Raw genomic sequence first — 72,089 nt, 5'->3', positions numbered from 1 at the left:
CTCTCATGAATGAGGTCTAGCAAAATAGGCAGATCTGTCCCCAGCAAAATAGGGTAGGGCAGTTCGGGGGCCACTCCAACCTTCACCAGATATGCCTGGTTGTTTACCTCAACATATACCTCCGCTATGGGGACTTCTGATTCATGCCCATGGACACAGACAATTTTAACTCTTTCCTCACTCCACAACTCCCTGGGGACATACTTGGCCTGTACCAGAGACTGTGTGCAACCTGTGTCTAATAAGGCTGACAGGGGCCTGCCATTCAACATGACAGACATGACTGGTGACTCAGAACTGTCCTTAGGGGAGGCGCCTAGAGCTGGCCTAGGTACATAGCAGAGACTTGCTATCTCTGGCTTTCTAACGGGACAAACTGGACTGATATGGCCTGCCTCACCACAGTTGTAACATATAACCTCTGACCTATTCCTGGCATATCCTCTTACAAATGGCTTTGGCCTAGTCTGGCTCGAACTGGGCTGGTTGAAACCGGGCTGCCTAGGAGAGTAACTACCTGAACCACCCATCCCAACACCCTCAGACTTACCTCTGGCCTGGTGTAGTGCGCCAGCGTAGCGGTGGCCCCTTGGACCTCCATGTGCCGTCACATATGTTTCCACAAGCTCTGCAGCCTCCGCCGCCGTTTCTGGGTTGCGCTCCCTCACCCAGGTCTTAACCTCTGGATACAACACCTTGATGTACTGCTCGAGGACCAGCTTCTCCATGATCTCCTCTTTGGTGGAGGTGCCATAACCCACCCATCTACAGAACAAGTCCTTGAGGCGGGTGTAGAGCTCATGGGGGGCCTCATCTGGTGGTGTGTCGTCGGAGCGGAACCATTGGTAATAAGTGTCACTGTTTATCTCATACTTCCTCAAAACTGCTGCTTTCAAAATGTCATGGTCTCTGGTATGAGCTGGGTCCATAGCTACAAAGGCACACCTGGCCTTACCAGTCAGCAGAGGAATGAGGCGGACAGCCCACTCTTGTCGTGGCCAGCCATACACTGCTGCCAGTCTCTCGAAAGTGGTCAAAAAATTTTCAACGTTATCAGATTCCTCTAACCTCACCATCCTGGGTTCTCCGCCTGGGACCCCACTGGCTCGTCCCGTTGGTGGACCAGACCTGGTTGCCTCCAGGTCCAACTGAAGCTCGGTGACCTTGTCGCTGATAGCACTGAACTCCCGTTCTTTTATTTCTGCTTCTTTATCCTGCCTTTTATCCCGATCCATCTGGTACTGCATATGCATCTCAAACATCCGTGCCAACCTGGCGAAGCTAGCCTCCGGACCTGCAGTGGGGCCACTTTCCGATTGAAAGCCATCCTCGAAGGCTCCCCCTGTGGCACCCTCCTCTGCAGGCTCTTGCTGTTGCTGTTGCTTTTTGGGAGGCATCCCTGAAGCTTGTAGTCCTCTTTACTTCAGACACCAATTGTGAGGAGGCGGCCAAGCGAAGGAAAAATGCAGTCCGAGTCAGGTTGCCATCACCCAGTGGTTGGTTTTTTATTCTATTTGTTCTTTTGCTCCCCAGTGGGAAAAAACGGGAAAAAACATATTTTAACATAAATACAAAAATAATACAAAATGATTAAACTTTCTTTTAACAAATATAAACAACTAGGCCCTTGGCTAAGGGACCTAGGTCTTAGTACGGCTGTGTCTCGCTTCCAAGCCTGTCACTACTTTTCCCCGAGAGGAGCCTCCATCCCTGGCTTTATGCTGGAAGCTCCTCCTACAGGGACAAACCAAAAACAAACAATCAATTAATCAATACAGACATCAATTTACACATCCATTAACTCTGGACAACATGGATACATTACTCCATCATGTTCTATCATCACCAAACACTAAACAGTGTTTAGGGCGCTTCATAAACCTATTCCCCTCTCGTTATGAAAATCCCCCCCCCCCCCTGTACTCTACCACACTTGGTTCCTTCCGAATCTCCCCTCCAGAAAAGGCCCTGGCCTCTCCCAGTTCTGGTTGGGCAGCCAGAGATCCTACAAGGAACCAAGTGGGAGCACAGACAAACGGTATTTATCAACAAATGCATGTACTTTAATTCTACATAACATGTTATGCTTTAAACCAATGTGTCTGTATTACAAAACAACATAACAAAACAAACTAGGCCGAAGGCCTAAACTAAATGTTTGGCCGCATGACCACATGTGGGAACAGGTCAAACCACTTAAGGCCCATGTGCATCCCTACTTACAGGGCATGGGATAGCCCCATGACACTACTATTCTACTATTACCCTGCCTATACCTGTACCTCCCCTCCCCCATGCTGCTATGACGCCCAAATCTCTCCAAGGGGATCAATAAAGAAATATCTTATCATATCTTAACTACTCTCTCCCGTCACCACCACCATTATAAGATAAGATAAGATAAGATAAGATAAGATATTCCTTTATTGATCCCCTTGGGGAAATTCCAGTGACACACACATACAGCTCATCGTCTCATTAACAACAACATATCACAATCATTACATTTTTACAGTTTAACCCTTTACCGGTCACTTCTTGAAATACCTGGAAATTCACAATTTCAACTCTAGAATGTTATTTTGGTGCTATTTCAAAAGTTATCAAAAAGATTTTTCCCCTGTAAATTAAGGTTAACCGAAGTGTCCGTGAACAGGCCCTCGACCGGTACCCTAAAAATGTGGGGGCTATGGGGCATATTTTTCCCTAGGGGGTATATCTATGAAACTTGGCAGGCTGATTCATAACATAAAACAAATTATAAAATGTATTGGGAGTTTTCTTGAATTTGCGTTGCCATGGCAACAGTAGCCGATAAAGGCCCAAAGAAGAATAGCAGACAAAACTATATAACTACATGGTACTACAGGGTACTACAGGATACTACAGGGTACTACATGATACTACATGATACTACATGGTACTACAGGGTAATACATAGTACTACATGGTACTACATGATACTACATGGTACTACATGATACTACATGGTACTACACAGGGTAATACAGGGTACTACATGGTACTACATGATACTACATGGCACTACAGGGTACTACATGGTACTACATGATACTACATGGTACTACAGGGTAATACATAGTACTACATGGTACTACATGATACTACAGGGTACTACAGGGTACTACATGGTACTACATGATACTACATGGTACTACAGGGTAATACATAGTACTACATGGTACTACATGATACTACATGGTACTACATGGTACTACACAGGGTAATACAGGGTACTACATGGTACTACATGGTACTACAGGGTACTACATGGCACTACAGGGTACTACATGGCAATACATGGTACTACAGGGAACATGGCAATACAGGGTACTACATGGTACTAACTACATGGTACTACAGGGTACTACTACTACAGGGTACTACATGGTAGAAGTAATACCCTAAGTGTGACTGACTAGATGCATCGGGCATATGCCTAAAATGGACACTATGTCACTTCACCTGAAGGGGCATATGACCGTTTATGGCTTCACCACTTTTTAGCTAACAACAAATCCTGATTTCACTAATCCTATGCAAAAAACACCTATCCCAACCTTTACAATGATTGTTCAACTGCAAAAATGAGTAAATGTTATCAATTCACCATGACTTGTTGAGGAAATAACGGATTTTGAAGAGTAGAAGCAGGTGCAAAGATTTGCATTTTTTTTGCTGTGGTGAAAAGAAGGAAGTTGCAGATCCCCAGGGTCTATCCTGATTGGTCAGATGGGATGGTGACAATATCTGTGTCATAGCCTGACCTGTGCTGATTGGCTGGAAGAAGTTTTTTTCATAGATTAAAGATCCCCCCTCTCCCACCTGGCTAAATTTGTATGGGGAAGTGGCCAAAAATGGTTACTTGGCCGGTAAAGGGTTAAAAATGTTCTGAAGAAAAATGCAAAAGGAGATTGTGACAGTATACATGATTATCTGGTTTGGAATGAATATCATACTTCTCATACTGAACTGATATCACAACCATAAATCATAAAATTTCAGACAATCATTGTTTCAGTCTCCCATTCACTATCACATGTAGTGGCGTTACGGTGCAATCTGGTATGACATCGTGGATCGGAGGCTAAGCCAGAAGGTTTGGTTAAAAAAAGTCAATCATTTATTCGCCTATTTTTGCAGGAATTTCCAGATACCCCTTAAGTGTATGATCACACTGTAGAATTTTACATTACATTCTAATGATGATGTCACAACGGCTACTGGCCGTCAACTAACAACACACCTCTTCAAACAATATCTGAAATATCTGAAGAATAAAAAAATAAAAGAGAAAAATACTAACCCTCTAACCTTTTTACTATTATGTACCATAATACTACGCTACTATTCTTATACTACTACCTATCTTTTTTATTTTTTTTTATTTTTCTCCCATTTTCAATTTTTTCTCCCATCCCAATTTTTCGTATCGTCCAATTCAAACCTCCCCTGTCTTTGAACGCTGTTTCATGCCTCCCACAAGCCGGCTGCAATGTGGACTAAGTCATACATAGCACGAGTCCCCTCCGATACTCGAGGTAACAGCAGTCGCATCTTTCCACCTGCGCGGCTTGATCTTTCAGCGTCAGGGGTCTGGGCTTTGGAGGGGCCCCGCCCCCGTTGCTTCCTGATTCTACTGCGCAGGCGCACCAACCGACCTGTAGGAGTCGCTGTCCACAACGCCCGATCCCCACCCATCAGTTTCCCTCCCCCTAATACTGCCAATGTGTATTAGTGCGGACGACCAGCTAAACTGAAAGCAATGTGGAGCACTGGGCTCGAACAGGGAGATGATCTGTTTTGAGCCCAGTCTCCAGTATTCGTGGTGAGCGCCTTGCCCACTGCACCACGTAGCCGCCCTACTACCTATCTTTGTTGAGGTTATGTGTTATATATGATTGCATTGCACTGCTTAACTGTTTCCACAAGAGGGCGCTATAGGCGCAAGGAGACGTAGCTATTGGAGCTGACGTCAGGTGAGAGGGTATATAAGAGATTGTTCCCTCCCCCTCTGTCTTCCTCCGTCACCTCTCACGAGAGAAGGTCTCATGTGCATAATGATGTGTGAATAATAAACCACGCCAAAGGCTAAAGAGAGGAACCTTGTCGTCATGGCCAAGTTATTGTTTCTCCACAGGTGACTCTGTCAACAGTCAAGTCAAGTCAAGTCAAGAGTTTTATTTGTCACGGCATACGAGTATACAATGAAATGCGGGTGGTCTTGCCCGCAACGATGTGCAATACAGTGGGTACAACATATAATAGAATCCAATACAAAAAACATTGTGCAATAACAGGTAACAGGTAACAGGTAACATGGTGTGACATCAAAATCGGTATCTGTACATAGATACAGGTTATGGGCACAGATCACGCGGGAGCGAAATAAGCAAGGGTAGCAAGTTTAGCTGAAGTATAGGCTAGGTTAGCACCGGGAGCACCGCGTGGCTAAGGCTAGGCTAACGGGAGCTAAAGCTACGCCTACCATCAAAAAGAGGATAGCGACAAGAGGAAGGAGCAAATGGCCCTCGTTCAACGGAAGGGCAGAGGACTACGAGCTCTGGGAAGAGCGAATGTTGTGCTGCATGCACGGAGTGGGACTGAAGACAACGATCTTGACGGCCCCCACGGGACCACTAACGGCGGAAGCACAAGCCCAGGATATCAAGCAAAATGCCAACGCATACTGCGAGTTGGCACCACTCCTGGACGACACGAGCTTGGGGCTGATATTCTGTGACACAAAGGACAAAGGCCGAGAGAGCCTAAAAGTGTTGAGAAATCACCACATCGGAAGGGGAAGACCCCGGATTGTATCCCTCTATATAACATTGACCGCGCTGAAGAAAGCGAACACAGAGACTATGACCGAATACGTCATCAGGGCTGAGCAGATCATTACGGCGCTTAAGAGTGCAGGAGAAGCACCGATCGATGGACTAATGATGGCGATGGTTATGAGAGGACTACCGGAGATGTACAAACCGTTCACACTGCTGGTGACACACGGTTCAGCGGACATGTCGCTGGGGGAGTTCAAGGCCAAGCTGCGGAACTTTGAGGCCTCAGAAGACACACACCCAGTCGCCGAGGAGGTGGGAGAGAGGGTACTGAAGGCCCGGGCGGCACCGAGAGAGAAGACCAGACCCCCGACGGAGCTGGCGTGTTGGAGATGCGGAGAAAAGGGGCACCGGAAAGATAACTGCACAAAGACTGTTTGGTGTAACTTCTGTAAATGCACTGGGCACACAGACAAAGCGTGCAGAAAGAAACGCGACCAGAGCGCTCGGTACGCGCATGGACAAGATGGCGGCTGTGGACAAGATGGCAGCAACGGTGGACGTGAGGCGAGTCGAGACGACGCCCGGAGAGCAGCGGGACGAGAGGACTTTATCTTCGGGGCGCAGACAACGTACGTCACCCAGTCAACGCAGCAGCAGCAGGTCCAAAGGAAGGGACTGATCGTGGACACAGGTGCGTCGTCCCACATCATCAACAACAGGAACTGATTCAAGAACTTTGACAGCACCTTCGAGCCGGAGAGACACAGCATGGAGCTGGCAGACGGGAAGCGCACATTCGGGTTGGCGCAAGAGAGAGGAGACGCACAGGTATGCTTCATAAACAGTGAGGGGCGCCGGTGTACAGTGACGTTAAAGAACGCTCTCTACATACCCTCGTTCCCACAAGAACTATTCTCTGTAAAATCTGCTACTGCAAACGGTGCCAAAGTGTTCTTCAATGAAGGTAAAGATGTTCTTGTAGAGCCTAACGGTACGCGATTTAACATTGAGGTGTACAAGAGAATGTATTATCTACAAACAGAGTGTAATGATAATGATATGTGTAATGTGACTGTCAGTCATGATATCCAGACTAGGCATGAGATCATGGTCATGGGTCATTGTAATTACGAGGATTTACTGAAACTGCAAGCGGTCACAGAAGGCATGCCCATTAACGGTGAAAAGCATAGACCTAACAAGGAATGTGAAGTGTGTATAAAGGGGAAGTTCACTCAATCGAGGAACCGAGGTCCCACGGAAAAAGTAAAGATACCACTTGAGCTAGTTAACACAGATCTAGCCGGTCCAGTAAGCAACGAGTCCATAGGTGGCTTTAAATATGTACAGTCTTTTACAGATGTGTGTACAGGGGCAGTGTTTGTTTACTTTCTCAAAGCAAAGAGACACATTCCAGGCCACAGGGAGATTCCTTGCAGATGTAGCACCTTATGGCAACATAAGATGCTTGAGGTCCGACAACGGAACCGAGTTCACAAATAGAGAGTTCCAATCACTGTTGAGAAGGAACAAGATAAGACACGAGACGTCATGTCCTTACTCCCCGCACCAGAACTGGATAGCAGAGAGGGAAGGACGCACTCTTTTCTAAATGGCTAGGTGTAAGCTAATAGATGGTAACTTACCTAAGAGTCTATGGCATAATGTGGTACAAGAAGCCACCCCGTATACAGCACTGACAGGAAAGAAGTGTAATCTAGCCAGAATGCACAAATTTGGATCAGTGTGTTATGCTTTTTTTCTTTTTTTACTTTGGCCATTTCCCTGGCTCTTTTATACGTTTATCGCATTTATACTTGGTCAAGTTCGACCGACAGAAGCAGGCTGAAAGGGTTCAGATGGGGGGGAAGACACTCTGGGAAAGGCACGGCTGCAGTCCGGGATTCGAACTCGCTCAGCCCCAGATCCGTGACGAGCACGGTTGTCCACGGCGCTGAAATAGCACTCGCGGTACGTGGTGAGCTACTGGAGCTCCCCCAGTGTGTTATGCTTACCAGCAGGACAGAGGAAAGCTCGAGTCCAGGTGTGAAAAAGGACTCTTTCTAGGGCACAACAAAGGAAGCCCCGCTTTTCTAGTCTACTATCCCGGTAAAGGGAAAGTGCAAAAACACAGGCTAGTCAAATTTGTCACAAAGACAACATGTGAGAACGAGACACAGACAGAGGAGCCAGAGCTGGACTCCAAGGGTGTGAAGAAAGAGAGACACCACAGCCTAGTGTACTGAGCACAGACGTGCAGACAGACAGTCAACAACCCCCAGAGGATGATGACGGGAAGCACCCGAGGGTGACGTCACGTGCCTCATGCAGTGGGAGGTATCCCTCACGGGAACACAAACCCCCAAAGTATCTGAAAGACTATGCCCAGAGAGAAAGTGACGAGGATGACAGTACACTTACCAGCATTGATTACTGCTACAGAGTAGTGAGTGGAGTACCTCAGACCTTTAAAGAGGCCATGGTGTCCCCTGAGTCAAGAAAATGGGAGAGACCAATGGATGAGGAGATGAGGTCCCTAGAGGACAACCACACCTTTACTCTAACCAAGTTACCAGAGGGTAGTCAGACAGTGGGAGGAAAATGGGTGTACTCAATCAAGGAGGGTATTGAAGGCCACGACAAGTACAAGGCCAGGTTTGTAGCTAAAGGTTACAGTCAGAGGGAGGGGATAGACTACGGTAAAACATTCTCCCCTACAGCCAATCTGACCAGTGTACGGGTAGTGATGCAGAAAGCAGCTGGGGACAGTTTGATTTTACACCAGATGGATGTGAAGACAGCCTACCTGCATGCACCCATTGATAGGGAGATATACATGGAACAACCTGAAGGTTACGAGAAGAAAGGAGAGAAGCTAGTGTGTAAGCTAGAAAAATCCATTTACGGCCTGAAACAGTCTGGGCGAAATTGGAACGAGATGCTTCATACATGTCTAATTGAAGATCACTTCCTACAGAACCCAGTAGACCCCTGTGTTTACTCAAGGGAGTCAAAAGAGTCAGGAAAAGTGATAATTGTGATTTGGGTGGATGATTTTTTAATTTTTAATTTTAAATCTTTTCCCCCCCTCCTTTTTCCGATTTTTCTCCCATTAGTCGTTATGCCAATTCCCAACCATGTCCCCCTTCCTGGTTGTTGCGCACCCCCCCCTACTGTTGGTCCGGGAGGCCGGAGATTGTCACATGCTTTCCTCCGACACATGTGCAGCCAGCCGGCAGCCAGCCTGGCAGCGCAGGCTCTCACTGGGAGCGTGTAACGTGTGGAAGGTCACACTACCTCCCTCCAGATCCTTCCCTCGCTGAGCAGGCGCCCCGACCGAACTGTAGGAGTCGCTGTCCACAACGCCCAGGACCCACCCACCAGCTTTCCCACCCCTAACACTGCCAATTGTGTTAGTATGAGCGACCAGCCAAGCTGGTAGCAGCGCCGAGAGCTGGGCTCGAACCCAGCGTCTCCAGCGTTGGTGGCGAGCGCCTTGCCCACTACACCACCTAGCCGCCCTTGGGTGGATGATTTAATCATCGCAGCGGACAACACTAGAAACCTAGAGCAGGTGAAAAGTATGCTCTCCACCAGATTCAAAATGAAAGACCTAGGTAGGTTAAAGCATTTTCTAGGCATGGACTTCGAACAGTCTGCCAGTTGTGTAAAAATATCCCAGAAGAGATATGTGGAAAAGATCCTGAAACGTTTTGACATGCAAGAATGTAGAACAAGGGAAACACCATGTGATCAAAAACTAGACTACCAAGAGGATGCTCAGAAATTGACAGATGTAAAAATGTACAGAGAAGCTGTAGGTAGCCTCATTTATTTGACAACATGTACTCGCCCTGACCTATGTTTTGTAGTGAGTAAATTGTCACAGCATTTTGCTGATCCCACAGAGGAGCACTGGATTACAGCAAAACATGTTTTTCGCTATCTCAAAGGCACAGCAGATAAACAGCTTTGTTTCAGAAAGAGCAGCGAGGGCTTAGGGCTTAAAACCTACAGTGATGCAGATTGGGCGGCAGACGCCACAGACAGAAGAAGTACCACAGGGTATTGTGTGAGTTTGGATAAAGACAGCTCACTGGTTTCATGGAAAACAAAGAAACAGCCCACAGTGGCACTATCAACTTGTGAAGCCGAATACATGGCTCTAGCTATGACAATACAGGAATGTATTATCTAGAACAATAGACAGGGTACATTTTCAGAAAATCATAACCCTGAAGGCATTTCGTGTTTATTTTTGGTACACAACATTTCTAGGGGTATTAAGGGGTGCTGAATCCAAATCTGCTGTATACCAAGCTCAAAAATGTCAAATAAGGCCTCAAAATTGAGAAATCCAACATGGCCGCCAACGCCAGGCTGAAATCTATTTAAGTGCATATCTTTTTGACTAAACAAGGTAGAAACATGAATGAAATGTGTTTTTATATGTTTGCATACATGAGGAATTTAAAATCATATCCTGATTTTAGATCAGTTGTGAAAATGTTGCTTGAAACTCATATTTATAGCAGAAACTGTGGTTGTTATTGATGCATAACCAAATAAGAAAGAAAAGCAGGATGATCCCAGGCCATGGATTTATTCATCAAACTATTTTCTCTTGAATTTTTTTAATCAACATGCCATTTATGCAAATTAGATAGTCCTTAATATGCGTACAGTATCTTAGGTACAGTAATTTATTGTCAGTCAGGTGTCAGGTGTCTTGCAGTTGCATGATTCATCCAATGCCACTTTTCCTGAATAGAATAGAATAGATTATAATATAATATAATAAAATAAAAATATTATTTTACCATATCAATATAAGTGAATGTTCAAGTTTCTTTATTAGTTGTCATACAGAATACTTTGCATAAAATGTTTCTTTCTGTGTTGCTCCTGAGAGTGTGCTAGATAATAACAAGATAGTATAAAATAAGTATAATAAGTATAAAATAGAAAGTCAAGAAGTCAAGTACGTAAATAAGTGTAAACAACAAAATTGTTCAGTGTATCTATATATACAGTACAGCTGGTACAAAAATGGTGAAGTATAGCTTAGCTTGTGGTGCCACCTTGTAGTGGTGAGGTGCAATAAGGAATGAGAATGATGTGCAATTTCCTTACCAATAATATAAATATAAATATAAAGTGTAAAGTGTGTCTAAAGTGGTAAAGTGGGTGTTGTTTATTTAAGTGAGTGTATGTGCGCTGTGGGTGTGTTGATGGTTTGCTTATTGTTCATTGTTCATTCATTGAGCATCCTGATCATCTGGGGATAGAAGCTCCTTCTGAGTCTCTCTGTGCTTGCCATGAGACTCCGGTATCGCTTGCCTGACCGCAGCAGTTCAAAGAGGCAGTTGTTTGAGTGGCTGGAGTCTTTGATTATTCTCTTAGCCTTGCCCATGCACCGCTTGTTGTAAATGTCTTGGAGAGTGGGAAGCCCACCTTCAATTGTGCGTTCGGCTGAACGGGCCACTCTCTGTAGTCTGCTGCGGTCTTGTGCAGTGCTATTCCCAAACCAGGAGGTGATATTGCCAGTCAGGATGCTCTCTATTGTGCATGAGTAGAAGTTCTTGAGGATTTTCTGACTCACGTTGAACTTCCTTAAGCGCCTAAGGAAGTAGAGGCGTTGTCGTGCCTTCTTGATAACACTGTCAATGTCTGTGGTCCATGTCAAGTCCTCGGATATGTGGACTCCGAGGTACTTAAAACTGTTCACTCTCTCAACCGGTGCCCCGTCGATGCTGAGGGGGCTGTATTCCCTGACCCCGACCTCCTAAAGTCCACAATCATCTCCTTTGTTTTGCTGACGTTCAGGGAGAGGCTGTTCTCTTGACACCATCCCGCTAGAACCTTAACCTCTTCCACGTAGGCCCTCTCGTCGTTTGCAGAGATCAGGCCCACCACTACTGTGTCGTCAGCAAATTTGATGATTGTGTTGTTGTTCCGCTGTGCCACACAGTCATGTGTGTACAGGGAGTGGAGGAGGGGACTCAGGACACAGCCCTGGGGGCACCTATGTTGAGAGTGATGGATGAGGAGGTGCAGTTGCCTGCTCTCACCACCTGGGGTCTGCCCGTCAGGAAGTCCAAGACCCACTGGCAGAGGTCATAGTTCAAGCCCAGGTCCCTGAGCTTGGCTATGAGTTTGGAGGAGACTATGGTATTGAATGCTGAGCTGTAGTCGATGAATAGCATTCTCACATAGTTCCCCTGCCTCTTGTCCAGGTGTGATGCTGCTGTGTGCAGCACATGGGCTATGGCGTCCTCCGTGGACCTGTTAGGGCGGTATTCAAATTGCAGGGGGTCCAGGTTGATGGGGAGGGAGGAACAGATGTAGCATCCGAGGTTGGTGGCAGAGTCTCTTGTGGACGGCCTTTGCAGAATAACTCTTGCCTTGTTGCACGTATCCACCTCAGGCACACCATAGATCTTGTAGATGAATCTCTCTGTTGATGTCACAAGATCTTCTGTGAAAGGGCCCTTCCCAAGGCCAGCAAGATCAGTGTGATGGTGCTCGAACACCTGCCAGGCTGTTTTCTTTCCGTGACCACTGAACTGGGACACACTGTCACATCCGGTGAGGGCATGGAAGGCAAGGATTGTGTCCAGTTGATCATCAGATAGTAGCTTTCTAATGTCATGTACTGGAAAATATTTTGGATCCTTCAATGTCCCAGCTTTCATGTAGAGATGCGTACATCGGATTATGTCATAGTGAGCCAAGAGTAGAAGCAGCACATCTGTGTCACGCACTGACACGACGATTGTTTCCACTGGAGCCTGGATGAGAAAATCAGACGTGTATCAGCTTCCTCATGGTCAGCACTCAGAGAGGAGACTTCAAGATCTGGATCTGTTGTCCCTTCAGCAAACCTCTCTGATACTACAACTACAGGTTCATCATCCGGGCTGTGCTCTATCAGGTGGTTTGAGAGTAGTTGAGCGATATCTGATTTGTTGTCTTCAAGGGCCATGAAGCTCGACCAATCGGCAGGAAGTGGAACAGACTTGTTTTTGATTTCACAACGTACTGGCCTGTGGCGCTGTTTGCGTTTCACCCTTGTGCCTGTTTTGATGGATTGGTAATGGTATTTGTCAAAGACGACATCTACTCTCTGGTATTTTGCTCCCATCTTCAACACGGTGTCAGTGAACTTGTTGGCATAGTCACCAAATGTTGTAGTGTCAGGTGGCTTTCCGAGTGCCATTACCAGAGCTTGGCCATCAATGACCAGGCAGCTGGGTCCCTGAAGGGTAAGATCTGCAGGGGTTTTAACTTGTTTCGTCAGTATATTTGCGAACACAGACTTGTTGATAGAATGTAGACTCCCGTTAGTTGTGGCCAGAGATGGCGGGATGGGCATGAGCTCATGCTGGAGGATATTGTCAAGGTCTACCTTACGACCTGCTCTGTAAGCTGTGATGAGCATTTGTAGAATCTGCCTGTCCACTTTGATGGTGTTTTGCTTGTTCTTGGAAAGTTGCACAACTTCATACAAAGAGGCAAATGTCTTGGCTTTGTTCATTCGAATGGGTGATTTCAGGTTCAGGTGCTGGTCACTATCTGGAGGTTCACACAAACGTTTGTCCACAAACATGTTCAGTTGTGCCTGTCCAAGGTGGTCCGCGCCAAGTATGGATTCTTGAATCTCCGGTGTGACTACGTCCTTGTTGATGTATGTAAGAAAACTTACAAAAGCACATTTAATTCAGGTTTGTACCTTGTGTAGTCACACTTAACTCATTAAGCCCCACCATTTATTTTTTGAAAATTCGCCTAAAACAGCATGCTTACATTAAAATGCTTATATATCCAGATTTATAAGAGCTACTTGCATAAACTTGGTACCTGAAGAAAGCTAAGACTTGGGGGCTTCTAATGTTCGTGTCCAACACTGTACAGTTATTACCAAATTGCTGTAGTATTCCTGCAAATACTGAAGAAATGTAATTTCTTTTATCCTCGCCTATACAAAGATTACAGTTAGACAGTCAAAAACACCCTGTTACTCATGGTTGCACCCCAGCTATATTCCTACTTTCTTCCTCCATAGGTGCAGATGTTCTGTGCAAAGTTTCATGTCAGTAAAATAAAAACTGTGGGTTTAGCCCCTGTTTTTGTGGAGAGAGGGCCTGGTGCTGGCGGCCATGTTGGATTTCTCAATTTTGAGGCCTTATTTGACATTTTTGAGCTTGGTATACAGCAGATTTGGATTCAGCACCCCTTAATACCCCTAGAAATGTTGTGTACCAAAAATAAACACGAAATGCCTTCAGCACTTTATACAAGCACATTTTCTGAAATTCTGCCTAGTCTACAACTGCTCGAAGGAATGGATACCTATGTATATAAGAAAACTGTTGTTTATTTTATTTTTTTTCCACTTTTTCTCCCATTTTCTATATTTTTCTCCCATCCCAATTTTGTATCATCCAATTCAACCCTCCCCTGTCACAAACGCTGTTTCTTGCCTCCCACACGCCGGCTGCAATGTGGACTAAGTCATACATAGCACAAGTCCCCTCCGGTACTTGAGGTAACAGCAGTCGCATCTTTTCACCTGCGCAGCTCGATCTCTCAGTGGCGAGGAGTAACGCGTGGGAGGCTCACGCTGCCCCCGACACTTCCTGATTCTACTGCGCAGGCGCACCAACCGACCTGTAGGAGTCGCTGTCCACAACGCCCGATCCCCACCCATCAGTTTCCCACCCCCTAATACGGCCAATGTGTATTAGTATGAACGACCAGCTAAACTGAAAGCAATGTGGAGCGCTCCGCATTCGTGGCGAGCGCCTTGCCCACTACGCCACGTAGCCGCCCCAGAAAACTGTTGTTTATGAAGACAACCAGGGAACCATTGCACTAGCTAGAAACCCTGTGTCCCGACAGAGGTGTAAACATGTGGATATAAAATATCACTTCATCAGATCTGTCATCAGGGAAGAAAGGATGACACTTGTTTATTGTCCTACAGACGACATGGCAGCAGATGCTATGACCATTGACCAAGCCTGTCTCCAAACTGAAATTGAGAAGATTTGCAGAGGTCATGTTTGGTGTATAAAATATTGCCCGTTATGTAATATTGACTGCCATATTCTTTTTGATGTTCTGAACTGTATTCTTTTCTTTGAAAGATGTTTTTGGAAAAGTTGTACAGTATACACGACAGCCATAAGTGGGAGTGTTGAGGTTATGTGTTATATGATTGCATGTAACTGCTTAACTGTTTCCACAAGAGGGCGCTATAGGCGCAAGGAGACGTAGCTATTGGAGCTGACGTCAGGTGAGAGGGTATATAAGAGATTGTTCCCTCCCCCTCTGTCTTCCTCCGTCGCCTCTCACGAGAGAAGGTCTCATGTGCATAATGATGTGTGAATAATAAACCACGCCAAAGGCTAAAGAGAGGAACCTTGTCATCATGGCCAAGTTATTGTTGCTCCACAGGTGACTCTGTCAACAATCTTGCTAATATGTCTATACTACTATGCACTCAGAGTGTAACACTCGAGCTCAATACTGTTTGATGAACAATGCCACTGACCCTTAGCTGCCAGAGATGTACCCCTCCTGGTGACATGTTGTTCACAATCTGTAAGTTACTTTGGATAAAAGCGTCAGCTAAATGACTAAATTGTAAAACATTTCTCAAGAAATGTACAGTAACAAAATTGTGTTAGTTTATATTAGCAAATATTATATCTACCCAAACCACAACTCATGACTCATAGGCACCTGAGCTTGGGGGTGGCTTTCACATTCCACTTTCTTCATATCCATCATTTCAATCAATTACATAGGCGACAAAGGCAAGGTTCATTACAATATCTTTATTAGGTGTTTATGCAAAGAGGGGATTGTTACACATGGTCTATTATGGTCCGTGGGGTCTCGCGTGAGGAGTGGAAAAGATTAAGGCATTTTTATGGAGGAAAAAAAGGCTGTTGCTACTCTTTTGGCACAGTTATGATTATGAATAACCTAGTAGGAACTAATGTGTAACTAAATCAAATCAAATCAAATGTATTTGTAAAGCCCGCAATCACACGTTAATGTCCCCATGGGCTGGACAAGTCTTCTTTAAACAAGTCAAGAAGAAACATCACAATAAATCAAGAACAAAAAACGATTAATCTGTTAACAAACCATTAATTAACTATCAGTTAAATCTCCTACCTGATTAGATTAGATTCAATTTATTGTCAGCGCACAAGTACAGAATACAACGAAATGAAGTTGGCATCTAACCAGAGTGCAAAGGAGAAGTAAAGTGCATTAGTGTACAGTAAACAGAGTATGAAAAATCTATGCCGTAAATATGCTAAGCTAATGTATCATTATTTACAGTGGTACAAGTATGAATACACTATGATAATAAACCAGTCTAGCCAGTGGTTTGTGTAGACATATATACACAATGTACAGTGTTATTGTACATTATACAGTTTGGTTGGATATAGTGGTATAATGAAAGTGGGTATGAGTACAGAGAAAGACAGTTGTAAGCAGTAGATAAGTCTCAGTGATGTCTCAAGGGCGACAGTGGCTCAGGAGGTAGAGCAGTCGTCTGGTAATCCAGAGGTTCCCGGTTTGATTCCCGGACAGCGTGTTAAAGTGTCCTTGAGCAAGACACTTTAGCCAGCACCTTGCATGGTTGCTTCTGCCGTCGGTGTGTGAATGTGTAAAATGTGAGGAACAAATTGTAAAGCGCTATATAAATGCAGCCATTTACCATTCAGTGCAGGGATATCCTTCCAGAATGTTTTCTACTGTGATTCCCATGACACATTGATTATGTTATGGCCCTAACTACCATTTGACTCTCAAATCCCAATTGTCTAACCGCTTACATCTAATTCTAAAGTATTAATGAATTATTCATGCATCTGTGTCCCCTAAAGTGTTACCCAAAATGAATAAATGCCTAAATATTTTGAACCCTCTATTTTAGGGGGGGGGGGGGTAGTATAGACTAATAGAGATGACAGATGAGCCAGTAATGAGCCTAGTAAGTAAATGGCACAGAAATAGCTTTTTTGGAGATCATTTGTATTGCAGTTTTCAATTTACAGCTGAATACTGCTGCTTCTTCTGGAGCCAGTCTGTGTCATCATGTCATCTTTTGCTGCACACTCGAGATCAGATCAGCCATATAAAAAAGGCTAGGCTTAGCTACTAATATATAAAAAAATATATCAAATAATATCAAAACGAACAAGGTCCCTTTACAGACTATCGATTTGTATGCAGCTAGTATTTGATTATAACCAGTCTGTGTCATCATGTCATCTTTTGCTGCACACTCGAGATCAGATCATAATAAAAAAAGGCTGCGAAGCAGCAGTAGGCTTAGCTACTAATATATATTAAAAAAAAACATAAAATAATATCAAAACGAAGTCCTTTTTACAGACTATTTGTATGCAGCTAGTATTTGATTATAACCGATTTGTCTCCCCCTCCCCTTTTTTCCCTACCAAATGAAGAACACAAGCTTCAAGCAAACGTGTTTTTTTTTAGTAATTCGTGAAAACGGGTTTGTCCACTATCTGATATTAATAATGGATTAGCAGAGAAGATAAAGAAGAAGATATGAACGTTAGAGAAAAGGTTATTATGATTATGATGCTCATGTTCTCCTATAGCTAGAGGAGGGCTGGTGCTCCTGGTGGGGAGTGGGGGGCGCGGGTTACATCCTGTGGCGCTTCCTGTGTTTGTAAACTAGACGGGATCGGAAAACGTCGGAGGACGGAGTGAAACAACTAAAAGGTAGCTAAATGGATTTACCCACTTCTTTAAATGTCTAGTTCGGAAATGTATTTGTGCAGTTATGTGTTATGGGTTCGATGGCTAAACGTAAACGTTAAAAGATAAACGTTATTAAGCGAGGATTTGGTTGAATAACGACGACAGCTAAGGTTAGCTCCAGCTCCGTTAGCGGGGAGGGAGGGAGGGGGAGGCACGACGGCCATCACGGATGTCTTCATCGTTGTTGAATCTTTTTCTTTTCTTTTAATGACCGGGATAGCGAGCTTTATTATTTCACTACAAACGGGTAATAAACAATTCTCTTAAGCTAATAAATGCGTTATGTAACAAAGTGGGGGAAAACTAAATTGCGTTGACTGCGGGGGGCCGCCAGCTAACGTTAGTAGCTAGCTAGTAGCTACATAGATGAGCTAACGTTAACAAGCGAGTAGGGTCCAGCTGCAGCGCCGGAGAATCCTCCCACTGGGCAAACTCTTACGCATAACCGCCCAGTGAGAGGACTCTCCGGCGCTGCAGCTGGACCCTACTCCGTACGTTGGCCAAGCTAGCTATAGCTGTTTTTGCCAAGCTAACTGTTAGCTTGTTGAAGAGGTGCTGCTGGTTAAGGCCAGTCTGCTGATGTGATGGACGCTGTGCGCATATGATCGATTCTTCAATGTTCCCTTCATTTTGCTCCTGGTTGACTATCCATCCAGCTAGCTAACGCTGGTTATGAACGCCAAGCGACTAAAGTGTACTAGTATTATGATCTTAAGATGGTATAAAATCTCTACCCCTAGCTAACGAGCTAACTTGATGTTGGGTTGCTAGCGTGCTGATCGCTTTCGAACAAAAGGTTCAGGTTGCTGCAAACCCAGTGGGGCATCTTTCCCTTTGCTCGCACTGGACACGATTATAAAATAAACCAACTATAATAGTAGTACGGTATTATTACCCTCCGCTGGGCATATGATTGAAACCCGGGAACATAGTCTTTAGGCCCCCTGGGCTACACTTTTCCTAGGCCCCCCGTACCGATCCTCCCATTCTCTTGTCAGAACAAAATACATGGAGCTTATTAATTTACCTGCAGCCTGATTATTATTATTAGTATTATTAATACGATCAGAGATTAATGCATAATACGTGCGAAACACATTTTAGTCATGCAATAGTTGAATGCACACAGGAGTAGATTTTTTTTACAATACTAGATAATGGGGTACTAAGTGGCTACTATCAATTACATGGGGTCGTTTTTTTTTCCCAACATGGAGGATGGTGGGCTGAGGGGGATTCTCTAAAAATCTGTAGTTAACACAAACGGGACGATCACTCAAGAATTTGACACTGAGGTCTGTTGTTGGTTAAAGGTGATCATTTGAATGTGTTGCTAATCGTGGAGGTTTCTCACCCCTTAAGTATATAACAGAATATACAAATACACTGTAAATCTTAAGGGCCTGTAGAAATCACGTCTACATCATTGCTTCATGGGCTGCAAAGCAAATGGATGTAAGATCAGTTCTCTAGTTGAAATTGTGACACTAAATTACCAGCGAGCCAAGCACACGACCCAGTTATTGTTATCGTTTTTTTAATGCACGTTTAATCTTAATTCCTTGTAGAAAAACTGTTTTCTTGCTGCTTTGCAAAGGACTGGAGTTGCACCACCGTATAGGTGTTAGCGTCCTGCCCCCCACCTGTGTCCATAGGTGTATGTAGCTTGTCATTTATGTCCAACCTAAACACTTCAACACAAGGAGCTTGGATTTCTTCTAATGGTGTCCTTAATCATACGTTTCTGAAATTCGGAGTAGTCTCATTTCAAACTATTGCCGTTTCTGAAATTAAGCTCCATTTTGCAAATCATCTGCTTTTTTTTGTGTTTTGTTTACAATATCTGCAGTTGTGTGAGCTATAGAGTTATGAGACCGGAGATGTGACTTTGCTACTGATGTTAGTTAAAATGCACAATACTATTGACAATACCTATTAGAAGCATTAATAATGAAACCAAAAGTACCTGCTGATCTCGCCTGTGCAGTGTTCAAAACCATATCCTCCTCATATACAAGACATGCGTATTCTCTGAGCTCTCTTCTCTCTCTCTACCTCTTCAAAGTGCCTGCAGATATACCCTCAAACACACAGACGAGCAGACGCACAGCGTGGGATAAATTCACGTAGGCGCAATGAGATTCAGAATGCTTTGCATGGCTCCTATGCACTGGAGTTGATGGGGCATATAACTACGAAGGCTACCGGCAAAGCCTACGGAGCTATTGTACGATGTCTGTCGTAGCACAGCTTATTGTTCACATACAGCACGTTGAAATAGCCTGAAACAGTGGTGTAAATGAATGAACTCAAGGGAGAAAACCTGCATGTAAAAAAACAATGAAGGCGGTGAAACAGAACCAGGCTGCCTGCAGCCTACTGGTGGATTATTTGGGCACATATTTTTTTACTCCCATAGACGGACTATACTTTGACTGTAGTTAAACTGCTATTGCTAAGAAATATATCTGGGATCAGGCTACGTAGCCTACACGTTATAATAAGCCCACCCCCCCCCCCCCATAGCGATAGCATACGCAAATTGAGAACAGGTGAATAGAATCTAGTTGTACCGGCCACACACACACGCGCACACAAACTAGCTTGCACAGTTGTAACACAGTCTTTTGTAAACAATCTATTTTCATTATTCACTATGTAGCCACATTTCACCGAAGCGAATGGGGATGAGGGGTGCATAATTCGATTGACTCTGTCAACCAAGCTAAGTGTAAGTGGGCGGGAGAGAGGTGATTAATCAAACGACGGCCACGGGGCAATGATAGTAAAACGCATGGCGCTTCATGAGAACGCTATGCATAAACACTGCTAAATCTATGATCTGTACAAAAAAAGAAAAAAGGCTGCGATTGTTTACAAATTGGACTTGTATTTTAATTTTTTTTTAGACCAACGTGGTTGTGAAGAAATCCAAGCGGCCTTGTGGAGTTGAATTTTAATGTTGTAATTTAATGTTTTTTGTTTTTCTTGTTTTCATCCACATCCTCCCTCTCCCCCCTCAGTTTTAATGCTAGATGAGTGAGGTGGGCGTGGCTTCCCACCAGACCGACCATCCTGACTGACGGATCTCTGGATGACCTTGTCCCCACCCCTGTCCCTGCGCTCACATACACCGTCCCCACAGCCATGTCACACCTGCCCAGCAGCTCAGTCCGTGACCATATGAAATGGGTTTGTTTTTCGAGAACACCAAAAAATGGCTATCGATGACATCGCACCAATACACGCACGTCACGTGTCACTCAGGATGTTGTCGTTGATAACTTCAGCTGTCAAAATGCTGTGTGATTTGGCAATATTGGCGCAGACTGTCTTAAAATTCGAGCCTGTTTTTGTATTTTTTTACGTGGTATTTTGGTACGTTTTTGTACTTAAAAAAAATCTTTCTCTCTCTCTCTTGTATTCCCAGGCGGGGCTGCTTGGCTGTGAGGCTGTCCTTTCCAGTATGGCCCTGATGCAGGCCAGCTCCATGGCCGGTCCACCCAAGAAAATGATGGCTCCACTCGGCCATGTGCCGCCACAGAGGGAAGGCCCCGACCGCGGGCCCCAGAGCCACATGATCCTGCCGTCCGGGATGAGCTGCCCGCCCCTGGTTAGAAAACACACAGGGACATGTTTCACGGGGGGGGAGACGAGGGCCCTGTTTCACCACGAGGTTTTTACATCTTTTAACATTTCATTTAACCATTTTCTTTTGTGTATTGTTTAACGTTATAGCTCTAACCCACTGTTATCAAGAAAAGCCTTGATCAGGGAATCGCTGATTTCCCTCTGAATACTATCTTAGAATTTCAAAGAATTTGATGTGCTGCTTGTACTGTTGTGTAGTGAGAGGTATCGCACACACGGCAGCAGGATACCATATCACGTTGGGATTTTCATAAAGATTTTAAAAGATGTTTTTTAAACGACCACTATTTACCCAGTATTATCAGAATACACATTCTTTTTACCGATTGGGACTAAAATCGTTCCTTTTCTGTTTTTGTTTTAATTACACCATCACTAGCTCATCCGAAAGGAAGGCGAATTCCACGCTCCCCGGCTGCTGGATGAGAAGGAGATGAGGGCCAACGAGGACATGCAGTTGAAGAAGAAGAACAGGAAGTCAGGAACGCCCTGCAAAGTGAGCGAACAGGAGGGAAGGGGAGGGAAGGTCAGTGGCTGAATGCTGGAGAGACATTCCCTGCTCTCTGTGATGTCCACTTTGCAGAGAAAGTGGTTTCCCTTTTTCCCTCCTTTTTTTTTTTTTTTTTTTTTTTAACGCAAACATGGATAAATTCCTCGCCCCCCTCGGTGCAATTTTCCTTTTTTGGGGGGGGGACGGGACGTTTAACTTCTTTTTTTCCCCTCTTTTTTTCTCCCTGTGCGTCTGAGTTGGAGCTTTCATGTGTGCCCATTTTGTTTGTGTGTGTGTGGGGGTGGGGGGAGGAGTCCAGCGAAGATGTGGAGGGGGCGGGGGATCTCTGGAGAGGAGAGAGGGGGAGGGGAACGGGGAGAAGAGGAGCACAATAACTGCAGTTGTGTGCATAAGAGGGGGAGCTGGAACGTGAGGGGTGGATGGCAGTTGAGCCTTTGCTGGGTTTTCTAGTGTATTTTTGTGCTTTTTAAATGGCCTGCATGGAGGGTGGGAGGAAGATTGTTTTCCTCCCTTTGCCTTACCGTACCGAAGATTGTTTTTAGATTTACTATTTAACTTTTTGTTTTACGTTTTCTTTTTCTTTTTGGTGTTATGTATCCCAATGATCACAACAGAGTTCAAATCATTTAAACATTTTTGACTAATTTATACATTAAAATAACCAGTGGGGGGAAAAAGCACCACAAAAACTGGAAAATGAATAAAATAAAATCCCAGATTTGTCTACTGACCGGTGATCTTCAGGTAATACATCTGATAGTGTGTTTTTTTTTTTTTTTTTTTTTTTTTGCAATTAATTTAGTGCTCTCTCCTGGGGTTTTATAAGTCACGTGGCTTTTTAATCGAATATTGAACCCCATTCTCTGCCGACCTTCTCAGGTTGCAGGTCCCGATGAGAACGGTAACTGTCCGACATCCAAAGTGCAGAAAAATTTCATCTGCGATCACTGTTACGGAGCGTTCAGGAGCGGATACCACCTGAAAAGACACATCCTCATTCATACAGGTATGAGTTTTTATTACAAAATCCTGCCATTATAGGATTTCCATCAACAATTAAAAAAGAAATGCCTGACTACATTAATCACATTTGTCGCCAGACACCCCTCAGAGCTGGGTTAAGTTGGACTGAATTTAGGAGCGTGTGTGTGTGCAGCAATTGTAAAGGTTTGCAGTGGCCTGCTAAAGAAGCTTGTTTTGGTATTAGCCTTTGCCTCACAGTATTAATTGGTGGTATCTGTGGGGACCTTTTCACTAAAACTGGTGCTCTTCGGTTTAGGGGAGAAGCCGTATGCTTGTGCCATATGTGACATGAGGTTTATTCAGCGTTACCACCTGGAGAGACACAGCCTCATTCACACGGGTATGCGTCCTTTAACCGTACCCATATTCCATAATTCGGAGCGACTACACCTGTAGTCTTCCACTCGAACCAAGAGGTTGTCAGAGTTCATTTTCTCTCTGGACAGTAATTTCCAACAAAGCAAAAGAAAAATTCCATTTACGTCAAACATAAAAAAAAAAAAAAATAGTAGGTCTCTTGTAAACACGGTCCCCCAACACCAAACCATAGAAGACGATGGCCCCCCATTCCTGTTAGACTCACTGTGTACAGGAAGCAGCTGGTTGTGCCATGTTTTGTGAGATTTGTTTATAAATGTCTTTCTGTATAGTATGTGTGGGTTTGTAAAGAGAAAATCACTGCATGGACATCAAGGGACTATATTCCTAATTTCTGTAAAAAAAATTATGGAGAATGGGGCCTTTCACATGAAACCTTAGAACACTTTATCTTTATGTACGTTGTACCCGTTGACAGTACATTCTTAACTTTTGTCATTGTTTTTAAGTGTGTGCATTGTGGGTAAGTAAAAGCCTTGACTTTTAAGTTTGCTTACAAAAGTTACCTATTTCCTCTTACGACAAAATGAAAAGCATTCAGCCACATTATTTCCCTCAATGTTGACCAAATTTACCTAAAAATCTGTCTGCAAAGTTTCTATATTGTACAGTATTTTATATGCCCATAGCATGGGTAAACGGTTGCTCTTCTATGGCAACAATGCATCTCTCCTATTGACCCCAAGTAAAATTGATTGAGTAAACTGAAAATTGAGTTTCCCCATTTTGTCCAGATTGAATAGCTAATGATTTTATGCTCTGTGTGTGTAGGGGTGAAGCCGTACGCTTGTTCCATGTGTGACATGAGGTTTTTCCAGCGTTACCACCTGGAGAGACACAGCCTCACTCATACGGGTATGCGTCACATTCACCGTACCCATCTTATCCAATTGAACCAATACTCAACCCTAAGTCAAAATGTCATTTTTTTAAATATATATATATACAACGTCCAAAAAGGAAAACCCCCCCTTTTTCAAAAATTTCAAACAGATTGGATCGCGTTAAGGATTTGTAAATGCCCAGTGGGATTGCTAGTAGTTAGAATATATATATATTTGTGTCCTGTGTGATCAAGGTGGAAGTTATTTTGGATTGTAGAGTTTTAAAAAGACAACACCAGCATTTTTGACACATGGGTCTCATGTCTTGCTCAGGGAGGTGGTGAGGCCAGTCGGTATCATTCAGCACATTTCTTTCTTTTTCTATCGTGGAAATGGTGAACGTTTTGTGCTGAATCATTACTGCCACGGCGCAATGGGTGCATTAACAACCTATCCGATGAATGCAAGTTTAATAAAATGATTGTTTTTGATGTCATATTGCTCAGACAACCAACACAGGGTATCTGCAGGGTATTAAAAAGTATTAAATTCATAATTCTCAATTTAAGGCCTTAAAAGGGTAATAAAACCCTTAATTAAAATGTAATTTGCACTGGTATTAAATCTGTAAATGTATGAAATGTTCTTGTATTCAAGTCGTTGTTTTTTTGCATGGCTACCGGGGCCCTTTTTTGCGTCTGGCGAGAGCTTTATGGAACACGCAAGATTTTAAATTGGCACGCAAGTGCAGCCGCCAGTTCAGTTATGTTTTTTTGCTATTATGGTCGTGAAATTGGTATTAAAAAGTGCTATTAAAAAGGTCTTAAAAAGTCTTCGATTTAACTTGTTAAAACCTGCAGATACCCTGATTAACACCTTATCAGATGAATGCAAGTTTAATAAAATGATTGTTTTGTTTCCCCTTCCCGTGACAACATGTCATATTGGTCAGACCAAACCAACCACAGTCTCGACTCTTGACTGCCCTTGTTGACCTAAATCCTGCCCGGTGACGAGTCTTTTAATTGGATAGCAAATGCCAAGTTGGTTCAACAGTGCGAGTGGGTGCATATATTTGCGCACGGCAGTCTAGCGCACGTTTGGGGGCAGACGTAGCCATGGCAGCGATGGAGTTAAGCCTGTAAACTCTAATTATACCTCAACAGGTAGAAGTGATACAGTGCTATCAGCACAGCCGGGCTCTGCTCTCCTCTACAGCACTCCGTTTTAATTGAAAGCAGAGATTCTGAGGGTTTTGATGGCATCAAATAGGTCATGTTAGCCATCAGGGAAATGTGGTTAATTAGGGGCTTATGAAATCCCAATTTTTAACAATGTAATGGCGCTGCCTGAACAAAATGGCAACCCGTGTTTGAATAAATCACTCGGTATAGACTCGTTTTCGTTCATTTGAAGCATTGGGATGAGGAGATGAAGAATATGCATGGCGGTGAAGTAGAGTAAACGCAAAAGCTGTTCTTGACCTTTTTCAAATTACCTGAAAGAAAATACATTTCAGTGTAACTTAGCTTACACTTAGGTAATACAGCATCAGAAGAGGAGGCCGCACAGCTTAACCTTAGAGGAAGACTGAAGAGTTTATCACATGGAGTGGTTTTATTTCCAAATCCTTGGGATTCTGTGCAGAAGGACTGTTTCAGTATAATGGAGCAATAAAGAGTTTATGTCTCAATAATTGGGGGCAAATCTTAAAGGTCTGTTTGAGTAATTACTCAAAAATGCTGGTATTGTCCTTTTTTATTATTTGTTATTATAATTTTTTGATTAGGGAATCTTGTGCCGTTTGTTGTTGTTGCGCTTCTTCAAGAACTGCTTTTGCAAATTGATGTTTTAAAGTTAAGGAAAATAAATGATGGCCCATCTTTTTCTCAAAGTTAAATATTATCTGCGCTTTGTTCTCAGTCGACTGTTGACAATAAGATATTCCCTCTACATCTTTCTTAACTTGCCGAGCGACGTGCCTGCAGCTTAAGCTTGCCAACTAAGCTGGGCGCTAATAGTTTCTGTTGAGCGAAATATTCTGCAGGCCTTTTCAAACCGAACAAATACTGCATAAACATATCCACTTTGCTTGATCGTGTTGTAACGTAAGGTACACATAGATAATTTATTCATACATTAATTTAGCCACTAGTTGCAGGATTACGATGTTCTTTATGCCAGTGACACACGGTGTGAAAATGGTTGGGTGGTTACCTTGTAACATTAAGGAGTGTGCAATGTTTTCAAGTCTTGATTGGCAACTTGGGCATTGTTAAAGGGGCATTTCACCCAAAATAAAAGAAAATACGCATTTCCCCCCTCAGTTTTGGAGATATCTCCCGTCACTCTAATACAACGGAGCTGAATGGCACCCGGCGTGTGGCGCTCAAAGCACCAAAAAATAAATTTGTAAACCAAACTTTATAATAATGAATGGGGGGTGTAGTTCGGTAGAAAATAGTTCCTACATGAAACCGCTCACAACGAGGTCTGTGGATTGTCCTGAATAACCGGGTCATGATTCCGTCTGAGCTTTTCACATGTATTTCTGGCGCTTTGAGCCACAAGCTGAGTGCCATTCAGCTCTGTTGTATTTGAGTGACGGCAGATATCTCCAAAACTAAGCAAATCACGTTTTATATATACATTTTGTGTGAACTGCCCCTTTTTAAGGTAACCTAAAAACTTGTGTGAGTAGCCAATACACACAGACCATAGATCAATAAGGGAAAAGTCCTTTGATGTCCAAGCTTCTCACTTGATGTGCAGATGTACCGCTGTATAAGCCCTGTGTCTGAAAAGCAATGTTTCAAACATGGATGCATGTTTTTGTTTGGTGTCTCTTTGGGTTGTTTTTAATAACTTGTCTGCTGCCACCTGTAATGGTGCATCTACACAGCAAGCAACTCGATCAACCAGTCGCCACAAGTCCACTTTTCAATAGAGCCCAACGACCTGGGAAACTTGGCAGACGCTATGACGGTCAACTTAAGTTTGTTGCCCACAGCTGAACTTTGCACGACAATCATCCATCAACGGCCAATCTGATTCCTGCGTTTTATTTTCCTTACAGACGTGACAACAGTTCCATAAATAAATGTCCTACTCGCAATGGAGCCGAAATGGAAGACAAGTTGATGATAGCTTTTTTAAAACCTTTTATTTGAAAGACTACAGAAATAAGCTTCCTTGGTTAAAACCTTGTAGCCCCACGAGACCACTGAAAAACAACTGAAGCCTCTGGCATTGCCCACAAGTCACATCAGAATAGAACAACCCACCAATCAAGTTGCTCGCTGTGTGTTTGCCCTATTAGATGGCTCTGGTTTAAGGTGGCGATCAGACTGGGAAGCTTTGAAAACTCGAGGCGCACAATCCGACAGCGCCTACTCTACCAAGCGAGTGCTGTATTGCAACCAATGACTTGGGAGACATACTGCGCACATTGGACACCATAGTACTTAAAATGCTTGTGTGGCCTGTTGTCGACAGTTTGAATGATGGGAAAGAGTGCGCTTTGTTGATACCATCGTTAATGACGGGAAAGAATGCGCATCGTTGATAGTTTGAAAACCATTGTTAAAGATCGGAAAGAGTGCGCACTGTTGATAGTTTGAAAACCATCGTTAAAGATGGGAAAGAGTGCACACTGTTGGTTTGAAAACCATCATTAATGATGGGGAAAGTGTGCACTGTTAGTTTATAAACCATCGTTAATTATGGGGAAAGAGTGGTTGAAAACCATTATTAAAGATGGGGAAGCTTCTGCTTGTCGGTGTGATCGCTGTCTTAAGTGTTTTGTTGCCATCTTGCTACTGACCTGTAAAGCTTGTTTTAAATGTGCCTGGCTTATGTCCCATCGCTGTTCTTCTTTCATGATATAGGCCAGATTCTTTAGAAAATAATGTTTTATCACAGCAACAAACACTTTTCAACAACTAAATGGAGGTAATACAAATCAGCCCTTCATACATGTAAGCCATCACTAGAAGATAATTGCCTGCCAGCTTTAAGCTATTTAATGATTTTTGAATGATGCTTCCTCTTAATGCAATAGGAACCACCCAGCTAATATTTTTGATGCTTTGTGTATGTAGGGGTGAAGCCGTACGCTTGCTCGATGTGTGACATGAGGTTCTTCCAACGTTACCACCTGGCAAGACACAGCCTCACTCATACTGGTATGCGTCCGCTTACCCTTAGCCCTTCATACAATTGTGTTGTACAGATGCCATATTACCTAGCCAACGTTATCTATAGCGCACCGATCAAACTAGGTGCTCATCGAGATTGGGGTTGTCAAATTTGACTAAAGAGAATATTTAGCCTTGACGTACAGTGTTCATAGGTGTATCCTATTTCATGTTAGCTAATTTATTCTTTGTGTGTAGGGGTGAAGCCATACGCTTGCTCCATATGCGACATGAGGTTTTTCCAGCGCTACCACTTGGCAAGACACAGCCTCACACATACGGGTATGGGTTTGCCCTTTTTTGCCTCAATAGAGGCCACATACCCTCATTTATTGAAATACAGCAGTTCCCATATTTGTCGACTGGCAGCGCAACAAGTTTGGCTTTTAAAACTATTCATAAGCGTTAGACAATTGTGCTCGTTGCAGCATGTCATCATATTTCAGTTTTTGTTAATTATGATTATACTAGTAATAACCGTTTCGGCAGATTCTGCCCTTTTTTTGCCTCGGTCGGTATTCTAGCACTACTCTAGGAAATTCGGTACTCAAAGTTAACGACTCTTTTAAAAGCAGCATGTCAAATTGTCGAGTGCAACGCTTTGTTGCTATAGGCCTGCATCGAAGTGGCTTCGACTCCTGCGAAAGACGCGCTTTTATTAGACATTAGGCATCCGTTAGACGCTCATCGGCATTTTGACATAGTTTGTGAAAGTAGTCTGAGACAAATGTCTGCGTAGTCGATTTGACGCGACGTCTGTTCGCTGCCAGTGCGTTCGCCACGTTCTGCCACGTCACATGACTGGGCTTATTGTAACGACTGTGTTCAGTCCCACTCGCTCACTAAAGTTGTCGCTGTGTGTGTGTGTGCAGGGGTGAAGCCATATGCTTGCTCCATGTGTGACATGAGGTTTTTCCAGCGATACCACCTGGCGAGACACAGCCTCACCCATACGGGTATGTGTGTCTTACCTTTTAACTCTCTCTCTCTGACGCTACCGGGTGTTTCACAGAGCTTTACCCTGGTCTGAAGGCTGTGCCTACCAGTGAGAGTGTTACCGCACATAAGAATGTGTCCGTAAATATAACATCTCCCCCATTATGTCCATAAATTATCAAGTGTCTTCAAATTATCAACTTTCAAGTTTCTTACTTAAGATATCATGACACCCCATCCTTCTGTTTTCTCAGTATATGAAGACTTTTATTGTGAAATACACAAAGGGCCACAATGAAAGTAAAATCAAATTGCTGAGTGTATGTTAGTTATGTTGTGTGCTACGGTTCGTGGGAGCGGAGTCTAAAGTTTGGTACTGTATGCGTTTAGGGGTGAAGCCGTACGCTTGCTCCATGTGTGACATGCGGTTCTTCCAGCGCTACCATTTGGCAAGACACAGCCTCACTCACACTGGTATGCTTATATTAATTGTTACCCTCTCACAATACTCCCTTATTACACAGCAACCTGTACAGGATTTGTTCCTAATTATAGGCCTCTTATGTTCAGTATATGATAAAGCAGTTATCTTGTTATTGGTAAACTTCCTATTCATAACCAGCCCCAAACAAATTTAATGGAATTTAGGCTTTGTTGGAAACTGTCCACTTAAAAATGACTCTGATATCTTCTTGTCAATTGTTTTGTTAACACTAATTGTACCGTTTCATGTATAGTTTTGTTTTTTTATTTGTTCAGTAACATTTTTAGATGTTTTTTTTCAATTCAAAGCACATTACACTGAAATGTTTGTAGGATGAATCCAATGCAGTGCAATGTCTTTGCATGTCTGTACAAGGGAGGCTAAGCAAATGCTCGCATCAAGCCGAATGCCTTCAAACGTGCAAATTGCTATTTTGCCTGACCAAATCTTGAGGACTGGGGCACTCGGAGAAAGCCTGAGGATTTCTTTCCTTCAATTTTTTTTTATTATAAAAAAAAATCCCTTCATACTGCAGCTTGAACTATACAAGTGATAAGATAGCTGTCACTGACATTGGAATACCTTGGTCTCTACATTTCTAGATTCTGATATTTGAGTGTAATGTCCTTCTTAAGTCGATTATGGTTGTGATGAAGCATGATGACATCAACCGATTGGTAGTGTTGGATAATGCTCTCATTTCACATGCAAAATAATTGGGTTTTCCATATTCCTTAGATATACTGATTTGTTAAATGTTATTAATTGGTAAATAACCACCAGTCATTAAATGACGACGCAATTTTGGCATACAAATTAGTGACTGAATCTAATCCCCAACTGATTGAATTGGTATGTATATATAAATTCTTTTTAACATTTGTCTAAATGTAGCTAATATATTTATGCTCTGTTTAGGGGTGAAGCCGTATGCTTGTTCCATGTGTGACATGAGGTTTATTCAACGTTACCAACTGGAGAGACACAGTCTCACTCACACGGGTATGTTTGCTTTATTTGAACCCCAACTCCCCTCTGTCCTTAAGCTTGGTCATGCATGAGCCCCATATTGATTGGTACATGGCTGCGTCAAACTCGAGTTTGTATTGCTTTCAGTTATTCTAGCTATCAGTGCTAACATCTCTTAATATTTCTGGAAGGAACGGTATCTACGGTGAATTTGTAAGTATTTGGACATCGATGGGTTTTTTTTTTTTTTTTTTACTTTTTTTTTTATTGCTCCATACTGACATGCAGACATTTAAGTTTTTAGGGTATTTCCAGCCTTAAAGGATGGTGTCTGCAGCCCATCAGGCTTTCAATCATATTTTCGTCGTCCCTTTCTGGACCTTTTGCACTTCAGTGTCTGGATCCCTACGAGGCCTCAGCTGTTCGCTGCACTGAAGTCACCCTCAAGTAAATATGGAAGTAAAACATACAAGTAAACAAAGGTCCGTCTTTAGAGCACCGGCTCCGAGTCGTCACGGCCTCCTGCTGCAGAGGCTTCAGATGGACGTGGACGACTCACCCGTTTAATCTCCATCCCTCCACGTAACTTTTCGAGACCCTGCGGCGGAGTGGACCGGACGCACGTAATAAAAGGGTGTCTTAAACTTATATTCATGTAGTGTGCCTGAAATACCCACCGGCGAAAGCTGGACAGTCGGTGCTCGGCCAGAACGTCGACGACTGTCTCGCTGTCCAAATACTTGTGGAGCTCCTTGTACATCCGGTCATTTCAGAACAGATTTTCATAGATCAATCAATATTGTCACAATCTGACATTGTGACATCGCCTTATTGTTGCTATAATCTCAAAAGGCTAAATGTTTAAAGATGGCTGCATTGTGCATCTCTTCTTTCCTGCTTTCTTTTGTCCCCTGAACGTCGTAGGTCAGCTTTCCTATGATTGCTTTCAGTATTGTGATTGTGACAGACTAACTTGGACAGCTGTTTTTTTTAAGTTGATGACGTTAAAAGTATTTCTGCAAAGTGATCCTCTTTGTTCTGTGCATAGATGTATACCAACTGCCTAAAATTGTCTTGCCTCATGTGATCAGCGTGACAAAATGTCAAGTTTACCCTCTGCAAATCCCCTCAGACCCTTCTCAGTGTAGTGTCATAAACCGAAACTGATTGATGAACGTAGAAGCCCGTTGGCATCATATGCCCATAGAGGATTTTGATTTGGCTTGATTGATTTGCCTACAGTAGCTCCATTTCTATCACGTCCGACAGGCCTGGTTACATACAGTAAACGACAAGCTACACTTGTGGTATTGTCCCAAGATCTCACTATTGGTTTATATTGGCATCAGAGCTATCACAATTACAGTTTCCACTGTTTCACGGAAAATGAAAATGTTCCCAATTGGAAGAGCAGACTTATTTGGACACAAGCCGGAACGATCCGCTCTCGGATAACGCGCTGATCGAGTACAGCAAAACTTTACTAAGCTTATTGGAATTTAGTAAAGTTTAAAATCGATCATTTTTGGCAGTTGAGTCTTTTCATGCTAAAATTGGTACTTTGTGTGCGTAGGGGTGAAGCCGTACGCTTGCACCATGTGTGACAAGAGGTTTTTTCAGCGCTACCACCTGGCGAGACACAGCCTCACTCATATGGGTATGCGTCTGCCAATCTTAACCCTGTCACAAGATTAGGAATACCACAGGTTTTGTACAGGATTTTGGCTTAACCTAGTCTCATCTGTCAATCTTTCTTTTTACAAATTATGTTGTGAGACTGATTTTTAAGTGTAATTGTAACTAGATGACATCATCAGCTCATGTGATGTGTTGCGTTGGTGGATTTTAACTGTTGAGCTCTTTTGAGAATTACCTTAATTTGAGACGAACATCTTACTCACTGGTTCCCCTGTGATTTATTTCAGGGTCTGACATTGGTTATTAACCACCAATATCAATTTTAGCCATGGATTTGTATTCCCATACATTGGCATAGGAATTACTGAAGGAATCTTAATTTTTTTTGGGGCTGAATCATAAAAATAATATATTGATACTCTGGTCGTTTAGGTGTGAAACCTTACGCTTGCACCATGTGTGACATGAGGTTTTTTCAGCGTTACCACCTGGCGAGACACAGCCTCATTCATACTGGTATGGGTCCGCGCACCGTGCCCATGTCATTTAGCGCCAGGAAACGACTTGTGATATTGTGTTTATTCTAGACATGCGTTCGGTTGAAGATGGAACGCTAGGGATGGGCATAATCTCTGGGATTACTCCCATTGTTCAAAATAGACGTTGAAATCGAGCTTTGGGGATCAAATAAAAAAAAGTGATTTCACAACTATATAATGATGTATTTCAGAGTGCGAGTGTGAACCGCAGACTCGTTTACATTACAACAAGTGCGTCGAGGCGGCAGCTTCAGAATCCCCTCCTGTTACAGTCAGCTAATGCTGTCGCGTGCTGTGCACTACATCTCGGTACATCTCAGATGGACCGTCTGCATGAGCGAACATTAAACTCTCAGAAAGAACTATAACGAAACTAAATGCATGCGCTAGAGATGAAGGAGAATGGACGGTGGTGTCAAATACGCATCAGTCTTCCTGGATTATTAACATTAGCCTGACGGTAGTTCTAGTGATGACTGAGAATAGTGTCGCAGTTTTGGCATGACTTAACTAAATGTGGCAAATGGCATTAGATCAGGGTGATATCGCTTACATCAAGGCTGATAGTAGTTAGCCTAATTTTGGAGAGCATGGAGCTAGCGTTAGCTGCCTCTGAACACCGTGGAACTGCTTTTCTCGTCTAGCTAAAAGCTTGTGGGGCAGATCGGCTTGAACAGAACACTAAATGCCAGAGGGATTCATGAAGGCTTGGAATAAGACTTGACACAATGTAGGAATGATGAATGGCTGCATGCTTGTCTCGCCATTTCATAGTCCTGCTAGCCGTTTTCTTGGTCCTGCTAGCCGCCATTTCTTGGTCCTGCTAGCCGTTTCTTGGTCCCGCTAGCTGTTTCATAGTCCTGCTACCTGTTAGTCCTGCTAGCTGTTTCCTAGTCCTGCTAGCTGTTTCATAGTCCTGCTAGCTGTTTCGTAGTCCTGCTACCTGTTTCCTAGTCCTGCTAGCTGTTTCATAGTCCTGCTAGCTGTTTTGTAGTCCTGCTAGCTGTTTCTTGGTCCTGCTACCTGTTTCATAGTCCTGCTAGCTGTTTCTTGGTCCTGCTACCTGTTTCCTAGTCCTGCTAGCTGTTTCGTAGTCCTGCTAGCTGTTTCTTGGTCCTGCTACCTGTTTCATAGTCCTGCTACCTGTTTCCTAGTCCTGCTACCTGTTTCCTAGTCCTGCTACCTGTTTCATAGTCCTGCTACCTGTTTCCTAGTCCTGCTACCTGTTTCCTAGTCCTGCTAGCTGTTTCTTGGTCCTGCTACCTGTTTCCTAGTCCTGCTAGCTGTTTCCTAGTCCTGCTAGCTGTTTCTTGGTCCTGCTACCTGTTTCATAGTCCTGCTAGCTGTTTCCTAGTCCTGCTAGCTGTTTCTTGGTCCTGCTACCTGTTTCCTAGTCCTGCTAGCTGTTTCCTAGTCCTGCTAGCTGTTTCCTAGTCCTGCTAGCTGTTTCATAGTCCTGCTAGCTGTTTATTGGTTCTGCTAGCTGTTTATTGGTTCTGCTAGCTGTTTATTTGTCCTGCTAGCTGTTTCATAGTCCTGCTAGCTGTTTCATAGTCCTGCTAGCTGTTTCATAGTCCTGCTAGCTGTTTTGTAGTCCTGCTACCTGTTTCTTGGTCCTGCTACCTGTTTCTTGGTCCTGCTAGCTGTTTTGTAGTCCTGCTACCTGTTTCGTAGTCCTGCTAGCTGTTTTGTAGTCCTACTACCTGTTTTGTAGTCCTGCTAGCCGTTTATTGGTCCTGCTAGCCGTTTTGTAGTCCTGCTAGCTGTTTCATAGTCCTGCTAGCCGTTTATTGGTCCTGCTAGCTGTTTGCCTGTTTCGTTGTCCTACTACCTGTTTTGTGGTCCTGCTAGCTGTTTCGTAGTCCTGCTAGCTGTTTCATGGTCCTGGTAGCCGTTTTGTGGTCCTGCTAGCCGTTTTGTAGTCCTGCTAGCCGTTTCATGGTCCTGGTAGCCGTTTTGTGGTCCTGCTAGCCGTTTTGTAGTCCTGCTAGCCGTTTCGTAGTCCTGCTAGTGTAACCACTTTGTCGATGCCTCCGCTGACGCCGCCTGCTACACATAGTTGCGCTGTGAGTCCAGACGGTTTCCTGCTCGTTCTCTACCTTTGTTTTTGCTCCCCCAACGGAATGCCTTTGAACCCCCCCCGGTATGACGTGTACACTGTATATTGCCTATGTCGGTCTTGGAATTTGAATAGGATTCTATTTTCCTGGTGCTCTTGTCTTGGCTTGGACTCGACCCCAAATTGGACTTGAGGGTCTTGACACAAAGTCAACCCGTTGGAGGCGTCTTGACCGCGGCCCTGGTTCAAGCGCTAGTCTCATGTTTATCCCCCACAACTTAATCAATCCTGGTAGGATGTGAAGGCTGCTTCAGTACGATCTTAAAATGCAATCGTTTTAATTCCTAATGTTACAAATAATTGAAATCACCTAAATTGTTGATAATCATCGTTATATATGCCTGCTATTGTTTATTCAATGTTGGCAACTGCGCAAACATTTACAGGCTGTCTTGCGAGCTCGTAAAATAGATTGGGTGAAGTTCGAGGATTTGATTCTGAAATTACTTAAAATACTGAAAATACTTTTACTCTTGTGACTTAGAAGATGCCCATCCCTAGTGAATGCAAATAAGCACCTATTCATTCTTAGCTTGTTTTTATTAATGATCAAGTCACTAGTGTGATCCTAGGTCATGAGCTTGTTGAAGTTTAGTGTCTGTGGGCTACCAGGACTTTTGAAAATGAGTCAAAGTAGATGGAGAAAACATTTGACTGAATATGATTTAAAAAATGTGTGGTTAATAACCAATAGATTAGACATTCCATTCTTTTACCAAAGAGTGGAGAGTGCGGCACAGTAATGAAATATTGCTACTCTGCGTTTAGGTGTGAAACCTTACGCATGCACCATGTGTGACAAGAGGTTTTTTCAGCGCTACCACCTGGCAAGACACAGCCTCACTCATATGGGTATGCGCCCGCCCACCTTACCCATGTCATTGATATAACGGTGTATATTGAACAATAGTATTTACTTGGTCAGCCATTTCAAGCCAGTCATTTTCTCCTTAAGATAAAACAATAAGAGCGTTCTGCTTGAGCCTCTACCTTATTAGCTTAAGCACAATATATAAGCACATTTGAATATTGCCATAAATGCAACATGCAAGCAGGTAATAAGGGAATAGGATTGTGACATCATCAGCTCATGTGATGTGTTTTTACCCCTTTCAGGTGTAAGTTTTCTTGTCAAATGTTTTCTCAGAAAGCATTCTCTATCATAGAATTCTCCCACTCTTTCATTGGCTAGTAGTCATTGTGACGTTAGAATGTTCAGTTCTCAAAATTCCAATCTGGTGCGTGAGATCGTACACCTGAAAGGGTAAATTGTGGACTAAAGAATTGGTAAAGTTGGATCCTACTCTTAATTGGGGAAATACAAGTAATATAGAATATTCAGTGTGAATCCCCTGTTTTTTAGACAATTTCACCAAACTGATAAAGTGGTTAACAACCCATCAATTATGAGTAGGTTTATTTTAATTATTATTATTATTATTATTATTATTATACATTGATGGATTGTGAAGCACAAAAATTACACAAGTCTAAAATTAATATATTGATGCTCTGCGTTTAGGTGTGAAACCTTATGCTTGTACCATGTATGACATGAGGTTTTTTCAGCGTTACCACCTGGCAAGACACAGCCTCACTCATACGGGTATGCGTCCTTGCGCCCTGGCCATCTCATTTTGTAGGCATTCCCACTTTCTAATGTGCCGATTTGAGGGCAGTTTGTGTTTGCTAGCACCAGCAATATTTGAAAATGCTCGTCTTCCACAGACATTGAGGTTTGTTGCTATCTTTAAATAAGTAGCACTGTATTATTTGCTATGAATAACTTTTCTTTAACATTGGGTTTGCGAGGCACAGATAAAAAATACATAGTAACCTCCAGAATTATTGGCGCCCTTTATAAAGATGAGCTTCAAAGGCTGTGAAAAATAATCCTTTAAAATCATTCAGGTTATAAGTGATTAAATGAATGATTATACCCTTCATAAGGTTAAAACCTTGTGAAAAAAATCAGGCCTAATTCTATTGCGTAAATTGTAGGGTCAGAAAGAGTCTTATCCTCATTGAGTAATTTTTCATCCTCATTGAGTAATCTTTCATCAAGTCTCATCAGTTAGACATGGTTGCCCGCTGACCGATATTGGATGTCAATTCAGTGTGGCTCATTGCCTCTCCAAATATCAACTGGCGCACAGCAAGAATTCAGTACTGTTAGGTGGCAATGCAAACTCTTCACTCAGCCAGAAAGCATACACACCATTGCATGAATTGGCCTATGTGGTTAATAACCAATAGATTAGATATTCCAAGCCTATACCAAAGGGTGGAGAGCGAGGCACAGTAATGAAATATTGCTACTCTGCGTTTAGGTGTGAAACCTTACGCATGCACCATGTGTGACAAGAGGTTTTTTCAGCGCTACCACCTGGCGAGACACAGCCGCACTCATATGGGTATGCGTCCGCCCACCATATCCATGTCATTGATATCAGTGTACATTTGAAGTATAGTATTCACTTGGTCAGCCATTTTAAGCCAGTAATTTTCTCCCAAGTTGAAACATTAAAACACTTGGCTTGAGTCTGTGCTGTAACATTTTGCTTTAAAATGAAAATGATGTACTCGTCCCCATGTCATTCAAAGCTCCATTGAGATTTGTGCGTCCACATAATACACAGCTAGCGCCGTCTTAGCCAGTTTAAGTGAATGGGGTCAGTTTATTTAAAATAAAAGGACATGCAATTACTTAAATGGATTGCAATGTGAATCCAAAAGCTATATATTCACATCAGTAAGTCACACCGCGCGAGTCCTGTTCCAGCTGTCACTTGGGGATCTAACGATATACCAGTATTGAGATGTACATGAGCGAACAAACCAAACTGAAGAAACCATGACGTTATCAAGCGGCACGCTTCTCCCTGTCCATGATTTAAATGTCATTGGCGCAGAGCCCCCTGCTGTGCCTCACAGCTCCTCTGCTGAGGGACATTTATGTTAAATGTTAATTAGTTCCTTGTCCCCGTCTCCAGTGTGCGAGCAGAGAGTGGGTTCTCTCTTGGCGCTGTCCGCGCTGCTGAACTGGACAGCGTAGACTAGAGACAATGGAAAAGTCTTAATTTCTGTCTTATACAAAAACAAAGAAAGAAATGGATGTTTATCTTTGAAGGGTCTCCATTTATTTAACTGGACTCAACGACACAGGCAGCAATCTGAGTCTTCCGTCAACAACATTATGGCTGCAGAGACCTGGGTTCACCAAATGATACATCTTTTTGTTGATATATCTCTCATATCAACTCATGGCAAGCGTTGTTTCTTCCAATATGGAGGATAAATGGGCATTCTGAACATTCTGTGAGAGGGCTCTATTGTTTGAGAGGCTAGGGTGGAGCAGTGCTGGCTAAACCTGCTGTGTGTTTTAGTTATGTGGACACACAGACCCCAATGGGGCTTTTGACTGACATGAGGGTGATCCATTTTAATGACAGAATTTTCATTTTTTAAAGCGAACTGTTTCATTAAGTGCAACATATAAGCTCATCTGAATATTATTAGCATAAATTAATCATCAAGCAGGTATGGGGAATAGGTTTGTAACATAATCGGCTCATGTGATTTGTGATGTTTTAATTGTCGTGTAAAGAATTGGTAAACAGTGATTTAGAAAATTCTGTTTGAATCCCCTGTAAGAAAACTCCGCCAAATTGATGAAGTGGTAAACAGCCCCAGCATTTATGAGTAGTGCATTTCTATTTCTCTTACACATTGATGGATTGTGGAGCACAAACGCTTTACGAAGTCTAAAAAATAATATATTGCTGCTCTGCGTCTAGGTGTGAAACCTTATGGTTGTACCATGTGTGACATGAGGTTTTTTCAGCGTCATCACCTGGCAAGACACAGCATCACTCATACGGGTATGCGTCCTTGCACCCTGGCCATCTTATCACCACTTAGTCTGTAATGTGCCGTTTTGAGGGAAACCTGTGTGGGCTACCACAAGCAATGTTTGAAAATTGATATCTTCTAGCTATAGATGTTGAGGTTAGTTGCTAACTTGCTATCTGTAAATAAGTGGCACTGTAATATTTGCTATGCATGTGACACATTTCCATAACATTGGGTTTGTGAGGCAAAGAGATATGACCTATGATATGTAGTGCTCTCCACAATTGTTGGCACCCTTGAGAAAAGATGAGCTACAAAATTCAGTGTAAAAAAACAATAAGAAATGAGGTAAACAGTTATAAACAACTAGGTCTTATTCTATGCTTAGATCATTGAGAAAATATGTATGTAATGTGTATTCAGTCTTAGTTGGTCAGCGACTTTATTCAGAGTAATTTATTTTCATAAAGATCAGCGTCACAATTTTTGTATTGTTACCCTTAGCTAGTTTAATTTCACATACATAGTTACATTAGGATTAGGCCAGGCTTGACTCTAGATCACACGTCCAACACGGGTCTCGCTGGCCAGACATGGCCTGCTGTACATTTTCAGGTTGTCTGCTGACTTATTTTGGATGTCGATTCAGCGTGGCCCTGTTGTCTCTCCCCCCAGTTAGCGCTTGATAAGAATGGAGTGCTGTTAAATGGCAATGCAAACTCTACACTCTGCAAGAAGGCATACACACCATTTGCATGAAATGGCCTACTTGTGGTTAATAACCAATTTATTATATTTTCCATTCCTATAGACCACCTAACTGGCTACGCCGGTGACATCTGGATCCAAAAACACATTGTCTATGGCAAAAATGAATGGGATTTGTCTTTCCCAGTTATCAAGGGTTGCATTCTTGTAGCATTTGATTGGTGGAAAAAGGAGAACATATTTGATTATACATTTTAAAATGCTTAATGCCAAACGAGCTGAAGTCACTTTTACTCGTTGCAGTGTAGTAACAAAGAGTCGGCGATGAGCTGATCTCTACGAGCATCTGCTAACAGAACTTTCTTTTTTAAATGGCCTTAAATGTAAAGACCCCAGTCATAAATGAAATAAATCTATATCCCAGACTATATAAGCCAATGTTGGGAGGGCTTATGTCAGCCACAGATCTTGGACGAGGCAATAGTTTGAAATCTCAAGACATTACCCCATTGACTTTTCCCATAGATGAGACAGTTGGATCTGGCACTCCATATACAGTCAAGTACAATGATGATGTACTCCCATTAGGTGGTCTATACCAAAGAGTGGATAGTGAGTACACAGTAATGACATATTGCTACTTTGCGTTTAGGTGTGAAACCTTACGCATGCACCATGTGTGACAAGAGGTTTTTTCAGCGCGACCACCTGGCAAGACACAGCCGCACTCATATGGGTATGCGCCCGCCCACCTTACCCATGTCATTGATAAGTGTACACTTGGAAGTATTCTCTTGATCTGTCATTTTAAGCCATTTTCAGTCGTTTAGAATTTTCAGTGTCAGTCCCCTGTAACAATTCCACCACATTGATGAAGGGGTTAATAATCTATTCCGAGTAGGTTTTCTTTCATTGGCCAGTAGGCATTGAGACATCTTCATTAGAAGTCAGTTCTCAAAATTCCCATCTCATACATACAAGATCATATGTAAGAATTTATAATAATAGTTAATTGCCATCTGTAAATAAGTGGCACTCTAATATTTGCTATGCATAATGACATAATATTAGGTTCACAAGGCAAAAATGTATATTACTTAAAGAATATATAGTGCAGGGCGGCTGGGTGGCGCAGCGGACTAAGCGCTCGTCACCAACGCGAGAGACACTGGTATCGAATCCGGCTGTCAGCGTTTCCTCCGGCTTGGCCGGCCGTCATACTGGCTCAATTGGCAGTCAGCGGGAGGGAAGCCGGTGGGGTGGTATTCTGGTCGTTGTAAACAGCGATTCCTACAGGTCGGTCAGGGCGCCTGCACAGCGAGGGAGGGAGATGGTGAGGGTAGTGTGACCTCCCACGCGTTACATCTCACCAATGAGAGTCCTCGCTGCCAGGTGAAAAGATGCTGCTGTCTCCTATGTCTCTGAGGAAGCATCTGATAGACTTCAGGGCTCCCTAGACCGACCAGTGGGGGGCACATGCAAGCAACAACCAGGAAGGGGAGGGGGAATTGGCATAACGACTAAAACACAGAAAAACTGGAGGAGAAAAACTGGATAAAAAAAAATATATATAGTGCATTCCGGAATTATTGATTCTGAAAAATTACCTAAGCTATAAAAAATAAATCACCCAGCTAAACTACCCTTTAGGCTTTTTCTATGCTTAGTTATTTGATTTTAGTCGTTAAGAGCCTAAAGAGAGTACCGTAATTTATTTGTACGTTTTATTGTTAACCTTTGGACAGCCAGTCTTAAGTGCTGTCAAATTTGTAATTGGTACATTTTCACATACAATATGACTACTTCAGGTTTGACGCATCATCAGTCACATGTTTGACACGAGGCCTACGGGCCAGATATGACCTGCCATATATTTTCATTTTTGGATGTCAAATCAGTGTATAACTGTTCACATTAAAGGTGCTGTAAGTGGTATTTCCTTTGTTAAAAATATGTGTTAAATAGCTCTACATTCCAACAGACATCACTGATGTAGTGTTTGGTCAGTAACATGGGTCTCCCAGTCCCTCCACTCCGCAGTAAACAGAGAAAAACATTTCTGGTATCACTTCCCACTTTATCCAATCAGGAGAGGGGACCCTAGTTATTTTAATTTATTTCAAGAAATCTTGCAAAGCCAAATTTGCTTACTGCACTGGTCAATTATTTTACTTGTTTCAATGACACGTTTTTTTTTTTTTTTTTTTTGTATTAATTTGTCAGACCCTTTTTGCAGTGTGGGATATATTTTCCATTTACTGCAGAGGGACTGGGAGACCCAGGTTACTGACCAGACAATCTATATCATATATCATGGCTGTCTGAGTGTAGAGCTATTTTAACATGTAGACTCCTTATTTTACAAAAGAATACCACTTCCAGCACCTTTTTAAGAATTGAGTGATATTACCTGGCAGTGAAAACTCTTACCCAGCAAGCATCGGGCCGACCTGAGTCCAGCCAACTGACATTGAGTTACAACTTGTTACAACAATGCGAATAATTCATTCAACCCAGATGTTAATTCTGCCATAGTAATACTTTTATCAGAAACCTTCTAAGATGCTGTTGGCAATGCAGTTTTTATCAGCCTGCTTTTGAAATGATCAACTTATCTCAAATACTGCATTTGAAACATTGGTCTAAAGACTCATTTTGACACCTACTGTTTGGATGCCCTGGCTTACAGACTGCTAATGGACTTCAAAATGTTTGCTGGGTAGCACTGCAAGAAAACATACACACCATTGCATGAATTGGCCTACTTGTGGTTGATAACCAGTTGATTCCATTCCTATAGACCACCTAAGCTTGGGGCTTGATATTGAAGATCCGTATCCAAAGACACATTTTCTATGGCAAAAATTATTGCGGTTCACCAGCTATCGAGGGTTGCATTCTTAAAAAATTTGGTTGATGGGAAAAATTATAACATATTTGATGTAAATGTTAATGCAATTTACTTATTAAATTAAGTTAAACTGCCAACATCAAAAAGGGTGAAAGTTCATGCCGTCTGTCTTAGTGTAGTACCAAAGAGTCAATGACTAGACTATCTCTGCTAGCTTCTGTGAGTGGGAAATTAGCATGTTTTTAGAACAGGCTCAAAATTCTTTAACTACTGCTGTAAATGAAAGAGATCCCTCTTCTGGGCCATATGCCAAAGTTTGGGGGGCGGCTGGCTGCGTTAGCCACAGATCTTGAGGATGCGATAGTTCTTACTGCATTGACTTTTCCCATGGACAAGGCAATTGGATCCGGCGCTCCAAATATGACCAAGTTGAGTTACAGTTGTAACATACCTGCTTAGGTGGTCTACCAAGAGTGGAGAGTGAGGCACAGTAATGAAATATTGCTACTCTGCGTTTAGGTGTGAAACCTTACGCATGCACCATGTGTGACAAGAGGTTTTTTCAGCGCGACCACCTGGCGAGACACAGCCGCACTCATATTGGTATGCGTCCGCCCACCTTACCCTTGTCATTGATAACATAACAGTGTATACTTTTAACTATTAGTATTCACATGTTCTCCCATTTTTAGCCAGTCATTTTCTTCTAAGATAAAATGGAGCATTTAGCTTGAGCCTATGTCGTAAAATGTTGCTTAAAGACACAATGAGTAGTATTTGTTGGTTGCGGTTAGTAAGCACAACATTTAAAGTTGTCCCTCCCTGGCTCAAGGACTCTGGCACTGCTGCATGCCTGGCTCACAGAATTCAGATCAAACTGTCAAACTAGGTGTTGCAGATCAAATATGAATTAAGACGCAGCAATTGCATATCGGATTTATTTCCTAAAATGTCATCGGAAACATATTTTAGTGCACTGTTTCGGTGGAAAAAGAGTTTAAGAGCGAGTCGCCATGTTTTCCCACACTGCACTCCAGAATGAAACTCGCACCTTGCGTGCCGTTATTGGTGTTGCCCGAACACGGCAAAATAAGAAAATCCAGGCAGAGTGAAGAGTCTTTGCCGATAAAGACGCCACCACACACTTCTAGCTAGTCATAAGTGATGATTGAGAGGGATTCTTTTTGTACAAGTCTATGTTTTTATTAAGAAAATCCTACTCATTGTGCCTTTAAGTGCACAATAAGTGCTTTAAGTATCTATTATTAGCATAAATGCATCATGCAAGCAGGTATGAGGGAATAGGATTGTGACATCATCAGCTCATGTGATTTGTTTTTATTGTGGACTACAGGATTGGTAAATAAGAAAATTCAGTCTGAACCCCTGTAAAGAATAGTCCACCAAATTGATAACGTGGTTATTAATTCTGAGTAGGTTTACTTTAATTATATTGCACATGGATGGATTGTGAAGCACAAACATTTTAGAAGTCTAGAAAATAATATATTGATGCTCTGCGTTTAGGTGTGAAACCTTATGGTTGTTCCATGTGTGACATGAGGTTCTTCCAGCGTTACCACCTGGCAAGACACAGCATCACTCATACGGGTATGCGTCCTTGCACCCCGGCCATATCACATTCTGTAGGCATCACCACTTTCTCTATAATGTGCCATTTCTGAGGAAGGTTCGTCTGCTAGCACCAGTAATATTTGACAATATTTTCTACAGATATTGCGATTAGTTGCTATCTGTATGTAAGTGGCACTGTAATATTTGCTATGCACGACGTGTCTTACGAGAAAATAAATATATTACCTTAAATACACAGTAGGGCTGCACGATTCTTGCTAAAATGTGAATCACGATTTTTCTCTAAGAATTGAGATCACGATTCTTATTTCTTCAATAAAACCATTTATTGCACTCTTTCTTAAACAGACAACATAACATACGGTATATGAAAGTGCTTAACTTAAACATAACATATGAAAGTGCTTGACTTAAACTTAAAAGTCTCTTGTAACATACAAAATAGTCATCATTTAAAAGTAGAGTAAAAAGTAAAAATAAAATGTATATAAAGAAAATCGACATAATTTAGAAATGAGATCGCATAGGTCTATGAATCGAGATCGCGATCTTTTTTCGATTAATCGTGCAGCCCTAATACACAGTGCTCTCCTTGATAAAGATGAGCGATAAAGGCTGTCAAAAATCACCCAGGCAAACACTTATTCTATGCCTAGAGTTTTTAGAGTTAGAGAGAATTTTATGCAGATTTAGTTGTTGAAAGATAATTTATTTTAATTGAGTAATTTTATTTTAAAAAAAGAAAAGGAAAAAAATGGTGTCACGATTTTATTGTTACCCTTTACACAGCTAGTTTAAGTTCTGTTAGTTTGTATTTGGTAAAACCTTGCATGCATACAATATTACTACTTCAGGTTTGACACGAGGCCTATGGCCAGATATGACTTGCCATACATGTTTAGGTCTGTTGACTGATTTTATTTATTGACATCTGTTATGTAAATTCAGTGTGGCCTATTGCCTCTCCAACCTGTCCCACAACATGAATTGAGTGATATTACGTGGCAATGCAAACTCTTTGCCCAGCAAGCATCAGGTTGTCCTGAGTCCGGCAAAATGACGTCTCTTTACAATTTATATAAATTAGCCTTTCAATTCAATGCAAATGTAAATTCTGACATTAAGACTTTACCGGAAACTTTGAAAAATCCTATTAGGACTATTTTTTTGCGATTTCTTTAAGCAGTTGTATTCATAGCCTTTTAATCCTTAATTCAATACTGCTGCTGAAACAACGTTGGTCAGTTGTTAATTTTGTCACCTTTTTGGGTTCCTTGGCCCAACGACCAATAGGGGCTAATGGACTTCAAAATGTTTGCTGGGTTCTATAAGAAAGCATACACACCAATTCATGAATTGGCCTATGTGTGGTTAATAACCAATTGATTATATATTCCATTCCTATAGACAACCTAAGTGACTATGTCATTTTGGGCTTGATTTTGAACATCCGGATCCAAAAACAAATCTTTCTATGGTGAAAATGAATGTGTTTGTCGTTTACCATGATCAAGAGTTGCTTATTAAAAAAAAAAATAAGCTTTTCATCAATGGAGAAAGGATAACATATTCTATGTAAATCTTGTATTGTTTAGTTTAAATGTTCAAAAGAGTAGGACGTTTCTTGCCATCCAGTGTAGTACCAGAGAATTGGCGATGAGTCAAACTGTGAAATGGAAATAAGCAATTTTTAGAATATGCTTCAAAATATAAGAATATAAAAACTCCAGTCATAAATGAAATATCTCTATTCTAGACTATATTCCAAATCTTTGCAGAGGCTACATTAACCACAGATCTTAGAGGAGGTTATATTTTGAAATATCCAGTCATCAGCCCATTGACTTCCCCCATAGACAAGGCGATTGGATCCGGTACTCCCATATTATGGTCAAGTTCAAGTACAAGTCATGACATACTCATTTAGGTGGCCTGTACCAAAGAGCAAGGAGTGAGGCATGGTAATGAAATATTGCTGCTCTGCATTTAGGTGTGAAACCTTACGCATGCACCATGTGCGACAAGAGGTTTTTTCAACGTGACCACCTTGCAAGACACAGCCGCACTCATATTGGTATGCGTACGTCCCTCCTTATCCTTTCATATCAGTGTACACTTTTTAGTATTTACTTGATCTGCTATTTTGAGATAGGGATTTTCTTCAGCACATTCCGTATATATTTGGTTAAAGGTCAGATCTGTAATGCCGGCAAACTCGATGGTATTTATTTGATTATTTTAGTCTATTTTTATGTGGTCTTTTGTTGTGGGTTGGAGCTGGGGCACCCAGGGCAACCACCCGCCCTCTTCAACCACTCTATTGCTTTCCAAGCCCGGGCGCTTTCTTCCGTCTGCCCCCAATGTAATCTGGCCCGCCACACATCTGGCTCTGCCGAGAGGTCTGGAGAAATTATTTAAAAAAAAAAAGTGGGACAGAATGGGGTGGTGGCTCTTTTGGGACATTGTCATGAGTCTAACCAGTCCCAGTTTCACTTGGAGACTAACCAAAGAGCGCAGAACTTTCCACTCTTAAGTGATTTGTTTTGGACCTTCCAACGTTTATAAATCTCACGCACTGTCCACACATGAAACGAGGCTGATTTCCTTGACCACGTTATCAAAACAATTGGTCGCCACCTCGTAGCGTACCAAAGGGTCGTTTGTTACCATGGCAACCACTCGCTGTGCACATTCAACCTTTTGTCCGGAGATCACTATTATTTTAGAACACCTTTTTAGAACTCCCATTTACACCTCAAGTTGCTGTAATTTAAAACTACATGCCATTTCATTAGTTTTCTCCAAATGTATTTATTCTTTGTTTGGCTAGAAGCAAGTAGTGCTGTTGCCAACATTTCGGGAACTTTCAAAGGTGGCAACTTTCCATGGGAATTAACACGGGTAAAATGGAAATAATAGGTGTAATTTGCACTGTATTTACCATGGCATGTGCAAAACACTGCCAATTGTCTTCGTAGGGACGTCTGACCAATTGAACCTGGTTCTCTGCTGTGGTAGGCCGAGCGCTTAGACCTCTACACTACCCAGACGCCCAGAAATATATTGTATTTTCTAGAAAATCGCTTTTGTCATCACTGCCATCTTTAGTGTTATGGATTCCCCCATTTAAAACGACCACAGTGGTCCGTCCACTCATTATATGGACATGTCTCTGGATGCTGACAGTTACCTGTGATGTAGGAGTGCACTGCATATTGCATGCATAGTGCAGGGTTGCATTTCAATTGAATTTCCATTAAATGGGGATATTCTAACCAGAATATGCCCCAAGACCTAGTACTGCCTTATTATATGTATTTCCCCCTAAAATAAGGTTCACAATTATAAGTTAAGATTTTACATTGAAATAGGGCATAATTTCCTAAATATCTTAAGCTTAACTTCCAATGCTTTGCAACCCTAGTGTTAGCTGATTACAAAAAATAATTAATTAATTTAAATTGCTGCCTTTGGCTGCAATTATCCCCATGTTCTTAACAAGAATTCCTCCAGACCTCTCCCGGCAGAGCTAGGCATGTGGCCACTGGCCTGTGAGATTAGTGACTCCTCCCATACACCCACTCAACTCCTACCCACACATCAGACCACAGAATCAAATATCAACAAAACAAACACAATATAAAACTGGCATATTTATAAATGGGGCGTATTTTATATTGGCTGCCGTGTCCCGGCACTACAGATGCAACCTTGTGCAATATATATACATAAGCAGATCTGAATATCAACACAAAAATGCAATCATGCAATCCGGTATGATGGAATAGAATTGTGACATCAGCTCATGTGATGTGTTTTAAGTGGACTAAAGAATTGGTAAACAGAAACCCCCTGTAAGAAAATTCACCAAATAGATTTTCTGTGGTAACAACAGAAAGTGGTAAACAACCCATCAATTACTGAGTAGATTCAGTTGAATTATATTACATACACATTGATGGATTGTGAAGCACAAGCTTTTTAAAGTCTAAAAAAAATAATCTATTGATGCTCTGCGTTTAGGTGTGAAACCTTATGGTTGTACCATGTGTGACATGAGGTTTTTTCAACGTTACCACCTGGCGAGACACAGCCTCATTCATACTGGTATGCGTCCTTGCACCCTAGCCATATCACATTTTGTAGGCATCACCACTTTATAGTGTGCCATTTTGAGGGAAGTATATACCGGTATGTGCTAACACCAGTAATGTTTGAAAATTTATATCTTCAACAGATTTCGAGGTTAGCTGCTATTTGTAAATACGTGGCACTGTAATATTTCTGCTGTGCATGACACGTTTCTATAACATTGGGTTTACAAAACAAATATATGTACAGAATCCCCCTTTTATACAGATCTACAAATAAAAAGATAAACTTCTTATTTTATGAACAACCAGGCCAGCAATTGAGAAAAGAATTGGAAAGTAATTAATTGTATTAAGAAATAATAACATTTCACATACATAAAATATGGCTAATAATAATAATAAGGTTTGACTTTTGAGTAGATCACATATCCAAAACGAGGCCTGCGGGCCAGATGAGGCCTTCCATACACTTTCATATTATCCACTAACTGAGTTTGGATGTTAGTTCAGTGTGACCAATTGCCACTCCAAACCTCAGCTCAGAGTTGTGTAAGAATAAGAATTGTGTGCTATTACATGACAATGCAACCTCTACCCTCCGCAAGGAGACACACCATTGCATGAAATAGCCTACTAATGGCTAATAACCAAGTGATTATATTTTCCATTCTTATAGATCACCTGAGTGACTGCGTCACTTTGGGCTTGATATTGAACTTCCGGATCTGGAAAAAAATTGTCTATGGTGAAAATGTATGGAGTTAGTCTTAACTGCTTATCAAGGGTTGCATTCTTTTGGCATTTGATTTATGGATGGCAAGTACCATTTGAGGGAATTCTTTCATCATTTAGTTATTCTATCTTATTTTTAAATGTTAAAATGCTAACACCAAGAGTGGAAGTCATGCAGGAATTTAGCATTTTCAAAATTGGGAAAAACTCTTAAGAGGTCTCTATTTTAGACGACATGCCAAAGTTTGGAGGTCCTACTGCAGCCACCGATCTTGGAGGAGGTGATAGTTGGATATCTCGTTTGTTAACCACTTGACTTTTACCATAGATGAGGCGACTGGATCTGGCACGCCACACATGCTCAAGTTCAAGTCCATCCGTGACGCGCTCGCTTAGTTGGTCGATAGATAAGAGTTTAGAGTGAGGCACCGTAATGAAATATTGCTACTTTGCGTTTAGGTGTGAAACCTTACGCATGCACCATGTGTGACAAGAGGTTTTTTCAGCGTGACCACCTGGCGAGACACAGCGTCACTCATATGGGTATGCACCCGCCCACCTTACCCATGTCATTGATATAATAACAGTGTACACTTAAACTAGTATTCACTTGGTCAGCCATTTTGAGCCAGTCAATTTCTCCTGAGCCAATGGAGCATTTAGCTTGAGCCAACAACCGTATTGGCTTAAATGCAATATACAGTATAAGCATGTTTGATTATTAGCATAATTGCATCATACAAGCAGGTATGAGGGAATAGGATTGTGACATCATCAGCTCATAAGATGTGTTTTTTATTGTGGACTAAAGAATTGTTGCAATTCAACCCTATTTCTAAAAGGGAATGCCACAGGTTTTTAAAATGAATATATATATATAAATTCAATAAATATACCTATATCTTACTGTGCTAATGAGCTTCAAATAGTTTCCAGAGCTGGGATCGTCTCCCCCGGCTGGGTCAGTTGATATGCGTCGCTTATGCACCTCGTATGCTAATTTGGTACTCTTCCCTCTAGAGGGACATTAAAAAACAATGGGAGTGAGAATTCAAGACATGGCACCGCTCAATTTGAGGACAAGTGTTCCTCAACTGAATCAACCACAGGAATATGAAGGAAGGGGTGTCACGATTAATCAACTGAATTGAATAAATCGGTTACAAAAAAGAATAACTTGGAATAATTTCTTTCAGAAGCACTAAGATAGTTAAAAATGCTCTAAAAAAAGGACCATAGTCTTTTTAAACTAAACTAAAATGAAAATGTATATGCTGGTCTTTTGGCCGGGATGAGAATTAATAATTGAATTGTACCGATTAATTGATCTAAATAATTGTTGCATGAATCGATAAGTTAAATAATCGTTAATTTCAGCTCTGGAAACAATTCAAACTTCATGATTTTGACCACGGTTCTTCCCGAAGGTAAGATATAGGCCTATTTAAATGTTGAAAATCTGTGGTATTCCCCTTTTTATTAATTGGGACAATAGTAATATTCTGTGGTAATCTCCTGTTTAAAAAATGTAGTGGTTAACAACCCATCAATTGTTAGTAGGTTTATTTAAAATTGTACACATTAATTGACTGTGAAGCACAAACATTTTAAGAAGTCTAAAAAATAATATATTGATGCTTTGCATTTAGGTGAGAAACCTTATGCTTGTTCCATATGTGACATGAGGTTTTTTCAACGTCACCACCTGGCAAGACACAGCCTCACTCATACGGGTATGCGTCCTTTGCACCCTGGCCATTAATTTTCTAGGCATCACCACCTTCTCTTTAATTTGTGCTAATTTGAGGGCAGTTTGTCTTTGCTAGCACCAGCAATTCTTGAAAATTTAAGTTGAGATCTTTAAATGAGTGACCCAATATTATTTGCTATTAATGACATGGCAAATAATATCATAACATTGAGTTTGTGAGACAAATATATACCACCTAAAATACACAGTGTACTCCAGGATTATTGGCACCCTTGAGAAAGATGAACAAATGCTGTTTATTAAAAAAAGAAAAAAAAGTCAGAGAAAAATATTAAAAATATGTAATTGTTCATGCTAATTGAGTTATTTATTCTAATAAAGAATGGTGTCACAATTTTATTGTTACCCTTTGGACAAATAGTTATGTCAAATTGCAATTGGTCAAATTTCACATACATACAATATGAGAAACTTCAGGTTTGACTCGTGTAGTTCACATGTCCAGGCCTGAGGGACACATATTACCAGCTATATTTTTATATTTATATATAGGTTGTCCGCTGGCTGATTTTGGATGTCTTAATTCAGTGGCCTATTGCCTCTCCAAACCTCAACAGGCCCACAATAAGAATGTAGTGCTATTAACATGACAATGCAAACTCTTCACTCCGCAAGAAAGCATACACACCATTGCATGTATTGGCCTACATGTGGTTAATAACCAATAGATGAGACATTCCATTCTTTTACCAAAGAGTGGAGAGTGAGGTACAGTAATGAAATATTGCTACTCTGCGTTTAGGTGTGAAACCTTACGCATGCACCATGTGTGACAAGAGGTTTTTTCAGCGCTACCACCTGGCAAGACACAGCCTCTCTCATATGGGTATGCGCCCGCCGACCTTACCCATGTCATTGATATCAGTGTACACTTGAACTACAGTATTCAGTGGGTCAACCATTTTAAGCCAGTCAGTTTCTCATAAGACAACAAATGAACTCAAGTGCAATATGTATATAGACCAGCTTGAATATTTTTTTTAGCATAAATGCAATTTATGGGGGAATAGGATTGTGACATCATCAGCTCATGTGATGTGTTTTAATTGATAACACAGATGGATCCTATTCGAAAATGCAAGTGATTTAGAATTCATTGTGATTAAGCTGTTTATAAACATTAAAAAAAAAGGCTAACTATCCTTTAAAATGGATTGTGAAGCACAAACATTTTAAAAAGTCTAAAAAAATAAATAATCTATTGATGCTCTGCGTTTAGGTGTGAAACCTTATGGTTGTACGATGTGTGACATGAGGTTTGTTCAGCGTTACCACCTGACAAGACACAGCCTCACTCATACGGGTATGCGTCTTTTGCACCCTGGCCATCTCACATTCTGTAGGCCATCACCACCCTTATGCTTTGTGCCATTTTGTCGTGACGTTTGTGTTTGGTGGCATCATTAATGTTTGAAAATGTACGTCTTCCACAGACGTTGAAGTTACTTGCTATCTGTAAATATGTGGCACTGTAATATTTGATATGCATGACTCGTTTCTTTAACAAAAAAAATTGCAAGGCAAAAATATATCACCTAAACTACATAGTGCACTCCAGAATTGTTGGCACCCTTGATGAAGATGAGCTACAAAGGCTGTTAAAAAAAAAAAAAAAAAAACCCAGAGCAACAATCATTTCAAACAATTAGTCTTTATTATATGCTTAGAGAGGTGAGAAAATTGTATAAAACTTTTTATTGTTCAAAAAGTTTATTGATGTTGAGTAGTTTCATAAAGAACAGCGATGCAACTTTGTTACCGTTTGATAAATCAGATTTCACATACAATATGACTTAATACAGGTTTGACTCATCTAGATCAGTATGTCTAACATGAGGCCTGCTGACCAGATATGACCTGCTGCCATACATCTTTGTTTTCATATTATTTTCGGTATGTGGCATGTGACGTCCTCACTGTTGTGGCCACAGAGGAATACTGGGCAACACTGACCTATCTCAAACCCTGCCCTCTTTTCTTGCGCCTCCAATCACAACTGTTGTTTCCCTCTCACAAACAAAGTTGCTGTTGCTTGTCCGAGGGAAGCAACAGTTGTGATTGGAGGATCAAGAAAAGAGGGTGTGGTTTGAGACTGGTCAATTGACATCAACTCAGCCCCAGTGTTTCTCACATAAGTATTCTTCTGTGACCCACCACAGTAAGGCCGTAACCCACCCACCACACCAGAAATATTAAAACAATTATATTTTAGTCAAAGCAATGGTCCTGGGCACCATTGATCCAATGGTCTTACATAATGGGGAAACACTGGCAAGGCCCATTTTCTCTCCAAACCTTAACTGGCCCTTATTTAAGATTGAAGTGCCTTTTATTATGTGGCAATTTAAACTATTAAGGAAAAGGATAAGGACACACCCTTCTTTCCACCCTGTGTCACCTAGTGTTGTACTGATATGTAATGAAAGACATTTGTGAATAAAAATGCATCACAACATGACTATAGAGACATAGTGAGAAATGTAGAAGTACTCACCCAATCAGACGTGATGGGTTTGCATCAGTGAAGCCAGGGTATTCATGTTTGTATAGTTTTACCTTAAAGAGAAAAACATGGCATTGTTTCCTAAGAGGTCCCTGTTCTTAGTGATGTATTATTACATAATTTTTACCTTTTTTTTAGTTGAAGCATTAGTGTTGCTTAGCTAATATTAGGTTGCCGCTGTGGACTTGATGTACCTTGGTTTAGCTCCTACATCCGCCCGAGCACTTGTGTTCAGGAAGAGGCCCTGTTCATCAGGCTAGCTGTCTGGTCTCTGCTCCGCCGTGGGGAGTGTTGAACTCATGCAGCTGGAGTTGTATTGAATCTGGCAGGTTGGTTAGAACCAGCTTTGGGTCTGAACCAGCGAGACGTATCCAGGTCTTGTTTAGGATATAACTATAGAACTCCTGACTTGTGGTGTTGTATCTTTTTACAGCCTTTTTCTTTTAAACCCATTTTCACAAAGTGTGCCGGTAGTTCTGGAGGGAACTGTTATATATATAAAAAAAAAAACTTTTTTAGAAAACTTTTTAATAAAACTGACTACTTTTCACTTTTACTTGAAATAATCTTAAAGGTCCTGACTGGTTTGCAGCAAGAGCAGGAGGCAAGAGACTGAGTCTTTAACCCTTTTTCTCTACCTGGTTATGTTTGATATCCATCCAGACCACCATAGCATCTGCTGAATCAACACAGACTTATTGTGATCTTAAAAATTTGTTGGGATAGCCAAAAAAAAACAGGCCTAAGATGGTGGTAGGTAATAGTTGTGTAGTCTGTCCCCAGCTTTAGTAAACCATGGGGTAAGATCTATTTGGAATTAATTAATTTAAGGGCATTTGATTTTCACAAGTAAAATTTAGATAAAAGTTTCACGGGAATGAAAAATGCCCACTAGTGTTTTCGTAATGCAAATGAAAACAAACTGTTTAAGTGACAAGTGAATCATTATAGCTGTGTCTTTATACACAATAATAGGACATTTGTTTCCTTCACATGTACCATAATGGGTATCTTAAACTTTAAAGTGCTGGAAAATTAAGGCTTTTAGAGGATTGTATACATTTCTTTTTTACATTTAGATATTTTAAAATCTTTGAAACAAATTAAATTTAGCGCTTTGAATAAAGGAGTAACTTGCATGTCTGGATTTCTTTTTAATGATTTGCCAAAAAATATTTGATTGCAAGCTGCATACAGTTAGGATGGAATGTACTCTACCATTTATATAAATTTTAGTGTTAGCTTCAGCTTGTAAGATTTATACCTTGTACCCTTTAGAGATGGGGCTAATATATTGCTCTATGTGTGTAGGGGTGAAGCCGTATGCTTGTTCCATGTGTGACATGAGGTTTATTCAGCGTAACCACCTGGAGAGACACAGCCTCACTCATACGGGTATGCGTCCATTTACCGTACCCTACCTTACCACAGAGAGAGGATCTTGTACTTAGAAAATTACAAAACCACAAACTCGAGTTTGGATTGTCAAGTCATTTGATGGGATGTTGAACCAGCCTCAAAATACTTTAAAACTTTTCAGGGGCACCATGTTGCGTAGATCTCAGAAACTAAAAATTTGAAAAATTCCACTTTGATCTACACATAATGAGTTGATGACAAGATATTTAAAATGTGTTAATTCTTAGGTACTGCTTATGAACTGGCTCATGTTTTTATAGTGCAAGTTCAATTGATTTAATGCATAGAACAGGTTTATCATATTTTGTAAATGTTTTTAAATCTTCTCAGCAGGTTATTTTCATGTTAGTAAGAGAAAGCTGCATGTAGTTTTAATGTTGCATGACCCAGAAATAGATGTATTGACCCTGTGTTTATGTGCTCTTTTAGGAGAGAAGCCATTTGCTTGTGACATGTGTGATATGAGGTTTATCCAGCGCTACCACCTGGAGAGGCACAAGCGGGTCCATAGCGGAGAGAAGCCTTATCAATGTGAACGGTGCCAGCAGGTATGTAACAACATTTATGCCAAAGCAACTCATAATATTTACTTACATTCATGTCCTCAATATGCTTAACCATCAACTCCACCGTATTGGGGCCGGGCAACATTGGAATATATATATATATCACTATGTTCAGAGGGACTTTTTAAAATGACCGCATTGACTCGAATATAAGATGACCCCCAATTCGATTTTTTTTTATTAATCTTAAGTTGTTTAAATAAAATTGAAAAGTACTTAAACTGTATTTCTATTTCTCTATTTCTAACATGATTAAAAAGAAAATGTATTAAATGTGATTTAAAATCAATTAGACTACCTAGACCATGATCTTAAAATGTGAATTATAACTCTTCCTCAGTCTCTAACTATGTCACGCTAGCTTACTCACAAAGAGTTTAAATAGCGTCCTAAAGTTTTAGCAATATATTTGATGAGAAAAACATTGCAATATTTAAAATCCAAAGATTAGCAATATTTTCGGCAGGCTAAATGTATCCTAACCTCGTGTTAATTTAGGCTAGGGGCAAGATGTAACATAATAATCTAAAAGACCTGATCACCAAGAGAGAGTTGCCATTCAAATTCACGTAGGCTATAAGTAAATTCATTGAGACGTTGGATGCCTGAACATTCACTTCTTTAATTATAACTCAAAAGGTTTGGGGAATTATTTATTTAAACATTTCTGTTAAGTTTGTTTAAAGTCTAGTGCCTAACACTTAACCATATGTTCATTCAAAGGTAACTTGGTTAGGAATTTGTGTTACAGTAATTTCGACACAGAAATGTTCACATTTGCTCCAATTGATTATCAGCCCCAAATATCGTCTTATCCAGCTCCCTGAATACCTCTTGGCAGGGGGTTAACGTTATGTGTTGTGCCTGTGTGTGTCTGTTTCGAGTAGCTCTTGACGTGAGTCTGCTATGAGATTTGCTGTGCACATTCATGGCCCCAAGAGGAAGAACCCTGTAGATTTTGGTGATTCAAGGCGATAGAATTATATTTTCTTGAGCGCAATTAAGGAAATTTGGCGAGCAAGAATAACCACAGATGATGCCTATGCCAAAGAGGGTCATTGCTTCCTCCTTGGCGGTTTAGCCTTCAAAATACAATAAATAATCTGAATGTTCAGAACACCTTCAACTTGTAAGAGACAGTCCTTATCTAACATATCTAATTTCTAAATGTCTATGGTAAAGGAAAGAAAATAGCCACATTGGGGTTGTGTAGCTCACATGACTCATTACAGGAAGTGAGAAGCACTTGGTTAGTCTCCCTTTGAAAGGTCAGACCGTCATCATGTCATCAGACCGTCATCATGTCTTCAGACCGTCATCATGTCATCAGACCGTCATCATGTCATCAGACCGTCATCATGTCTTCAGACCGTCATCATGTCTTCATACCGTCATCATGTCTTCAGACCGTCATCATGTCTTCAGACCGTCATCATGTCTTCAGACCGTCATCATGTCTTCAGACCGTCATGTCATCAGACCGGCATCATGTCATCAGACCGCCATCATGTCTTCAGACCGCCATCATGTCTTTAGACCATCATCATGTCATCAGACCGTCATCATGTCTTCAGACCGTCATCATGTCTTTAGACCATCATCATGTCATCAGACCGGCACTCTGATCACAATCTACAACTTTAGGACAAAACAAACAAGTTGTAAGTCATGTTGAAGACTATCAAGTCCCAGAAATAGTCATTACCTCTTAGTGTTAGGTCACACAGAGCTTAACATTAAACAGCCAAATACAATGGAGATCTACGGGGAAATGCTGTTAGTTTCCCCCCAAAAGTAAGCGTGATCATGAGTAGAGCCAAAGTAGCCATATGGCTGTAATATATTTGGAAGCGGCTAATGTTAGCTACTAACTCAAAGTAAGCAAAAAATGTGCTAGAAGTGTGCCCTGGTGGAACATCATACATGCAGCACCATACATGAAGAATTAATTGAAATCAAGTGAATAATTGTTAGTCATTATTTCAACATTGTTAAGAATGGGCGGTCAGGTAGCGGAGATTGTGCTCGTCACCAATGCAAGAGGCTGCGGTCTTGACTCCCGGAGAGTCGGCATTGCCTTGGCTCGGGCTGATCGCTATACTAACTCGTTTGGCTGAGTTAGGGGGAGGGGAGCCGTGGGTGGGTCCTGGGCGTTGTGGACAGCGACCCCTACAGTTCGGTCGGGGCGCCTGCTCAGCGAAGGTAGGATCTGGCGAGAGGTAGTGCGGCCTCCCACACGTTACACTCTCCCAGTGAGAATCTGCGCGGCCAGGCTGGCTGCCGGCTGGCTGCACATGCGTCGGAGGAAAGCATGTGACACTGACAGTCTCCGGCCTCTCGGACCAACAGTAGGGGAAAGTGCGCAACAACCAGGAAGGGGGTTGGGAATTGGCATAACGACTAACAGTGGGATGGGAGAAAAATCGGAAAAAAGGAGGGGGAAAAAGAAAACATTGTTAAGAATGAAGTCTTTCTGGGCGGTCAGGTGGCGTAGCGGCGATTGCGTTCGTCACCAACCCCGGAGATGCTGGATTCGCCTGTTCGAATCCAGCTCACAGCTCCGGGGTTGTCACCAGCTTGGCTGGCCGTTCACACTAATACAATTGGCAGTATTAGAGGGTGGGAGAAGCTGGCGGGGTGGGTCCGGGTCGTTGTAAACAGCGACTCCTACAGTTCGGTCGGGGCGCCTGCTAAGCGCGGATAGGATCTAAGGGCGGTAGTGTGATCCTTCCACACGTTACACGCTCTCAGTGAGAGTCCGCGCTGCCAGGTGAAAAGAAGCGGTTGATTGGCTAGACGTGTGTCGGAGGAAGCACGTGATAGCCTCCACTCTCCCAGACCGACTGCGGGGGGTAAGTGCACAGCGACCAGGAAGGGGATTGGGAATTGGCATAACAACTAACATTGGGATGGGAGAAAATCGGAGGAAAAAGGAGGGGGAAAAAGATCAATAATAATAATAAAAAAAAAATGAAGTCTTTCCAGATTCACGAGTTGTCCTTTGCTCTCATCGCACCACCTGGCACTGTCCCATCACTGTTGCCTCTGCCAAGGAGGAGGTTATGTCTTCACCCCCATTTGTCTGTCTCTGTCTGTCTTTGAACAAAATGTCTCTACAAGTACTGGCCGGATTGTGAACATTCTAGACCCTTAGGGCCCTTTCTCACTCACTCTATTCGTTTCTATTTCGTTCCGTTCTTCCCGTACCGAGATCTGATCCGAACTCCCCCCCCCCCCTCTCCCCCCTCTAGTTTGTGTACACACTTCATTCTGGGTGCGCTCTGGGTTTTGTTTACGGTTTGCGTTTTGAGCTTGTAAGCTTGCCGTAGTCGATGATGTCACGCTCGAAATGTAAACACAGGAAGTGTTCACACGGAGACTGGAGAATGGATGTTGATATAAAGATACAAATAACTAATAAATATGAAGTTATATTTGAACCTCTGTTGTCAAGCCATGTCAATATAACCCACCCCCCTTTTCTCACGAATGGAACTCTGTTGTAGAGCCCGCTTTTGATCGTTTTGCAGCGTTAACAATAACGCTAAGCTAACGGCTAACGCTAACGTTACTGCAACATACTAGTAACATTGCTCGCATTGATTATATTGAATGTCATTGATCTACTGGTCGACCGAAAATGTAAAGGTAATGTCTTAACACGACTGCGGACTCTGGATGTTGATATAAAATGAACAAATTGCCAATAAATATGAAGTTATATTTTATCACGAATGGATGGTGTTGTAGAGTCCGCTTTTGAGCGTTTTGAGCGATCTACTGGTCGACCACGGCCGACTTGTTGGGCACCACTGGTCTAATAGAAATAAATGCATTCGAACAATGTTATAGACATAGCAATGGCAAACAAAATTTATGACGTTATGTCAGCACCAGGCGCCACGCCCGTGAAAAGGTACAAGCTCGCAAAGCCACACCCCCCGTTCTCCCGGGACCGACCCCGAGACCACCTCTGCCAGCTGGTCCCGTTCAGCGGGGGGTGAAACGATTCAGCGCCGACTCGCACCCCAAAAGGGGTGAGTGAGAACACTGCCCCCCGTGCTCCGGGACGGTGATTCGATACAAAAGGCTGAGTGTGAAAGCCCCCTTAGAGGGAGACACCTACTGGTCTCGGTGACCCTGTGACCGTTCCCCATGTGTCGCCATCTGGCCAAACTGAAACACTATCACTGGATTGCCATATAATTTGCTGTGAACATTCATAATCCCTAGGGGTAAAACCCCATTTGATCTTTGATTTTCAAATGAGCACATCTCCCGATGTCAGTCACGGAAATGATACTCGGCGACACGTTGACCATGAGATAGATAGATAGAAACTTTATTGCCATTTCAACACTGTTGAGGTCCCCCATGTTCGATTTTGAGTTTGTTTAGAATACGTGATGGGCTAAACCGTATGACCGCCAGATCCAATATAGAGTTTGAGATAAAACGCATGTTAAACAGGAGATGATGTGTTACTTGTAGAGGTGTGTAGTGTTAGGATGCTATACCGATACTTATCGATACATGCAAATTTTGTGGGGAGAAAACGCTTGTATAAAATATTTAATGAAATAGTTTAGATAGATAACTGAAAACTGAAAATATTAGAGATTTCGGGTCCTTGGCCTCCTATCAACCTATGTGCGAAGTTTCATCCAAATCGGATCAGAACTGTAGGGAACTATACCCAGTGCAGACGGACATGCGGACAGGAGTGAATACAATACCCCCGTCACACTGTGCACAGATGTAATAATATAGTAAATAAATCTTGATTGGATGATTCTGAAACTGGCAAAGTTTTAGATGTTTAGAATATATTTTGTATTTATTTAGCCAAGCTAAATCTGTGGAAAGCGTTTCTAATTAATCTCAAAACACTGGATGCATTTAATCGTTAACCATGTCCGACCTGTTGTGTCCCAAAGAACTTTTCACGGACAGACCGTCTGTTGCGGCATCGGCGGTTGTGCCAGGGCCGCGGAGTAGCCAAGGTGGAGAACCAGCCTTGCTGCGACCCACGTCCATACCCCCAGGAGCCCCCTCCTGCACCGCCCACCTGGAGCCCCCTGCACCCCCCTCCGGGTCGGCTGGCCGTCTGACATTCCACCCCATGTACATCCGCGACATCCCCAGAGGCGGGACGGGCCACAGGGTCTCTTCTCCTCGGCCTGGTGCAGAGTGGCGCCACACTCTACTCTTTCACAGGCTGATACTGCAACTCCAGTCTTGGGATAACTAATGACCGAGGGACATTTGTGTTTATGTTCTGTTGACTTTTACTGTATTCACTTTTTTTTCTTTTTTTCTTTTCTGTTAAACAAAACAACAAAAAAAAGAAGACGGAGACTTTTCTGTGATAAACAGTGGTCTGTTTTGTACTTAATCTATTTGATTTAAACTTTATTTTATTTTATTGTTACTCAAATATATCCTTTTTGTGGTACTCTGGGGACGGGTAATGGGTGTTGTTCATCCTGACACCTTGGCAACAAACTGGGATGTACTGGGTGATTATTTACATTGGCAAGGGAAAGCTTTTGACTCTCCTGCTTATGTTACGTTTTTGGCCAATTTTGTATAAAGATTATTATCACACAAGTTCTTAAATAGATAATGTTACATAACAAATACAAAAATGTCATGTTCATTATTTAACCAACAACAAAATCATTAAAACTGTAGTGGCCCCTGCAGATACATTTAAGTTCAATTGTTTGCTAAAAGTCTCATAGACCAGATTTTGCTTTCCAGTAAATTGTGCAGAGCGATGGTTATGGGCTTTGATTTAGTCACTGAACCAACCATATACTCCTAACTTTACCACAATACTGGAGAGCAATATCCTGTTTAAATGAGATTTTAACAGCGATTCTGCTTACTTAATTCCTGCGAGGGAGTTTTGATCATCTCTTTGTTGTGTAAATAATGTAAAAAAGTAATATTTTTTTGTATTATGTTACACCATTTCCCCACCATAGGGTTGCCATGGTGACGAAATATGTTTTGGTACAAAATGGGCCAAAAGAAACCGCAAGCTAGTTGAAAGATTCTATACTGTCCACGTCGCTGTGACATACAACAAAGAAACCCTGAGGCAGAGAGAGGGAAATAAATCATGTCGGACAGCGCTGCATAACTCATAACTGTAAAACGAGACGACTGAGGAAAGTGTGATTACGAGGTCGGCCTAACGGTGACGACGGTTCCAACAGGTGAAACGTGAAGGTTGTAGGTCACCGGAACATTCTCTCCCCGTGGTCTCTCACCGCCGTCCCGTGTCGAGGGAGGTCCTGATGACTCGGGGAAGCGGCACGGCCCCCTCCCCACACACGCTCACCAGGAGCCAGGCTGTTATACTTCAGATGGTATGTGTACAGTAATAGAGCAGATAACGTCTTCTCTTCCTCTTCTCCCCCGTTTGTCTATATGTCACAGTTTTAAAAAAAAAAATAGCGCGAGTTTTTGGCCGCATCAGCAAGTCCCATTGTGTTGTCTGTACAGATCCTCTTGTGGGGATAGCAGGAGGTATAGAAAATCTTGTGGCCTTAGTGTGCTTATTTTTCTTTCTTTCTTTTATTGTATAATTTGCCTTTTTACTTAACTAATTGTTTGATTATTATTATTGTTGTTGATCAGATATATTTACAAGGATGAGCCACAGCCTTTTCTACCACCCGGGGTTATGGTTATTTCCCCCAAAGCTGTCCTCCTAATGGAATATGTTGGTGACTAGCGCTAAAACAGACAAAACAAAAAAAAGGAAGAAGAAGAAAAAAGAAATCCCTCCCCTTTGGGGGACGTTGTCTTTTTGAAATAATATTTTGGTTTATTGTTGCAGATACTGTAACATGTCGTAATCATCCAGGAGCCACCAGAGGTTTTGACAGTTCCATGTGAGAAGTCGATAGTGCTAACTTATTACCCACTGCAGTGCGTCGGCCAGCTGCAGGCCATAGCAGAATCAACACTTGCTTGACTCTGCTACACACTAACAATTGCCTTGTTATCAAATATTATGTGGTTGGTGTGTATAATGGATGTCTGTTATGTTATTGGGCTTAGCCTTAAATAAGTGCGGATACACAAATAATCATTGTAGTGCTAAATGATATTGTAATGAACGATTTCTTTACCTATAATGAAACTTTGAACATACTGTGTGAACGTCTGTCATTGTCGGAATGAAATGGCAGTTAGCCAGGAGGGGGAGGGGGGCGGGCGGGTATGAGGGCACTTTGTTGCCCATTTGAGAATTTCTCAGACTTGGCCCTGGGGACCCTGATGAGGTTGAAACTCATCATAGCAGATAAAAATGTAAACTACCAGAAGCCAAAATACAGACACAGATTGAGCTTTATTTTCTATTAAAATGCAGTTTTAGTCCTGGACTAGGCCTCATCTGCATCTTGGAATTTGGGAGGGTCTACTTTCAGATTTCTTTACACATTTATAGTCGGTCAATTCTCAAGTATCGCTTAAAGGTGCTGTAAGTGATATTAGCATTTAGCTAACTTCCTCAAAACTAGGAGTTTTAACCGATTAAATGTGAATTAAGATCCGGTAATTGCATATCCTATTTCTTGCCTAAAATGTTGTCGGAAACGTTTTAGTGAACCGTTTAGGTGGAAGACAAGAGTTTACAAGCGAGCAGTCGTGTTTTTCCTGCTACCCACACTCCACTCTGTGGAGTTCTCGCTCCTGATTGGATAAAGTGGGAACGGGATACCAAAAATGTATTTTGTGTTTACTGCAGAGTGGAGCGACTGGGAGACCCATGTTACTGACCAGACGCTCTATCAGTGATGGGTATCAGAATGTAGAGCTACTTAACATGTATTTTAACAAGAGAAATAGCACTTACAGCACCTTTATTCAACTTTGAATAATGTTATTCCTATCCCCTAGTACAGTTTGGCCTGTACTAGAGAACATCCACTGCCATCTCCGAGCTAGAAACGAGAAGAATGTTTGATCTTAATGTTTTATCATGTACAACTCCATAGATAATGAATTTTAAAAAGGTGACCATGAGAGCACTAACGGTTGTTTTGAATTGACGGCTACTAGTTTATATTATTTGGAGGTATATTATTATACTATACAAATATTGTATGAATCCCTAAAGTCATTCATTGTGTACAAGATGACTGAGAGATCTGTTTTTAGCTCTTGAGATGGCAGTTGTTCCAATAAAATACTGTACTAGGTCCAAGAATAATGTGAATTCCTAAATTGGGGTATTCACCATTTTAAGGTTGAAGTCTTAACATGAGGTTTTGCTTCAATCTTTTTTCTTTTTTCTAATTCTTTTCTTCTTCTTTTTAAATCAACTTGAACTTCATGGGAATTGACTGACGGTCCAAGTGTGTTGGAGAGATCACATGGTAGTATTCAGCTTTTAGAGTGAGACGATGTAGGCTAATCATGTAAAAAGACAAAAAAAAAGAGAAAAAACATTGAAGGACCAGGTTTGAGAAATGTACCTTGACGGTATGCTCTGGTAACCCTGTACCAAGAGCTACTGAAGGGACATCGCTGGCTTTATCACACACCAGAGTGGCTACAGCCTACAGGGCAAAATAAGAGTTGACATCACCTGTTAAAATCCCTAACAGTTGTTTTTTGTTTTTTTTATTTTTTAAGTATTGTTATCAATCTCATTGTTAAAATGCAATAGAATCCTTGAGTGTCTGATCAGTTGTTAATAAGAGGAGATTTAATTTTTCAGACGGATCAAAGGGTTGAGTTGTCTGACCAGTTCCTTCTCCTTCATCGCATTTTGATGATTGTTTAAAGGACCTTTTTTTATTCTGATAAACTTGTAAACACTGGAGAAGAAAGGAGAAGAAAAAAAAGAGAAAAAAAATATGGATATTTTTCCTTCAGACTGTACTAGATTTTAGGTTTTAGACAGAGCCTATTTCTCCTCAACCTGACAGGGTGGACAGAACAATTTGGATCAGTACAGTTGAGAGCCCAGTATGGTCAGTAATTTTGACATTTAGAGGCAGTAGTACAAGAAACGTTTTTTTTTTTTTTTTTTTTTGCTTTTTTTTATTATACAAAGTCCCTGGTATTTGTAGTGAATTATATTGATAATGGTATTAGATAAGCAACAGCATAACAGTAGCTATCACAGATTAGTCGTTTTTCTTTATTAGTCTTGCATGCTGAGTTATGGTCCTCAGTTAAGATGGGATCTTGATATTGATTATTTTGTTGTAGGCAAAAAAAATGAGTGCATAAGAATAACTTCCTAAAAAGATGTTACATTGATTATTGTAAAAATGGGCTAACTAATATGTACCCTTGTGATCCACTTAGTTTCAACTGTATGAATCCAGAGGAGAGGCTTCTTATTATTACGCTGAAATAAAAAGAATTTGTAAAAGAATTCCTTTTTATCGGTTGTGTTGATTTGACCGCTTGACTTGAGAATTTACCTCTTCAGAACAACTTAGAGACCGTTCACACAAATATATATATATATTTTGTTGTATATATATTAAACATTTCCCCCATACCCAGAGGAATATCTATCCGTCCAGATAGTTTTGCTGTGATTCGCTTAGTTTTGGTGATAATCTGCTGTCACTCCGATACAATGGAGCTGAATGGCACTCGGCTTGTGGCGCACCAGAAAAATAATATACAAAAGCAACCGTCTCTTTCCAGAAATCGTGACCCAGTTACTCAAGATAATCCACAGACCGTGTGGGCCGTTTAACGTAGGAACTATTTTCTACCGACCTACACCCCCCATAATAATTTTGGGCGAACTGCTACTGTAAGCCGAGAATGTTTACACTGCATGAATCCCTGTTTATAATCAGCCCTAGTAGTTATACAGGTAGCCGTGCTGAGGTCATACACATTTGTTTTACATCTTTGTCTCTCATTTCTTCTAAGCCAGCGTTTCTAGTTTTGAATTTAGCCTATGCAGCTGGCGCTGTGCTCTTTAGGATAACCACCACTGTATTTTGTCAGCTTTGATCTACACAGAGTAGTAATTAATGTACCCTGGTTCTCATCCATTGCAGATGTGTCTTCAAAGTAGTGCAAACCGAGCCGTTATTGCGACGCGGCAGCACAGTAATTCACAGCATGCTTGTTCAACAGCATTAGAACAATAGCTCCAACCCACTTGTATTATCTTTAGACTAATTCAAGTGCACTCCTTTGAATTTGTTTGATTGATATCGCGCTGCAGTCTGTCACGCCGGCGAGCACGGGCCTCGTGGGTTTGAGACTCGAGAAGAGAGACTGTAGAGGAAGGAGAGGCTAAACGCACACGGCCCAGAAGGAAATGTTTCCATTTCTTTTTTATTTGTAGGTAATGGGAGTGGTTAGGGTTAGGTTTACAGTGGTGGAAGAAGTACACAGTTACTCTTAAGTAAAAGTAGAAATGCCCAGATAAAATAGTACTCTGGTAAAAGTCCTAAGTAAAAGAAGTATTTGCTATTGAATGTACTTGTGTATCTAAAGTAAAAGTATGCATTCTACATGACATTTGTGTATTCCAGTGCTTGGGAGCATTCAACCCTTGATCCATTGACCTCTAAAGGTCATGTTAAAGTGGTATGTAGTCCAGTTATGCTGCTCTGATTACGTCTCCTCGAGGTTTGCAGGTTTCAAATGTGAAGGTACATAATCTTCATACATTTGCCACGTTTTCTATCCAAAATCCTTTTTCTTTTTTTCAAAGTAACTGAAAACTGATGGGTTCAGATGAATGCAGTGGAGTAAAAAGTACAATAGTTCCTTTAAAATGTAGTGGAGTAAAAGTAGAAAGTTCCCTAAAATGAAAATACTCAAATAGTACATTTACATTTAGCGGACGCTTTTATCCAAAGCGACTTACAGGTTCTGTACAACAAGTCAGCAGGAAGGGTACAACTCTGGCAGCTAAGGGTGAGTAACATTGTTTGTCAAACAGTGTTGAACTTCAGTGCTACAGACTTGAGTGCATAATTTAGCATAGTAGATAATGTAATAGCACAAGTACCTCAACTGTACTTAAAGGAACACGCTAACATTTTGGGAAACTGGCTTACCGTATTCTCCAGAGAGATCGATATTGATAAAAGATGGATACCAGAACACACAGTGAGGAAACTGGTATCTATCTTGTCTCTCTCTGGAGAAGACGATAAGCAAATTTCCCAAAATGTTGTCGTGTGCCTTTAAGTACAGTACTTGAGTAAAAATACTTAGTTACTTTCCGCCACTAGGTTTATACACTTTTTTTTCTTTTCTTTTATTATCTTTTTCCATTTTTCTCCCATCCCAATGTTAGTCGTTATGCCAATTCCCAATCCCCTTCCTGGTCGTTGCGCACTCTGCCCTCTACCGTCGGTCTGGGAGGGCGGAGACTATCGCATGCTTCCTCGGACACATGTGTACCCAGCCCACCGCTTCTTTTCACCTGGCAGCGCGGACTCTCACTGGGAGAGTGTAACGTGTGGAAGGTCACACTACCTCCCTCCAGATCCTTCCCTCGCTGTGCAGGCGCCCCGACCGAACTGTAGGAGTCGCTGTTTACAACGACCAGGACCCATCCACGCCGGCTTCCCACCCGCTAACACTGCCAATTGTGTTAGTATGGACGGTCGGCCAAGCCGGAGGTACCACAGCAGGATTCGATCCCACTGGCTCTGTGGTGGTAGACAGACGCTTAGTCCGCTGCGCTACCCAGCCGCCCAGGTTTATACACTTAAGGTTAAATGATGACGACCTGCAGCTTTGCAGGCCCGGCGTGTGCATGTTTAGTCTCTTCCCCGAGAGGAAGCTACTATTTTTGGTAACGTGAAGGACACCTGTGACGCCGCAACCACATTATCCGCCTTGCGCCGCCTGCTGTGTGCACGTACCTACAGAGCGGCTCTGGGCTCAGAGGCACTGCACCCAGCAGAGAGGAAGTGGGAGGAAAAGCACATAATCAGAGGGGCTCAGAGGAAGAGAGAGGCATCGTGGGTAATACACATTCTACCTCTCTACTCCCTTGATGGGATGAAATCGTCTTTCGTTTAGCTGGTAGTCGTAAAAACCTGGCTCTCATCCATTACTTTATGATGCCAAAATATATTTTGGTGCATGATGCACACAAGGCAGATATTTCTGTTTCATAATCGAGGGTGGGAGGGTTCTGTCGCCTGCGAGGAGAAGATGGTACAGAAAAGGAAGCGGATGACTTGGGAATTTTAACCCGATTGCCTATTTTTATATTCGGTTAATTATATTGTTTACACTGTTTATTTTTTCTCTTATCTTCATATTCAGATCTAATTTGATTGCCTATAGTTATGTCTTTATACTATTACCCTGCCCATACCTGTGCCTCCCCTCCCCCCATGCTGCTCTGGCGCCTGAATTTCCCCCAAGGGGATCAATAAAGGCATATCTTACCTTACTGTTATCTTCATGAATTGTTACAATTATCCCGTAGTTCCCCAAAGGGATAGATAAAAAGGAATATCTTATCTTATTACCATCTACGTACAGGCAGTGGGCTACTTCTAATGAGAGGAGATGAAAACGGCTACTTTATCTTGGAGATATTAACGGTAGAGTGTAGCGGTGCACCGATAGGCTGCTATACCACTTCACCGAGTCCTGGACCTGAACTATCGGCCGATACCGAGTCCTGGACCTGAACTATCGGCCGATACCGAGTATCTTACAGATCAGATTAATTTATTTTGCTGAACAGCAGGCCTATAGATTAGACCATTAAATATTGACACTATTGGCTATAATCCATTTTTCTACATTAGTGAGATCTAATATGTATGTGTCTAAAATAAAAACCAAGTCACTTCACTCTACGTGTTCAGGGAAATTCTCAGATACAGATTTTCTATTTTTAGCCTGGTATCAACCTGATATCAGATTCCATAATTGGCATTGGTGCGTCACTTTGATTGAACTGTGCTCTCGACGTGGGTCTCGACCAGGTCTACAGTAGCCATCTGTCGTGCCCTTTGTTCCTCACCCTAGCTAGCTTCATTCTGACTAGAATATAGCTCTCCCATATTTTAAATGTGGCCTCTCCATCTCCTCTCTGCTTCTCTGTTAAGTGTCCATGTGTTGGCCAGGCATGTTCCCTTGCTCCATAGGGACACAATTTCATGACATCTAAGATAAGATATTCCTTTAATTGACCCCTTGGGGAAATTCTGGTGTCATATCAGCACTGGGGGGGGGGGGGGGGCACAGGTATGTGCAGGGGAGGATAATAGTAGAAAGACACAAACATAGGCAACAAAACTAGATCTGAATACGAAAACGTGAGACAAATAAACAGTGTAAACAAAGGTGCAGATCAGGGTCGGTATGCCCTATCGGTTATATTATACGTTGTTACAGTAAATATCGGCAACCACTTAGGCGCTCCCTTCCTGATGAATTGAAAATGGGGGACCCTGATGTAAACAAGACGAAAGTCTCTCAAGTTCAAGTTTCTTTATTAGTTGTCATACAGAAGTACAGAATACTTTTATACAAAATGCTTCTTTCTGTTACGCTCCAGAGACTGTGCTAGGCAAAAATAGATCAGTATAAAATAAGTATAGCAAGTATAAAATAGAAGTCAAGTACGTAGACAAAAGTGTTCAGTATATACATATATACAATGCTCAATGTAGAGTAAAAGTAACTGAGTTACAATACAATATACTATACAGTGCAAAGCAGAAGTGGGATGAGGTACAATTTAGGTACAATTTACAGTAAGGTGTAATGAGGTATGGGTTGTAGTGCAAATTATTTACCAATAAATATAAAGTGTGCTTAGGTGTTCTAAAGTGGGTGCTGCAGTGAGTTGTTTAAAGTGAGTATGTGTGTGTGCTGTGAGTGCATTTGATGGTTGTTACATAGTGTTATTGTTCGTTGAGCATCCTGATGGCCTGGGGATAGAAGCTTCTTCTGAGTCTCTCTCTGTGCTGGCCATGAGACTCCGGTATCGCTTGCCTGACCGCAGCAGTTCAAAGAGGCAGTTGTTTGGGTGGCTGGAGTCTTTGATAATTTTCTTAGCCTTGCCCATGCACCTCTTGTTGTAAATGCCCTGGAGAGTGGGAAGCCCCCCTCCAATTGTGCTGGTCTGCATACCCTTAACAATTGTGTGTATTGAGCTGTACTGTATTGTACCCATTCTGCAATCTGTTAATAACATTTTCAATCAATCAATTCCCCCCCCCCCCCCCCCCCCCCCCCCCCGAGCTCCATGTAACGCGGAAGTGCAGTGGGTCACCTGTCAATCACTGTTGTGTTGTGTTGCGTGGCAGGCAGCCAGTGGCAGCAGAGCACCGGCACCGAGGAGGCGGGTCGTCTTTAATAGTCTGCTGGGGGGGGGGGGCAGAGAACAAAGAAACATGGAGGCGCAGGGCCACATTCTTATCTTTCCTCTCCTGTATGTGGCAGTCTCTGTTCAAACCAGTCACCAGTCCTACGAAACAAATCGTGACATGGAAACAGAACGAGGCGATAACGACGTCTCTATCAGAAAGAAATCCCGATTCCACTTATGAAATTGTCACATTATTATTCGGATAATAATTGAATGACCACGTTTGGTATTGTACAAATATCACTAATACTTTTACCTATTGTACAAATAATAATAATAACCGGTGGAGGGCAGCCTGGCGCAAATACACGGACAAAAAGTCTGATAATAAACAAGCAAATCTTGGAGGAAACGAGGATGTCATCATTTTCTATTATCATAATATGTAACAGTTACACGTAGATATGCGCCGTGGTGATGATGGGAGCGTATTTGCATTAGTGAAGTTCTTCATTTTTACATAACAGTTATAACTCCATCCGAACCTTAATATTTACATCTCATTTGCAAATCGTGGCTTTTGGACATGCGCAGTCATGCACTTCCGCACCACGTGGTGGCGCCTGCAACAACAACATAAACATTACAGGCTGGTGTCGCTGTTGACACTTTTAAACAATTGCCTGGAATAATTGTCAATAAAGAATCTTGCTATGGTAATTCGGGGAGACGTTGGGGGAACAAACATGCACGATACTAATTAGATCATAATCGTCCTTAGTGTATCACACTACTTCCATGCAGTTTGTTAGGGGTTAGCTACGAGCCAACATGTCGGTTTGTAACAATGAAAGCTGCAGTGATCTCGGTGGTGATGGAGACAGTGGGGAGAAGAAGGGGGCAGCAGTGTCGTCAGTGGAATTGGAACAACAACAACAACAACCCGTAACAACGACGACGACGTCCTCGAGGTTTCTACACGTTGAGTTGGAGTTAAACGCCCATCTCCGTGAGCTCCGGTTCAGCGAGCCGGTGCGCTACATCTACAACCCGCTGGAGTACGCCTGGGAGCCGCACCGCCGCTACGTGGAGACCTACTGCCGCGGGGGACAGAGCGTCCTCTTTCTGGGGATGAACCCGGGACCTTTCGGCATGGCACAGACAGGGGTGATGAGCTCACACACACACACACACACACACACACACACACACACACACACACACACACACACACACAGAACAAAGAACTGACAAGAACAAATTGCAGGTTGAAAAAACCCTCAGCACGGAACTAGGCAAAATCTGCATATGGCTCGCTGATAACAAACTATCATTACACATGGGCAAAACAGAGTCCATTCTCTTCGGTTCAAATAACAAACTCAGCAAGACTGACGGATTCTCAGTTACAGTGGGTGACAATATTGTCACAAGGAAAGACGAAATTACCTACCTGGGTTCCATCCTAGAGGCAAATCTTTCCTGTGACAAAATGGCATCCAATGTAATAAAAAAAGTCAACCAACGAACTAGATTCTTGTACCGGATCTCCTCTCTGGTAAACAAGAATACCCTGAAGACTCTGGCAGGAGCACTCATTCAAGGGTACTATGACTATGCGTGCACCTCATGGTACAAAAGCACCTCAAAGGCGCTTAAAACAAAATTACAAACATCACAAAACAAACTGGTCAGACTACTACTTGACCTGAACCCCAGAACCCACCTCACCCCTGCCCACTTTGCCAACCTAGGATGGCTTAGAGTAGACGACAGAGTACAGCAACTTGCAATGGGCCTGGTCTACAAGATACACTATACGACCGGGGTGCCCATGTACATGTCAAAATACTTCCCAAAGGTCAGTGAATACCACAACCACTACACCAGAGGAAGCTCAACAAATCATGTTAAACCCAGATTCGGCTCAAACAAGGGACTAAACACGTTTAGCAATTATGCCACAACAATGTGGAACGCCCTACCCAAAGCTGTAAAGGAATGTGAATCCCTGCCCACATTCAAAACCGCTCTTAAAGAGCACCTACGGGAGGCTGCAATTCGAAACTGGCCACCGTAAATGCCCAAAACCCCCACCACCTCCTAATAGACAGTCTCCTCACCACCGCATGTATATATTCCCTCCCCGCCGTATGTATATTTCCCTCCCACCCACCCACCCCCTCCTAATGTACAGTCCCCTCCCCATCATATGTATATACTCTGTCAGGATCTAGGGGTAACAGTACTGTATATTTGAATACCGTTATGTCACAAATGTATCAGTACTAAATACCTATATGTCCCTATGCCATAAATGTCATGTATGTTGTGTATGTCATAAATGTCTATATGAATTGAAAATGGGGGACCCTGATGGAAACAAGACAAACGTCTTTCTCAGGTCTGCATCCCCTTAACAATTGTATGTATTGAGCCGTACTGTATTGTACCCATTCTGCAATCTGTTAAATAAAGTTTTCATTCATTCATTCATTCATTCACACACACACACACACACCAAAACAGTAGCCTGGTCAAGTGGGGTCTGGACCCTGCCTACCCAACCTCCTCCAATGTACAGTTTCTTCCCCCTCACTCTCTTTTTAGACTCTTTGTATCACAAACAGTACTGTATTTGTAAATCTGGTATGTCATATGTATAGATGTAGCAGTACTGTCTATCTGTATGTAGTGTATGTCATATATGTTATGATTAATTGAAAATGGGGGACCCTGAAAGACGAAAGTCTTTCTCTGGTCTGCATCCCCTTAACAATTGTGTGTATTGAGCTGTACTGTTGTA

The 72,089-nt window shown here is 42.0% G+C and overlaps 2 protein-coding genes across 10 annotated transcripts in view; both read left to right on the top strand.

Moving 5' to 3' along the window:
* Positions 1–17,527: 17,527 nt before the first annotated feature.
* On the top strand, positions 17,528–62,154 carry znf740a (zinc finger protein 740a). Of its 9 annotated transcripts, none has more exons than XM_084316819.1 (29): positions 17,528–17,588; positions 20,651–20,819; positions 21,058–21,240; positions 21,658–21,804; positions 22,669–22,795; positions 23,962–24,045; positions 28,115–28,198; positions 28,409–28,492; positions 29,083–29,166; positions 29,537–29,620; positions 30,549–30,632; positions 32,173–32,256; positions 32,670–32,753; positions 35,664–35,747; positions 36,418–36,501; positions 37,226–37,309; positions 38,693–38,776; positions 40,108–40,191; positions 42,826–42,909; positions 43,834–43,917; positions 45,893–45,982; positions 47,926–48,009; positions 49,188–49,271; positions 50,378–50,461; positions 51,242–51,325; positions 51,719–51,802; positions 54,314–54,397; positions 54,851–54,969; positions 59,925–62,154. In XM_084316819.1, the coding sequence occupies exons 2-29, from the start codon at positions 20,775–20,777 to the stop codon at positions 60,096–60,098; spliced, it is 2,649 nt and encodes an 882-aa protein (XP_084172945.1). In that variant the 5' UTR covers positions 17,528–17,588; positions 20,651–20,774; the 3' UTR covers positions 60,099–62,154. The 9 variants fall into 9 exon arrangements, with proteins under 9 accessions (XP_084172945.1, XP_084172944.1, XP_084172948.1 ...); XM_084316818.1 differs by having other exon boundaries at positions 21,058–21,303; positions 45,893–45,976; XM_084316822.1 differs by lacking the exon at positions 47,926–48,009 and having other exon boundaries at positions 21,058–21,303; positions 45,893–45,976.
* Positions 62,155–69,962: 7,808 nt separating this feature from the next.
* LOC311230628 (single-strand selective monofunctional uracil DNA glycosylase-like) overlaps positions 69,963–72,089 on the top strand; it is a 4,958-nt gene continuing 2,831 nt past the window's right edge. The window contains exon 1 of the mRNA XM_084316971.1: positions 69,963–70,450. Coding sequence (XP_084173097.1) covers positions 70,115–70,450 — 336 coding nt within the window. The 5' untranslated portion in view covers positions 69,963–70,114. The remainder of the gene's footprint in view (positions 70,451–72,089) is intronic.

The sequence above is a fragment of the Notolepis coatsorum genome (assembly GCF_963971535.1).
Source record: "Notolepis coatsorum genome assembly, chromosome: 6".
In the NCBI taxonomy this organism is placed as follows: domain Eukaryota; kingdom Metazoa; phylum Chordata; class Actinopteri; order Aulopiformes; family Paralepididae; genus Notolepis; species Notolepis coatsorum.
This window is presented reverse-complemented; position numbering and strand designations above follow the sequence as displayed.

Bases quoted from the DNA above. Each gene is read 5' to 3' on its own strand.
- znf740a (XM_084316818.1), top strand. From the start codon at position 20,775: ATGTCACACCTGCCCAGCAGCTCAGTCCGTGACCATATGAAATGG. The intron at 29,621-30,548 runs GTATGCTTATAT...TGCTCTGTTTAG, and splicing joins ACACAGCCTCACTCACACTG to GGGTGAAGCCGTATGCTTGT. The intron at 50,462-51,241 runs GTATGCGTCCTT...CTCTGCGTTTAG, and splicing joins ACACAGCCTCACTCATACGG to GTGTGAAACCTTACGCATGC.